Below are 72,089 nucleotides of genomic sequence, written 5' to 3'. Positions count from 1 at the left end.
GAATTGCATTAATATCACTGTATTTTAATGTGATTCAACGTGCTAATGTAATATACTCATTGCGGAAACTTGTTGTTTCCTGAAATTTGAGTAACGGAAAGGATATATGGTTGATTCAAGTTACTGTAAATATGCCGTCCCACAATTTCCATATATATATATATATATATATATATATATATATATATATTATAATTAATTTCATACATTACATTATATATATATTATAATTAATTTCATACATTACATTATATATATATATATATATATATATATATATATATGTATATACTTTAAAGTTACTGAAATTTTTCAGAATGTACTAATACTAATATTGGAGATTCCAAACTTTAAAGATGTTTTAATTCTGTTTTACATAGCACGATAACGTAAACTTGTAAATATATTTCTAATCTTAAAAATATTGAAGAGACAGGAAAATAAGAAAGAACTTTCGGAACGCAATTACCACTTAAATCCTATTTTAGCTTATTGCAGCTTAATCAAGAAAGAATATATGGACTCAATCTGTAAGCTCAACAGATTGAAGCATTTACCTCAGTATTACTCCGTCCCTTACCCTAATTTATTCATGAAATTAGTTCCGCTCTCCAGTTTAAATCATCACGAAACATAGTTCTAGTATTAAATGATCCATTTATTTTGTATTCCCACAAGATTAGGTATGGAATTACTAGTAGTTGATATATTTATATTAATTTTGTTTAGTTTGTCATACTGTCATACTGTCTCCACTAAAAGATTTACCTGCATTATTACTACATAGTATCCTTGCTGGTGAAATGAAATAGTTTCGGTTTGAAAATTATATATATATATATATATATATATATATATATATATATATATATATATATATATATATATTTACACGTATATTATTTTATATATATCATTCAATTCCCCTGAAAAAATTACCAGGACATAACCATAGCTATAATTTTTATTAATTGTTTAACGTAAAATTGTGTCTATTTGATGTTCGATAACTATATCAGTACTACCTAGGAATAACGAAAATTAATAGATAAGTATAAAATCTACCATTTCTGGAAGCTAAAATATCAGAGATATCAGTGTCAAGTTTTTGTTTCCATTGAATGAAAAAGCATATATTTATAAAAATTTCAAAAAGCTATAGCATAATATTTTTTTATATAATTGCAACCTTAATAGCGGATAAAAATTGCCAAAAAGTTACATAATTTAAAAAAGCAGAAGTTGTTGTTCTTTTTCTTTTAGTGTGCTATTGTTTATATATCTTTGGTAGACTAGCAGCTATAACTCGTACAGAGGCAGACATGGTGTTAAAAACGTGCTACTGTCTAAGTAAGGTTTGTGAATTGTCTTAATTGCAATTCTAACTGAAAATTAAGATCAACATAATAGCAAAAGGTCAACATAAGATACATGGCAATATTTATCTCACGTTTGAAGTACTTTAACTATAAGATTTGATTTCTTTTATAATTTAATATAAGCCTAATTAAAAATTTCTATTTACAGTAAAATATCAAGCATATAAACTTTTTATGTTCTGATCGAGTCGTGAAAAATAAGAAAACAGACTATTCCGTAATTTCCATAATAACATCTAAATGTAAGAAATGGTAATTTCCGCCCAGTGTATTAATGTAATAATATTAAAATGAATATATTTTCCCAAAGTTCAAAAAGATTAAGTCAGGTGACTGTGTAAAGGAAAATTATTAGAGATACAATGCTGATAAACTATAAGTAATAAAATAAATCTGCCACATCTCATTTGCGATGTGTAGGACACTGTTCTTTTTTTACACATCATCTTGGTAAAAATCAAATAGGTTATATATAAAAGCTATTTATTGCTTATCATTTTTACATAAGGTTACACGGCAACAATCCTTGAAGCTCATAATCAAGGGGTATCAAAGGCTTACATGTAGTAAATATTGTAGTTTCTCCATTGTATTAGGTCTCACAATTCATGTCAAAGTTGTCAGGGCGCGGTTTCTTTGTACGCGTAAGTATCAAAACTGCATAGAAAATTAGTTAATTTAGCATGCAAAGACATGCCCCTTATGACAGTTGAGGGATTCGTTAGTGTAGCAGCACTTTACCTACATTAGTCAAGGGTTAATTATAATTTTTATATATATTATGGTTTACAATATTTTAAATGTATTTTTTGTTTGAAAATCCTTAAAAACTTTGTTGATTAAGTATAATAAGAACAAATCAAAAATACGTCGTGTAAGTAAAAATGCATCAATTATGTAAGTGCTTAAAATTTAAGGAGATATGTAGCATAGGAGGATACCTGAAAAAGGAAAAAGTAATCCGAAATATCCTGTATATATCACTATATTTAGGATATTTCCTGTTTTATTATATTGTTCGTAATTGTTTACTCTAATTAAATATGTACTACTGAGAATCTTGATATGTGTATGAGTAAATCAAGGTTAATGTTACTCATCCGTATTGCTTATCCGTTTTTCTACCTTAACCCTTTAATGAAAACACGAATAAATGCTGATTACTTTTTTTCAGTCGTCAATAATATTAAAAAAAAAATACTATAGCAATTGTATAGAAACATGCTATGGTTAAATAAAAAATTGTATACGTTAGTTAAAAAATATAAATATTTATATTACTCACATAATCCTTAAACAGTTTTATTCCATTCCAGATCTTATACGGTTTCACTTAGATTTATATATTTTTAACATTTTTTGTTTTTCTACAAACAGTTTTTTACATTTTATTAACACTTTAAATTGTCTGTAAGCAGAAAAGTATGTATGGAATTTGTGTACATTATTTTTATAACTAAAAAAAATTTATCTACTTATACAAATCATAGACTTGTTAAAAATTTGATTTGGAATCCAAAAGGTACAGTTTTATACTTTGTATGGATGTAGATAATGATAACATTAAAAATTAAATCTAACATCAATAGTACTGACACATTTAGTACGTACACTATGACATATGCAGTCCATATGTAAAAATGATAAATGTTACAGTAAAATACATATGTATACAAATACATATCCATGTTCGTAATATAATACTATTTCTTCGGTTCAGTCTATCAGTGAGACTACTCTATACCTCTGCAGTGAGAAATGGATGCGATGTCTCTTCAATTCTGTCATTGTATTGAGTTCTTTATGTATTGCGTTGCAATTCCACTTGCAACGAACATGACTCACTGCACTCGCTGATTTCTCAAAATTGTAGTCACGGGGCGAATGATTTGTTGAATCTATCTTGTAAAGCCAAGCCTCTCGGTATTTGTTCTTTCAGCTATTGTAAATATGTTGTTCTACATTGTCTAAAGAAACCAAATTCAATAACTTGTACACATTGCCAATTTAGTTTATTATGTAAAATCAAGATTAGTTGGTTTGACTTTTTGCTAAAATGATGGAATAAGAAGAGTTGTTACTTTTATTATTTTTTCAATCTATAAAAAAAACAAACTAAAAATGGTTATAAATTAATGAAAATTATGGTCGCGCTTTGATAATATAATTTTTATACAACCATTATTACATTTAAATTACTCTTAGAATTTTATAAAACACAACTTTAAAGACAAATATGGGATTTTTTGATGCCCTAATTGGGTTATTAAATGTTTCCGAAATAAAAATAGCCTATATTCATCCCAAAATAAGAATGTCAATTTGATATTTCAGAAGAATCGGTTCCATAAGTATTGTGTGAAAACAAACAAAAAAAACAAAGGCACATTTGTATTTATAATTTTATTATGATTATAATATAAGTGTTATTTGGGGAATATACATGTACTCTCACCAATACTACAAACCAAATAAATTTTAAATTTCAACATATTGCCATTTGTATGTGATAAAATTCAGAATATACGACACTTAATTATCCATTAGTTAAAACAATTAGGCAGGTCTTTTAACTTGAGTTGTAGTGATTCGTATTAAAATAATAGGATTAAAATAAATAAATTCCATACGCATTCTTCTAAGAAATTGGCATGAGACGGAAGGTTGGGATATAATATCCAGTTTATTGATGTTGAATATAATTATGGTCCTTACTCCCAAGCAAACTCAATAAGCAATATCTTCAATATTTCAACATTCCTCGACATTATATTGATATAATTAGGGAGTAGTATTAACTCTTCCTAAAACTTCTAAGTTTTACTGAGAATGTTTGCAAAATTTAAAATTTTAAAAGTATAACAGATGTATTGTACATAACCACTAGGTCGTATATTCTTTGGTAGAGTATACGTAAGTAGTACAGTAAATGTATAAGCCAGATTTCGTTTTCAAATAATAATCGGTACACAACGTACTACAGTAAAATAAAACATTGAATTTATTATCGAATTTAATCATAATATTTCTGTTTTTAGTCTCCCAAAATATGTTTTTCATGGTTTGTTTAGCTTTCATTGAAATATCACTTTGATTTTAGGGAATTTTGGTCTTATTATTAAGTATATTTTTATTTTATGAGCATTAATAAAAACTATCACTCGAGGGGATGTTTTCATTTCAGACTATAGGTTTTTCTGCCTGTTTTTCCGCATAATACGAGTATATCGAAAACACTGTCCTATAAACTTGACAATTTGAATAACGCTTCATGTATGTATAGTAATCACCGAGTTAGATAGTAGTGGTAAAAAAGTGAGATTAGGATGCGCGGGAATCAAAATTTGTACTTAGGACTAATGTCTAACCTCTATAGGAACAAGAAATTACAAAATAAATAAAACTGTAATCAAAAAGAAAACTATCATATGTGTTTATAAATATGATATAGTAACTTGTGTAGCGTACGTGCTACAACTATAGGGAAAATATAGGGTGGAATATCAATGTTAAAAGTCAGTGACTTGACTTGATCTCAACATAATATTGCGTTGTAGGGCCCTCCTTAGCTTATCGGAACACTGAAATGAAACCTTAACGATTAAACAAAACTTTAACGTTTGATGTCTAATTATAATCCAAGTAAAATACGATAATCTTTTCAAATGTCCAAGAGGGAAAAAATCTCAACAAGGAAAACAGCATCGTTTACCAATAGCGGATTCATTAGCCTGGTTCATTAAAAGTTGGTCATTTTAATTGATGGTATAATTCATCCAATCACGACACTGTACCGCTCTCCTGCACTCTCTTTCATAATTGTTTATACTAGGTTGTACCAGTTTTGGTTTATCAGTGATATAATTAAAGTTGGTTTTCTATATTGAGACTGACATATCAAATCGCTTTATTTTGTTAAAACTGCTTGAAGCGGAAAAAGTATTAGTAAAAGTATTTTACAATGCACTTTAGTCCACACGTTAAAATTAAATGTAAAAATACTTTACTATTTTTATAATAAACCATTATTTAAACTATTTTAAATATTATTGCCAAAATAAGTAAATAGTTCTATGTAAAGACAAACTATCCATATCATTGATATAGCTTCTTTATAACAGGCTATATGTTATCTGCTTTCTAAGGTTTATCTTATCAGCGTTGGATAGTCGGAGGTTTTTTAACAGTAGTAGAGTTTTTCCAAGTATTTTTGTTGTTGTTATATTATATTGCATAATCGGTTTTATAGCAATGCTCTGCCATACGTAATCTTTCAGTCTCCAGGCGTTTTATTTGTCTGATGTGTTTACTCACTCGTGTATATATTATTAAATTGCTTCACCATTGTATAATAAACTACAACTGCGTTGAATTCTGTACACTTCTGACTAACGGATTGAAATGGTGGAATTCAGTTGACTGAGAAGGATCTACAATATTTGAACAGTCTTGGATATATTATTGACATTTTCTTCTAATATATACTAAATATTTTATCTATCATTTCTTCAATTTAAGGAGGGTTGGCTAGTTTTGGAAGCTCTTTATTTTGAAATTGATAAAAATAGGGGACATTCTTGCATGTAACTTTCGAAATTTGTTTTGTTAAATAAGACTTTAATATGTGTAGTATTTTAAATTTTCTTCTGTTGCCTCTTGTATAATGTCCTTATGTCTTGAGGAGCTAAGATGGCTTGCGTGTACGACACCTTTAATCTGGAACCCTGTTACAAATAGAGAATTTCTTCCAGCCTGTAATAAATAACGTGTTTATTAAAAAAAATCCCAATATCTGTATTTTCTGTAAACTAATGCTCCAGAATGATATCAAAATTGCCTCTAACAGGGACGTCAACCCGGAAGTAAAACATAAAGCACGATATTCATCCGAGCGTCACAGAGGTTATTTGTTATAATTTGAAATACATCAGGTTCCAGTGTATTTTCTAAGCTTTTCCATAAGCTACTATTACTGAATAATTTAAACACTTGTGACTGTAACCACGAAGTGATTACTGTATCGTTAAAAAATGCCAATACAGGTCAAGTATTGATTTTAAAAATGATTTCATAAAATAGATGAAAAATATTGAATATTAAATCTTTCGGCCTAATAAGCAGTTGAAGATTGAAGGCGTTTGCTCGCAAATGATTCACTTCTATAAAATATACCATCTCTTATATTTCTGAAAGGAAGCCTCGGCATAATTGTGTTGGATACTTGACTTTTATTTCGTAAGGCAAAAATTTAAAATGGTTTCGCTGTGATTATATTATTAAATAATTCTTAATTACTTCAGCATAATGTGAAATTTTCCGTTGATGATCATGTATTTGTGAATGTTTGTATATAAAGAAGTGAGATTTTATTAGATTTAAAAGGGCACAGAGGACTCCTAGTCCATAGATATTATTACTGAGAAGCCATGCATGAGAAGAAGTGAGTACAAGCACGTTGTTTGTAAACGTCATAATGAGATCTCAAGTAATACGTAATTACAATTAAAATTTCACCACATTACTTAGTTTTAATGAGAACAATTTTGTCCTTATTAAGCTATATGTATAAAGCCATATAATATACAATTCTAATACATATTTGATTGATACTGTCAATGACGTATACGAACTAATTTTAATTTTAATTTGCTATGGTTGTATAACAAGTAGAAACTGAAAGCCTTAAGGGTAATCATAGTGTAATAACCACAGACTGATCACGTTACATCTGCCCTAAAGTAATATATAACTGATAAAATGATCAAGTTTGTATGTTACAATAGGCAACTGAATAGAATATTTGGTGTTATATACTCTTATTCCTATGAAGGTTTTCTTACGTATTTAAACTTTTAAATAAGTAATAATTATATTATTTTAGTTTGGATATTTAAATATAGGCTAATAGATTTCGAATTCAGTAGCAAAAGGATATAACATTTGAAGAAAGTGAAAAAAGTTATTATAATTATTCTGTTTATAGGTTTTGAAATGTGTGTCTATATCCATTACTTATTCTTTAAGATAAACATAATTTATATCTTATAGCTTGCAAAAAACCCCAAAATTATTTGAAGTTCCCACTGAAATTTAGTCACAGTACTCTCTTTTTCTATCTAACGTAATTGTTTTCAAAGTTCGCTTGACATACACTACGTGGACCTTCCAAACTAGTCATTCGATATCATTAATCAGTCGAAACTTTATCGAACATTGGATATCCTCCAAATGCACCAATGATCCTGCGCTTGTATTGTAGCTGCCCCAGATATCTTCCAATATTACTAGAACTTGCCCTCCAAAGTGCCCTTTGTTGGTGTAACAGCAATTTCACACATTAGATATGGTTGTAAAACTTGTAACTAAGAATGGTCAGATGTACAAAACCGATCGCTCCGAGAGTTCAAGCTGTAAGCTTTTAGATAAAGATCCTATCGCGTCTGGAGCAGTGTGAAATTTAAAATTAGGGAACTTGTCAATCACATATTGTACGGGTTATAAATACTAAAAATAAATTCAATGATTTTATTAAACGATTTTTAAAGTTGTTACTCAGGAATAATGCCAATGAGATAATTACAAAACCCATGGAATTATTATTGAATATTCCATAAAAATTAATTGATTATGAATAAACTGATTGTGTCCATCCGTTACTACTAGTTACAGCATCAAATTTCCATTACTTCAAAGTCATTGTAACTACTTAGTAGATTTAAAAGTAGGCTAAATATTATGAGTGTCCACAATTTTTTTTCAAGTAGCATAACATTTTTAGTGCACTATTGGTGAAAACCTTTATACGTTTTAACGTTTACTAGTTACACAATCTACGGTAGTTGGCATGTACAAAATTTTCTAAAAAATGTAAAAAAATTATTAATTACATTCATAATATTTTGTTTAAAATCAACTAGAATATTATATCTCTTTTTAATGGTGATATTAAATTTATCTTTTGCTAGTTATTATTCATCACAACTGGTTAAACTTTCTTTACGTACCAATTCTACGATTTATTTCTTTATAGAAACAAAACTTCTTCAAAATGTATGAAACAAGTATTATACTCAATAAAAAAATCAAATTTAGAATATCATGGTTCTTGCTTGTTTAGTAACATTTTGTGTGCTAAAGGCCTCGTATTAGGTTCCGAAGTTGCCAGTTACGATATTACTGAAGTTAATAATGTACCGGAAGGGAGCTTTTACTGTTATCGACTGATAAAACTTTCAATATCCTCAGGCTTTATTGTTTGGTATTACAATGTTTACATGCGAGGTTTCTTATCTCTAGAACCATTATCTGTCTAGAACGTTTTTTTCGTAAGTATGCTAACTTGTTGGTTCAGATTTTCCGTTCTGTATATGGACAATTATTAAATACTTTGTAGTTTGTTTATTGACGATGGGAAGGTGGTGAAGGAAACTTAATTTTTCCGGACATTTGACATCATTCAGTGATGTGATGTGTACTCTTTAACTCACTTAAAAACATTTAAAAATAGAAAATGTATGTAATTATTCTGTTTCCTTCATAAAATAAATATTGTTTAAACCTTTGCTAACAGGTCAATAGGATTGAATTATTTAGCAGTAACATATATTATGAACAGAGAAATAAGTTGTCTTAGACGTTATAAGTATCTCAATTTTATATTATATAAGTGGGAGCCTATAGAACGAAACTAACACCTTTTTATACAGGTTGCAAGGCTTATAGCTAACTAAAGAAAAATATTTGTTTTACTTCGAAACATAGTACGGAATAAAATGTAAGTTAAAGAGTTGTAGAAAATTACGTTAATAAATAATTATTATATATGAATAATTGATACATGTAATCCTTGATTATAATATAAACAATTTGCAATGTCCTTCGACAAGAGAGGCTATGTGCGGCATTAATCATGATGGAGAAAGTGAATGTTCTCTAATATTAGTTAGGTATTGGTAAACAATTAAAATTTGTTCAACCCACGCCAAGATTATTATAAATATTATAAACCTTTATTATTTATAATGCTACATGGTAATATTGCAAAAATCTGGTTCCTCAGCATTTCCCACATATTGAACACCCATTGAAAAGGAGTACATATATATTTATGTGAAAAGCAGTTGTTGCAATGCTGAGATTTTTCAGATAGATTGGCAAAAATTAAATTAAACAGGTTTTTAAGTTATGTTTTTAAATAGTATATTCAGAAATACTCTTTATTACAATTAGATGTTCACGTGAAACATGTTGATACAAATGAATGATAATTATAATTAATTCACCCTATATATTTACATTAAGTAATTTCTATTTACAAGGATATGTTCAAAATTTTTAGTAGAACAGGATTAAAACAAGAACGACGAAAAAAATAATTTAATTTTTGTCATGAGTGCTTTCCATTAAAATTGTTCAGCCAAAAACCTTTCTTTACCGTGCCAATAAAAATCTTAGTCCCTGTAATACACATCTACTTTCATAACATATTGATAAACCATTTAAGGCAAGTTCTGAAGTTGTTAACTAGCATATCATTTTGAATATATATAGCAGACTATGTGTCTTCAATAACATCCAAAAACAAGTATTATCCTTATCGGTAGTTTAGATAGCATTTAAATCCAAACGGAGTCTAAAGGCATCTTTTTGAAGTCTTCGTTAGAGTCAAAATATTAAGGTTTTATGAACTATATTTTATTCATACTTTTTATACTAGGGGACAATGGTTGAGTCATCCATTTTGTACTATGGTTAAAATACAGGATCATTTCTGAATGATTGTATATTTGTTTGTCTTGCTCGTTTAATAAAAATTTGTGTGAAAAAGGCCTTGTATTGGGTTAAAAAGTTGCCAGCTACGATATTACTGAAGTTAATAATGTGCCGGAAAGGAGCTTACTGTTATCAGTCGATAAAACTTTCAATATCCTCAGGCTTTATTGTTTGGAAGTGTATTGTTTTTATGCGAGTTTTATTATCCCTCCGATGATAGATAAACACCATTATCTAAAGAAGAAGTTAATCTGTTGTGATTGGACTACTTGTTAGTACAGCGTTGTTTTCAAGATTGTTCATCCCTATTTTGGAAAGTTTTAAAATACAGTATAATACTTTCGAATTTTGCTTTTGAAGATGATATGATTATAAAGGAAACATGTTTTACCGACATTTGTTATCGTTTAGTGGTACCATGGTCCTTTGATCAAAATCATCAGATTTTCTGAGATTAAATATATTAGTTTTTTAAGTTTCTTTATAGAATATATCTACAGAAATAAAGGTATCTATGAGGATAAAGGATGACCAGACAAATCACAAATATCATGGCTTTGGAAGGTTATATTCATTAAAAATAAGTTTTTAATATTTTAATATTCTGTTTGTGTGCTGTGTGTCTCGATATCTGTGTAACTTAATGTTATCTTCGGCCGGGTCTGATAGCGTATATGTTATCTGAGCGCTCCGAGGATGTAGACCAGTGCTTCACAATATATCGTGCACTGTAGTTCGGATCGATTGAGTGGTTGTCAAGCATAGATCAATCATCCACTAGTTCGATGAATCATTGTGAATCATGTGGGTCGGAGTGTTTTGTCGGGCGTGTTAGGAGTTCACGTTTTGACAGAAACGAAATTATTTTATTTTAAAAAGCTACCTTTTATAATAGTAAATATTTAGCTACCTCTGCCTCTACTTTCTATTTATGATTCTTTAGCACCATCAGTCCATTAAAAGATCCAATTTTTGTTTACTACCATTTTACAATTGGTCAACATATTAGCTACAAGAAAAACAGAATACAACTGTTTTTATAGTTAGTTCCGTAGAATTCACCATATTGTCTTATATAACTTAGTGTCTTTAAATTTATTCTTTTTATATACTTATATTATTCAAACAGTTATGATATTTAAAACATATATAATGTACAAATACAGACACTTTGGTAAAAACAATTAATACCAACGGTTCTTGCTGTGCAGATACGAGAAAAACAATATATTACATTAATTAAAACACTAGATAAAAATACAATGTATCTCCTAAATCTATTGCTACATTGTGCATTTTTATAACTCATATGAGGTTAAATATGACTACATTCTTAAACTAAGGTAATCTAAGTACGAAAATGTTACCATAAAATTAGTAACACATTTTTAATACAGTTTTTCTAAATATTTGGAAATTATAACCCAATCTTGAGTACTTAATGTGTATTTTTATATTCATCTGTACTCCTCGCTTTATAATTATCTTTTTAAATTAATTCAATACTTTAAAAGTGCATCATCATTATTGTTACACATAGTTACGGTAAGAATAATACTTATATTTAACATGAGAGCTAAGAGTACTCTTATTATGGAATTTAAAATAAAATAATTGAGGTTAAAATGTAATTACAATCTGTTTGTTTCAACATACACACTGCTGTATATGACAAAACCTATTACATTTAGGTTTCTTACCTAACTACTAAATGTTTAAAAATAAAATCATTTGTAAAGAAATGACTCCAATGTTCTGAAAATATTCCGGACACGAAGGGTTGGTGGTTCCTATCTGTATGGAAATGTGTTGAAATGTTTCATTGAAAGTCATTAGACGTATTCACCAGTACCCAATATAAGCTGGCCAATCTCTGTTGATTGCTCTGTACTCAGACAGAAAATTCAAACTCAAACACAATTACTTCAAAATCGTGCTCAACTACTATTGTACATTTATTACTTTAATGTTAAATTTCATAATGTTATCAATGTCACATGTAATGTATTAGCCGAATGTTAAATGTAACGCCGAAAAGCAAAGTTTTGTCTAAAGATAAATCGTACGTGATTTGGACACGTCAAGCTCAACTTCGCTGAAGAATAACTTTATATCGAATTATTTAATAGAATGTAAAATAGATAAGCTGGTTTCTTACGTACAAAAACGTAAGCGTACGATGATTACCTGTCATATTTTCATGGAAATTTCATCGTGTTAAATTTCAATTTTCTTTTTGTCTTAATGTTTTGTTTACGTGTTATAAATGTCTTAATAAACATAATGAAGACGTTAATACTAAACACGTGTTACATTGTTATAAATGAGCATATATCCATAAAACATATATTTATAGAAAGTATTGGACAAAAATGTTAGAGAATATATCCCGAAGTTATTTTTACGTGGCTTGAGGTTTAGCATTTCCATATTTATATATTTGAAACAAGGTTCGAGTAAAGCATGAGTAAAATGTTGGCCAAGGTTAATATAAAACTACTATAATAATACTATCCTTGTTTTAAGATACTAAAATGACACAGAAAACCTAAAACTTAAAATTAAATGTTTGTAAATAAACTCTTTTTATAAGTACGAAGATGGTTGCTACATTATATGATGCGGACGACTCTGTAATAAAATGTACGTAATAATTACATTTTCAAAAGAAAAGTGATGTCCCAGATGTGAGAAAATATTAAAGCAGGAGTTGTGTACATTATTATTGCCTGCAAAGGTTATTTATTATATAATTGTATATATATATACACAATTATATATACGCAATATATATATATATATATATATATATATATATATATATATATATATTGCGTCAGTTATCCATTGGGGAGTGTCCCGATTCACCGAGAAAACGTTATGAGCTATGGTGTAGTTCGTGAATCACGTCAAAAGTTTAAAGATGGCCGAATGTCAATTTAAAGTATCAATTCGAGAAATGTGAAAGCTGAAGCCTTTCGGCGATTTTTTTAGTTATCAGTCAAGGTGTTTGGCTTTCTACACCACTCCCGTACAACACTATAAGTCTTAACGTTTCTCTCCTAAAACAGGGCACGTTATACAAATTTACAATTTTTTAATATTTTTTTTGTTTAAATCATTATGGTTACGAAATAAAGTCGCATTATAAAAACAAAGGAGACCATTGTATTGCAGTATGTAGGATAATTCACGTTATAGTTCTTCTGCCAACTCTATGTAAGCAGTTAAATTTGACAATGTATCTCTTTGTTTTATACGTCAGAACTATGCTGTAGATATGGAACCTACAGCATTCCATTACGAGTATAATTCTGTGAAGCCTATTACGTGTATGAATGGTGATATAGTTTCTGAAGTAGTTTCTATTGAAAATTAATGTCTCCCATAGGTAAATGGAATAACCTAGGTTAAAATATCACGAGTTATTTGTATTGCCAAATATTTTACAGGAATTTTTTGTTGTCTCGTTTTTGTAATTTTACCTATAAATTAACTTTTTAAACATTAAATTATTAAAAGAAAAAAGGTACGTGTAATAATTTGTACATTTAGCGCAGCGAATCAATAGTTTTTTGCATTAATCTTTTTTATTGGCTGAGCTTTAGCGAAGTTTACTATTCGTGGGACTGACAAAGATTTATGTTTTTTGTCTGTATATAGGCCTACGTCTGCTATTCCGCACTATTTCTGTAAAACTAAATACCCTATATACTCGAATTTACCATAAAGCTTCATTTATAAATGAGGAAATAACAGATTATGGTGCATTCTAGTCCAAGTGATTTGAATGAAAGTTAGCAAAATATTTACAATGGTATTTTTGGGTAACCATGATAGTAATAAGAATATACCTAAATTACTAAACAGATTGTATACCATAATGTGGTACTTTTTACATTATTTGATACATTACAATTGACTGGAGTCAGTGTTAGAAAGAGCTGTTAACATTTGACCTCAGCGTACACTTACACTATAGTAACCTCTCCATTTTGCCGAAACTATTCTTAAAACTGCAATGAGAACTAAATATGATTGTATGATGTGAAGATTTCTTGAGAGAGATTGTACTATACTTGGAATTTGGGTTAATATTCATTTATACAAAGACAAGAATGAGTTTGATGGTGGTGCATGTCCAAACATAGAATTTGGCTGAGCGTTATTGAAGTCTATCACTAAGAAGGCCAACAAAATGTTTTTTCTGTGCTGTGGGAATGTAAACGCTAATTTTATGTCTGATTCTATGTATGTATGTCTGTAATAAAAAAGCCATACAGATCTGAAACTTTCCGTGGTACCTTAGTTACGCCACATTGTGTGGAGTACCTATATTTACGTTTTTCTCAATGCAGAATTACTAGAATAAAATTAAATCAACCAACCCATTATGGTAAGTTAACAAAATTTTTTATTTCTTTACACATTTATTAAAAATTATATTTTCGGATTTTATAAACATATTTTTATATTTAATAAATAATTAAGATATAAGATAATGGGTAAAATACTTTTGTTTTTGAAAATTTTTGCTAAAATTGTTTTACATTGTAAGCGTTTGTAAATGGATACATATTTTCACATTTTCTTCTTAGTATAAAAGCGTGCTAACATTTATACGGTTTCTTTTGTGAATTTAGAAGGTATCATACATAAATTGGTTTCCCTGATTTATCTTTAAAAAAATAATAGACGTTGTAATATATATACATTTTCCATAGTTATCATCCAATAACTATTTTAAAGAGTTTTTATTGTAAAAGCATAAAGGTTAAGAGATATGTGATTGTAAAACTTATTTTCTTCTAAGCTAGTAACAAAAGGACGAGTGAAACGTCAGCTTTTATAAGGTAGTTTTCTTGTTAGTCACTATTCAAACTGTAAACAGAGATCTAATGGTGGACCCAAGGGTGGTAAACATTGCAGTTGAGTATCTTTCCAAGCTCTTAAACCAATTATTTTCTTCCTCCCTGTCTGTTCTTAAAGTAACATTGGTTTTTAGACAGCGTCATTAACACAGCCTATGAAGTGATTAAAACTAGACTATCTCTCAATTCTGGACGTGGATTTAAAGTATATTAATTAAATAAACAAAGCACACCTTTCAGAGTTTCAAACTGTTAAAAAAACTAGCTTTCGAAGCTAGACAACTAATAAGTACTTACTTACTAACTAAATATAAATTAACTACGTAAACATGTATATTATGCATACATTACTATTTTTAAAGATGGGCGTGGAAAATTTATCAAATACATAAAGTTAACATTTTTACATATATTGTAACGTGCCTGATCTAACAAATGTGTCTTAGCAGCGCCGCGACGTGCTGTTTTAAATTACCTTTATTTTACCAGTAATTCTAAATGTGCTAATGGCATAGTTTTCATTGCACCTAGAAGGTGAAGGTATATTTGTAGTCTAATGTATGTGAACGTTCTTCTAATAACTCAAATTCTTTTTAGAAAAAGTACACTATCTGGTTTCACTAAATATTTTACTAAAATTTATATGGACATTCACTGAGTCCTTGCTTAACATATAGGCAAATTTCAACCTCTAAAACCCTCTAGGACGCGTCATAATGGTAAAGTTGCATTACGGCAAACAAATATCATTCATTGAAAGAGCGTCTAAAAAGTAATCAATGTTCTGTGTAAACATTGTTTTATGACAGTATAGCATTATGTTTATTAAATGAAAAGAAAGGTTATATTTGATTAGATTCATAGCTGAATTTAAAGGTAGGTAAGTATAAATCTATAGATACATGTTGTCGTAACAACATTTCTTATTTACACCTGTACTGCAATCTATTTTGAGCACAGAGTAAGAAAATATTCAAATAATAAAATAAAACATTTAGGTAAAAATATTCTTTTAACCGAACATATAAGTAAATATTAAGCATGAAAATGGGAATAAATGTGTACGTTTTGGAATATTTTCCTTATTGTGCCTCAAATTTTGTGTCGGATATATAATTATCTCGTACCAGAAGAGCTCATACTTATACAAAGATTACGATATTGTGAGTGAAGCAACGGGTAACTTTTACTTTCTAACAAAGTTTTAATCATCCCAGCCATAATTAAACTACAAATGAAATAATACAGAATGGTAATAAAATACATCATGTAATCATTTTATGGTTATAATTCCTCTAATTTCCTCTGTTACATGATGGATTATGTTATAATAAATATATAATACTATTAAAATTCGTATTTACCATTACTAAATCCCGCTCTGAAAATTTAGCTAAGCATTAGTTTTTATCAATATGTCACGATATCTCAAAAGGACAGAATTATGGACTGGAAATGTTGCATGAAGCTTCCTTTTTCTACAGACAATATTGAGTTCGATGATGATGAATATCACTAAGCGATGGAAACGAAAATATAGAATAGTAAACAAATTTCTAAACAAGATTAGTTCTATCTTACTAGATTATAACATGTGACATATTAAAACATGTAGATAGTTAATTCAGGAACTGAACAAATATGGTAGAAATTCAATTTATAAATCTTAGTAAAAAATTTATTTTAGTACATTCTTATGTTGTAGTACCCTTTCATTAATTAAAGTATGCTAAGAGACAACTCAATGAACACAAACGTGGATAATTTATAAATGTTACTAAACAAATAATTATATATACTTTTTGTAAATAATATTATATATGGTAATTTTATATTAGAAAAATGCAACGTTTGTCACAGTGAAGAGTACAACCACAGACCCTGCCATGAAGAAAGAGGCTCATCAAATACACTACCGGTACGAAGTGGTAGCGGCCGAGCGAAAACATACCCATCATTTCTCGCGTTTTGTTGACATTTCCCTTACTCAGGACTTGCGCTGGAGTGGTCTTTCACAGATCTGCCTACCATAATGTTTGTTACCTGTCCAAGCCAACATTGCGATTTTTCCATCTGATATAATACATATTATTCAACCAGTAATACCTAAATTTTTATATGTAATAATTAATATTAAAATAGGCTCCTATAAATATATTATTTCAAAGATTTTTTGAATTTTTTTGTAAACAAAACTCTTAATGATAAATCTATAAAATAACTTTTTGCAAAGAAATACTACAACGTTATTTCACATTTGTTATTATTATTATTAATATTTCCCTCAAAGTTTCTACCATATTCCTAAAATTCAAATATTTTATGCTTTTACGCTATTTTTTTATTGTAACCACAATTAGTACATCATTTAGTACAGTACACAATGCAAATTTTTAGAAATAAAATAGGCTGATGATATCGTCGGAATGAATTTGTTTATTGAACATTTTTTGTAAAACCTTGCTTCTATAAAAAAAAAGTATTTTTCAAATACAATAACTCCTCTTCGTATTTACGTGTATTACAGGTTTCTACTTCACGGAATAGAAGACATAGAGATATAAAGGGACCGTTCTAAATAAAAAATATTCATGCAAGAAAAATATGGAGTGTTGCAGCAGTAACAATGTATCATATATTGATGTAATAAATCAATTCAAAACTTCGTGTATTTCAATAATTATATATAATGTACCTCTGTGTTTTTTTACATACCAATTATTCCCATTTTTAATCCTATAAATTGACTTTCACTCAGCGTCTAAGAGGAATACAATATTGTTGTTTTCCTATTTTAAAATACTTTAAATTATTCCATGAGTTTTGTAAGAATACGGTATGACACTAAATCAAGTGATGCGATAGTTCTTAATTAATTCACTTTTATTGTTATTGTTTGTTTATATACTTTCAGATTCCCTATCGATAAGATTATAACCAGCATTATATGGCGTATGAGATATTTATCTACGGTCTGTAGGCCTATGCTATACTTAAGAAATTATCACTTTTGATAAACTAATACTAAAAGTGACATGATATACATTACCATTTCGATTATGTATTGTCACCAATTAAAGTATCTTAAAACCTTTTTTTATTACTGTAAAGTAGATAGAGTCTTTGCTTAAAATATACGCTAATTTAAGACTCAACAATCCCTCTGATCCACATCCTACTAGTAAAATTGCATTACAGGAAATAAATATTATTAATTTAAAGAGCCTGTAAACGTAATCAAATGTTCTGTGTAAACATTGGATTATGATAGTTATAACCTTACATTTCTTACATTTGAACTATATTTAAAATTTAATTAGATTTAATAGTGAATGCATGGAATTATGACGTAAAACATTTTGTTATTTCAACCTTTGCTGTAACATCTTTTTAGCACAGAGTAATAAAATGCCAGCTAATAAAATTGGACGTTTTAGTAAAAATATACTTTAAGCCGTAAATTTAAGTAAATATTAAGTAGGCTGTCTTTGGTCATTACTGTTATGTGGATATAAAAGTCATATCTACTATATAAATTACTATAAATTAAAGGGCTGCTATAAAACCCATATTAGTGATTCTCACAGAGGTATATAATATAATATATTTAACTTATCGAGAAAGAAGCAAAGTCAACTATAGAGCAAAAGCACTAAGACCGGAATAAATTGAAATGGCTATAGATATATATTTATTTGGAAAATATTTCTTATCGTGGATCAACATTGGCGTCGGAAATTTAAATCACTCCAACCAAAAGTGCTGATATTTGTGCAAATCTTACGAAACTGTGAAGCAACGTGTAGCTGCTACTTAATCTAATAATAATTACCGTCCTGGCCGTAACAATATGTTTTGTTCATTTTTTAATGTAAATTATGTCACATTATATTATTGTTGCATTGCATTGGTAGATACCGTTGGAATAAACAAACTTTGTAGAGAAGTGTAATTATGCTATGTAAAATTATATAAAAACAAAGGTTTATTATCGTCTATTTATTCCTTTATAAAGTTTTTAGGCGAAAGATTGGTAACGTATACAAACAATTAACAAGTATTATAAGAGAAATTTAGAATATTCTTTGCTCAGCACTGGAAAAATTAAAATTCTAAATTTTATTCTTTAGAAGCCTAATCTTTCTTTCAATTTGCAATCATAATTTCCCAATTAAAAGCCTAGTATGTTTCATATAACCACTTTAATAATTTATATATTATAATGATTTATACATTAAATATTATTATGAACATATCATCCAGTACAGAGGTAAAATACGTCAGAATTATAGAAATGACATTAAAAATTTCTATTCTATGATTTCAGTCCCCTTTCTCCCACTGTCATAAAGAATATTGTTTAATATACACTTTTTTATAATATCTCGTTTTATTCAGGTTTATTGCACTACGTATTTTAATTATGCAAGTTAATAAATTTTGGTTTAGACTCTTTCTTGCAAGAAAGTTCATACATCCCTTAATATTTAACATTTTGCTTCAATAATAAAACAAAAATAAATAAGAAAACGCTCAGGTTGAAATAAAACGATAAGGTGTGGTGTTTTTGTAAATACTGATCGACAATCCTTAGGAACACACCGCCTTTGATTGATCTTTACCACGTCCCTTTTTTGTTTTCACTGACAAACAGTTTACTTCTGAAGTTTGAACGTATAAAAATAAGCAAGAAACTATAAATATTATATTTTTATATAATTAGTAAGAGTTAATGTTTTATAATTAGTTTTTAAAATAATTATTTAATTAAAATTGGCATTTCTATTTCTATGTCTTAAAGGTTATCTAGTCTCAGTTAAAGATTTGTCCTTAATCAAGCATATTTCGTTTCAGTCTTAAAATGGTTTAACGGTTAAACCTATATCACACAAAGTTTTGCGTAACATGAGATTGCTGAGGCAACCTCTTTTAAAAATTTGAAGCCAATAGCTACTTTATTATGTAACATATTAACATATACAATTGAGAATATAATGGTAATCTGAAAGTTCCAACACGTATATTTCTGCAAAGTTCTTAATTCCATTGCGGTTACCATTAATATCAATGTAAAGATTTTCACTAACGCTCAGCCCAGTCTCGTGGTTTGCCATGAACCGATATCAAATTTGATGCTGCTTCTATATAATTGAAGCTTCATGCTAATTCTTAAACTTATGTCGCTTAGTTTTTGAAATATTTCACTTATGTCAGTTCTGAAATGTTTGGCGGACAGACATGAAATGTTCTAAACCTATAAGTGATACACTTAGTTAACGCTTAGCCCATTACTTAGTTTGCTTTGTACAACTAAATGACTAGAAATATTTGCTCTAAAAATATAAAGAATGTCCATTTTATAGGTAATCTTTGATAAATGTAGTTTTGTTGAGGATATATTTAAAGCAAGGTACAGAAATGTAATTTTATTTTTTGCTGACCAAGTATCGAAGTAATTTTTCTTTTATATTTTTTTGTTTTGTCATAACGAATGGCAAAGTACAATCGTACAGAAATAATTTAAACTGTTTAAAGTACAATAACAAATGTTTAAATCTGGTTATCATGAGAACACCAAATATTTTGGGAAATTGATATATTCGTAAATTTTTGGCATCTAACATACTTTTTTACTTAAGCCTCTAAATAGTTATGGTATTAATTCTATAAAATTTAAATTCAAAAGACTACCGAATTCAAACCAAAATATAAGATTTATATTTGATACAAACAAAAAAATTAAAATAAGTCCAGAATCGTGTGTAGAACCGTTTAAGCCTTCAATACATTCAGAGAGAGATAACAGGGTTAACAGACATAAGGTTACAATAAAACATTTATTAGGATTATTTAAATCTTATTATCAGCTTAGAAAAATTTATTTCTAAGGATACTGGTGAATATAGGAACTGGTCATATAAGGCATTCATCAACCTGTTAAACTGCAGCGTTTTAAATTCATTTCACTGATGAGTCCGTACAAACAACTGCTGAGTCGTCCTGCAGCTGCTGATTACTCTGTCACGCTTGAAATCACAGAGAATATAAAAAGAATCTCCCTTGTTTTTACTTATTTTATAACATATGACTTTCTTTTATTATTGGCCTAAAGGTATGGTTAGTGCCATATCATCCAAAACACATTTAATTTAATAATGAAAGACAATTTGTTGAGGATTTATAAACAGCTGGATTCAAGATGACGGAAAACGTTAAAAATATTTCAGGCCAGTTAATTTCACGATGTCAACGTGTATCCTGGAGAAAATGAAACAGAAAATATAATTGTTCTCATTGCGGTTACGATCTCAATTAGGTTTAGATCAGCCAGTGCTGAGTAATACGTAGTGTAGAGTTTTGTGATGTGAACTGTAAAGAGACTTTTGGGTTTTGAAGGGACGTAAGATACCGCACAGGACTAATCCGTGGAGCAAACATAGTCATAAACTACACCAATTATCCTGCCAGCTTCCTAATACAAGTTCCGCTTTGTCATTTTCCTGTCTTCTGTTCACTGTCATTTTTCCGCATCTGTCCGTTATGCCTTATCCGCAAAAAGACATTTTCGGTCCAAACTGTTGATCCGGTTCCCTGATAACTGTGGTGTTCAGCCACAAAATAATCGCCACGATATAGAGAACAGTTGGATTCACGAAACGTCAGAATAGTCATTCGGTTACAGCAGAGATCGAATTAAGAATTAATGCGATTGATTAAGCAGTAGCCAACACGTTATAATCCCATACTTTCAATTCATCTATATAAGAAGTTATGTTTTAGTGAAAATTTGTCGTAATATTTGAAATATTTTTTGCTGTGTGAACATGTTTTCAAAGATGTCAGGCAATATAATTATGTCTGAAAATGTAAAATACTTATTATTGTTATTTATTATTTGACCTTGTTAGAGACTTTAATCACTGAAATAATTTTATTAAAAATAATTTACATTCCATCTTGCTTGTTTATAAATAGTAATAATAGTTTGATGTAAAAAGTTTTAATCGAAACGAATACCTTAATTTATATCAGGATAAATCTAGTTTTACGTTACCTGAACTACACATAAATAGGAAGTGACTCCCTCATAGTATACGCATATACAATATATCTACGAGTCTCTGTTTTCATATCCTGAGCTTTTCTGTTTCGTTCACTTCTACAAACGTAGAAATGTCTATTATTTTCTAATCCACAGAATTTAACAACTCACTCAGTTGAGTGTAAACCTTCACGTTACTTCTTCATTTATAAATTATTTTTTTGATTTATCAATGTTTATTGAATTAAACCACGTATTGTTAACCCATAAAGTGCAACAGACTCAAGTAGAATATGACGAACATCTAGATAGTGTTGATTAGAGACATTGTCATTCAAGGTGTTATTAAGCGATACTAAACTAACTATACTGTTCACTTCTACAAACGTAGAAATCTCTATTATTTTCTAATCCACAGAATCTAACAACTCACTCAGTTGGGTGTAAGCTTTCACATAACTTCATCATTTATAAATTATTGTTTTGATTTATCAATGTTTATTGAATTAAACCACGTAATGTTAACCCTTACAGTGCAACAGACTCAAATATAAAGTCACGAACATCTAGATAGTGTTGATTAGAGATATTGTCATTCAAGGTGTTAATTAGCGATACTAAACTAACTATAATGTTCACTTCTACAAACGTAGAAATTTCTGTTATTTTCTAATCCACAGCACTTAACAACTTACTCAGTTGAGTGTAAGCCTTCACATTTCTTCTTTATTTATAAATTATTCCTTTGATTTATCAATGTTTATTGAATTAAACCACGTATTGTTAACCCTTACAGTGCCACAGACGCAAGTAGAAAGTCACGAACATCTAGATAGGGTTGATTAGAGATATTGTCATTCAAGGTGTTATTAGGCGATACTAAACTAACTATGGTATGTGTAAATAAAAACTACTATTTGTGATTTCTGGTAAATAGTTAATTTATTATATTGCATTTTATTTTATTTATTACGTTTCTATTTCTTAAGTATATTCACCTTGCGTATTTCTAATCTAAGTGTAACTGTGCATTGTCTCAGTAACGTGTAAAAACGAGAAAGCACTCTAAAGTGACTTGGTAGTCTCCATAGAGTACTCAGTCTCTGCTTGTTAACAAATAGGTATAAACCAGAGTATTCCTTAATGTGTTGAAATTAAATTTTCGTGTTTCTACATTCTATGTTTATAATAAACATTCTAAATATTCATTAGTTGCACAAACTGTTGGTAATTGTTTCATTTAATTTCATTATACTTAATAAATAAACAATGGCATTACAAAGTTATTTCCCCATCATTTACAAAATTGTCATTAAATTCCATTTTTCATACGTTTTAAATACATAATTCAGTTTACTTATTTAGTAAAAACAAATTAATAATATAATAATATTTCAAATTTATAAATATTTTGTGGTTCATGGCGAGGCTCTATGAATACAATCTTTTTAAGTGTAGTAGTTTAAAGGTTACCTGATACTGTTACATTCACGACATTATGAGATTTACTACATTTAAATTTTGAAACTTAGTGAAAGAAATGGAGTTTTACATTTTAAGAAACTACAAAGTGAAATAACAAGATGGTACTTCATAATATTACTTCATACTAAAAGTGTTTAAGAATACTTAAGTCTCTATTTCTCAAATTATTCTAATACTAATCGAATCTCATGTTCTTATAGTGATTTTTTCAATAGCATCACCAAATGTATATCTGTCTATGAAAGACTCTAAAAACTCTGTCAGCAGGAAAAGCCAAAAGTCATGATCATTTTACAAAGAAAATTAACCCTCAGTCCTCAGGGTGTATTGTATGCTATGCACTCATATCTATACGGATTTTGCTTGCCCTGCTTGTACTTGTGATGGCGATACATTTTGTGTTATGTATAAATGATTATGAAGTTAGGCCTGCGTATGATACAAGTTAAAGAATAAAGTGCACAAAAACCATGATTTGGATGTTATCCACCGCTTAACGCAATATTCATCAACAGGCTATATATATCTTTTCAATATTTATTTACATATTTTGACAGGGAGACATTTAAATAAAGTCCAGGAAAGTTATTTAACACATTAATTCCTTTCTTATTTATGGACAGGGTTTAAGTCCTAAACGTTTCATTTAACACCCTTCTTATGTCATAAATATTGGAATTTTGAAATGGAAGTAGCCACCATTCAGTTAAATATTATTAACGTTTTATGGTTAAGAGCATTTGGATTTTAACAGAAATGAACACATATAAAAATACGCAGGTTTAATAAGGCTACTTATGTGAAAAAAAACTAGTATTGGTTAAATAAAAGATTTTAAATCGGAACAAAAAGTTAAATAGCTATAAACTGTGTGATATAAATGCCTTACACTAGTGATAAAACAGTGAGTATTTAACATTTTCTACCATTTCCAGTTTTAACTATATCTTTACAAAAATTTTAAATGTTGTGTTATGATTAGTTATTATGTTTTACAGTAATTACAAGAAGTTTTGAAATGAGAAGTTCTATAACTTATAAACTTACTTTGTGGTTTAAAGTTCTAAATATAAAGACAATTTAAAATGGCACTTTGTAGAAATATATGATTGTGGTGACACAATATAATTTTGACAAATAACAGTCGAATACATATTATAAAAAATCTACAATTTTATTCATATCATGTGTCTCCTTCAATGCAATTATTTAGGGAATTTTGGAAATTGTAGAGGCCGGAGAATATAAAAATTTCCAGGAAAAGATACGTTGGGATAAGAGGATTTATACACAGCCAGTATAAAAATATGGCGAGGATACACATATGCTGTATAACTCAAAGGGTATAAGACTCAAAACATGGTTGTAAACATGTATGTAACAGAACCATAAGGACACACACTATGGATTCTGTGCACACAGCCCTTTAAGATTTTAAAACACGAGAAATTCAAAGAAATGGAGCACTAAGGTCCTTTTAAAGTAAAGATACATTTATTTAGCCTATCGAAACTTTAAAATATTTTATGAAGTGTTTGTAGTAGTATATCTTATGATATATATATAGAGACGGCTGCATCAAAGTGTTTATGCCTCTTGTTAGCAAAATACATATTTAACGTCGCATTTTTAACGTTCTCTATAAGAATATTACACAGATTAAGGCAGTATAATTTCTCTTGTGTATTTCATTTTGTAAATTTATATATAATATATATATATATATGTATATCTTATATAATATTTTTATAATATTATAATATATTTATTTATATGTCAAATATAAAACAAAATCACAGTAAAGTTGTAATAAATTTACTTGCCTTTTCGTTATCATATTTTTACTTTCAGACGGTATAATAATCACTAACATCATTCATCAAAATTATTATGACAAATACTTTCTCTATAACAGTTCGTTACAGTGAAGAGAGTAAGAAATATGACGCTATCAAACATGTGGTGGGCTTCCACGCATCTTGTGTTCAAACACTTTCCGGGTATTCTGTGTGCTTTTAAAAGTTTCTAACACTGACTTAGCTATGTCTTAGCTCAATAGTTTTAAAAAATTCTACAAAAATATAAAATTTAAATGGATTTATACAAGTTACATCAAAATTTTCATAAACTTTCGTAATTGAAATTATTTAGTAATTAGTGACTAATACGTAGTATTCTGTAACTGTGATATTGCCTATTTCTATATCCTTATTACTTGTAATACAAAAACTAATTAAAAATAAATAAATGTTCAGAATATAAAGACTTTTAAACCAATTTTACTTATTGACCATATTTTAATGAAATTATCACTGACATTTTCTTGGTGGCTAACATAAATATTTGAAATAACTGAAAGAAAGATATACGTTACTATTATATATATATTATATTATATATATATATAGTAATATAGTAATAGTAATATATATATATATATATTATTATTATTATTATTATATTATATATTATATATATATTATATTAATATAATATATAATATATATATTATATAATTATATATATTATAAATTATAATTATAATTATTATATATAAATATTATATATATTATATAATATAATATATAATATAATATATTATATAATATATATATTATATATATATTATTAATTATATATATTATTCCTAAAGATGATAAAAGGTTTTATTTCGTTGATCAAATAGTTTGTACGTATTTTGTTATAAAATTCACGATTCATAGTAATTTACGATTAACTTATATACCTAGGTCTACTACAGTTTTGGTTAAAAAAAGATGATTGTAAAGTGTTTGGTTATATGGTACCTTAATACCGGGTGTCCGGAAAAAGAACTCCCTAGTTTGTTTGGAATTTACCCATGATAGTATTAGTTTTAAAATGGATGAGTAATAATCCTCTTGGTGCTGTAGAGTACATTTGTAAGTTTTAGTTTCGATAGTTGGCAATAAGTTTTGGTACACCTGTTTGACCTTGAGCGTAGTTTTACCACGCGCCGCATATAGCGCTCAGCGCTGTCAGTACTGTCAGTGCAATGGCTACTCAGCAGAAAGCACAATGTGTTATTTGGTTAGTGGAAACTAATTCCGTTACTACTGTGCAGCGTTATTTTAGGCGTGAATATATGGTGGTAAATGTACCTGATCCTAAGTCAATCCGTAAAATGGTTACAACAATTCAAAGAGACTGGTAGTGTTTTAAAAGGAAAATCGTAGGCCAACTGTGTCAGCGAAGAACGTTGAGAGAATTAGAGCTTCTTGTTGTCGCAGCCCGAAAAAAGTGCGACGTAGTCTACAACTGGGATTACCAAGATCTACTGTTTATGATGTGGTACGTAAAAGCTTAAATTGCATGCGTACAAAATCCAACTAGTACACGAGATAAAACCAAATGATAGGTTTAAGTTTAGATTTTGCTGTGGACATTCTAAACAGAATTAATGATAACGAAGACTTTTAAAGAATGTAATTTTTACTGAATGAATCGACTGTCCACGTTAATGGGGTTGTTAAACCGCCACAACATCAGAATTTGGGGGGTCTCAGAAACCACAAGAGATCGTTCAATACCAACCGAGACTCGCCTAAGGTTAATGTGGTGCGGCCTAATGAACGACCGAATTGTTGGACCTTTTAATTTTTGCAGAGAAGACAATAACAAGTGATATCTACTGCGACATGCTGGAAACTGTACGTTGTTTCCACAGGTCGATGACATCGAGGCGGAAAAGGGACCGGGTCATATTCCAACAAGACGGTGCGCCGCCCCCACTAAAAACAATTTGTGCGCTCAGCCTTAGATGCCCGTTTTCCAGGAAGATGGATGGGTACAGGTGGCCCAATCGCATGGCCTCCAAGAATCCCCGACATAACACCATTTAGATTTTTTCTGTGGGTTTATGTCAAGAACTTTTTGTATTCAGATAAAGGTACGTAACATTGACCATTCTTCACCAGAGAATCATAGCAGCATTAGCATCGGTCACACCTAATAGTTAACTAATACCTGGAGAGAGTCGAAAATATCGCTTGGGATATCTGTAGGGCTACAAATTATTCACATATCGAGGTGTCCTAGTGTTCAAAAAAAATGTATTTTATTGCCTTTCATTTAATGTAGCAGTCATTGTAATTTGTATATTGTACAATAAATAAAAAAGAATCCAAAAACTAGGGAGTTGTTTTTTGGACACCCGTACTTTTACCGGGCAGATCTACCTATAATAGATTAAATTCTTTAAAATATATATATTTTATTATGCAATAAACCAAATTACATGCAATTTGGCATGTATCAAAGTATACAAGAATGTCTAGAATATTTGTTCAAAATTAAATATGCTCTTGATTTCATAACAAATAGTTTTTTAGTTTTAATTCTTAGAATTTCATTTATTTTGTGATCTTAAACTATTCGGTTTACAGCTCTTACGTTATTAATTGAAAAGTAAAGAGTTACAAATTATCTACTACTAGTTATTAAAACAACAAGGTGTCTTGTATTCAAAAATATTCTTAATCACATCAAATTCGAAATTGAAGATCTTTAGAATACAGCGAGGTATTTTTGTGTTTTATTCGATAAAAGTAAACTAAGTTATTCTAGAATTATAAAAACGCAAGACGGTCGGCCGTTTTTTATCAAACAAGATCAGATAGATAGCTTGCCACGTGTTTCTGAAATTAATAAACCATTCTAGGAAATGAAAGTATATAAATCACTTATCTTACTGCAGGTGTACCCACTACAAGATATTGTATAGGATAACTGTCGTTGTTTTATAATTCAGGTATAATGCAGGTTATAAGTCATATTTAGGCCATTATAATGACTTTATTTCAGACCTACCTATATTATTGATTGAAAAATTTTTTATTTTAAAACCAATACAGGTTATACATGTAAAATTAATTTTGTCATAATTAACTCGATTTCACTTATTTCTATCGAATATATAAAGTAAATATATCAAAAGTAATATGAAATGCTGAAGTTTATTTTGTCTCGAAATATTAATCTAGCCTGCTAGAATGATAACATCAAATTCATATTTTATTAGCGGTTTCTTGCCTTACATCCATTTTCTGTCAGCACTGATAGCTATTTGCTAACTCTCCAAGCCTAAACAACGTAATCTCGTAAAAATTTAATAATGGTTATAAATTATTTATAAAATAGAATAATTACTATTATTTTGATTCCTTGTTCAACTGAGGTACATGAATGACGTTCCAGATTCCAGGAAACAGTGATAGTTCGTAAATAGTAACAGATTTCGGTCAAAGATAGAGATCAACACTATTCCATCTACAAGAAGGAAAACAAAGTGACTGTGAATAATATAATAACTATTAAAAATTTTGAATGGCGCACCCTGTACGTTTTGAAGGCGCCTATGTTTTGATGGAATATATTCAATAAATAATACTATATAAACACTTTTTGAATAAGGCAAGAGTAACGATTAATATGCTTTGCTGAGGCTATGTAAAATAATAATTTAGGTCTGTAGTTACGTGGTTAACTATTTTAAACGTAAAAACATCGTAATCATTATTGGAGTAAGTTTACTTAAAAATGTATATATTCTGCTGTTTTTCTCCATCCTGTTATGGTAAGCCATAAATACATAAAAACAGTAATTTAAAAGTCAATTCATGCCAAGCGTTTTTTCAGTATATGAGCTTTCCAGAAAAAAATCATGTTCTCTCACACTATTAACATCACAGGGACAAATATACCTGAAAAAAAATATATAGCATAAATAAAAAAAAACTTAATTAATAAAACAAATAATTACTCTAGAGTCATTTTTGCACCTTTATTCCTAATGCAAGTACGGTGCGAAATTTTTTGGTTTAAAGGAGGCCGTTTTTAGAAATTAGAGACACCTGTATATAGGTGAAGAAGGTAGTTTATTGTCTCATTAAGTACACAATCCACCGTGCTTAGAGATAATGTATAATGCATTTTAGTGGCACTCAATTAAGAAAAAACGCAAATAAGAAAAACAATAAATTAAAGTTCTTATCACTCCTTTTATATTTATATTTTAATTACGTGGTATGTATCCATAGTCACAATTTAATTAAGGGGACTTTAAGTTGCTGTTATAGTAATGCATTACCTAATAATCAGTAATACAAATCTTATAACACTTAAATAAAATTTGTGTTGGAGAAGTACTCAACTTGAAACGTAGGGAATCTGGGCTTGACGTTAAAGGGAACATTAATTACATTTTTCTGGATTTAACAGAAGTTGGATAATTGCTAAAAGTTAGGATGAGTTTAAATTCACAATCTACTTCAAGAAAACTTAAAAACTCTTTAACGTAATGTAGCTGGTAGCAGAAAATCACATGACTGAAATTATATTTTATGTATCTAAATTATTTCTTATCATGTAAGTATAATTATGTATAAACAGTTTCTGTATGAAAATTATGGGTAAAATTGGCGTATTTCCAATACAGCTTTTGATTTATTGAAATTAAATTCAATGTTTGAACTATATAGCGTATATTTTATATTTATAAGTGCGTTAAATATAATATATTTAATTTGAAAATTATATTAGCTTATTATATTAGGGTTTCCCCACCAGAGTTATTCTTTGCTTTTTAAACAATTCAGCTGTCCTGTTTGAGATGGTTTGATATAAGGTATTATAAACTTACAATGAATATAAACAGAATCCTTATTTAAACTTTAAAACGGCTAAAAATTAGGTAGAATTAAACAAATTTAATTAAATAAGTTAAATTACAGAAGTTAATAAAAGTATAAAAATTGACGTAAAGTGTTATTGTATAAAACTAGTCACGCTCGTACGAGTTTATAATTACTATCGATTGAGTCATTACATTTTAAAATACTTAATACCAATATAATTATTATAAAAAATAATAAACAACTTTTTCTCGCGTTTTTAATTATTTGTGTATTTATTGATATAATTATTTTTTAAAGCGTGTATAGATAGACAGATTTGTATAGAGAGGCAAAAACCTTTTCAATTACCATTCTCTGTTGTGTCACATGGTATTTGGTATGTTTTTTATCATCCTGTTTTTGTTCGTAGTTTATAATAACTCTGAAGTCCTAAAGAAGCCAAGAACTTTAAATTTACAATTAATAATAGAATATCATACATTTTTAGTTAATGAATTTTAATTATGTTAAATGAATACATTACTTGTTTTGGTTTCAAATTAAAAAGTATGTTATACTTCACTATACCTACCTCATAATATTATACAGTAATTAAAATGTTTTGTTTATTACCATTTTAGCTGTTAGCTGGAAAATTAATCAGGGGAGTCATCTTAAAAAACTAGATTTACCCTTAGTTTAAGTGTTTAAATAAATTATTATAACGTTTGTATACATTCTCACTGTTCGTAACTGTCCTCCGTTATGTTACGATTCTTGAAGAGAGCCAGAGAATTTCAAATCAGGTCAATCAAATATATAGCGAAATACAATTGTAAAGTCTGTATATTTAGCTGTGAAATAGGATTAGGTGCAAACCGTAAATCTTCTACGTTTATATTCATTGTGCATGCGGATGTTGGATTTATCTCAACACATTTAAAACACACATGAGTACATAAAACAAATATGGGCTGCTTGCATACGATTACGCATAGTAACAAGCAAGTTGTCTAAGGATATTATAAAACGCGTTGTTATTTTATAAAATCTGTTTTCTATGGAGATTCAGTATAGGAAGCGGCCAAACAACACAATTGAATTGGGAAACCACACGATCGATTTTAAATACCTAAATTATCAAAAACAAAAATGTTCTAATCACCACTTATTTTCAATTTAATATTGCTAGCTCTTTATTGGAAATCAATATTGTTCAAAATTAATTCGAACGAAGTAAGTGATTAAATAAGTCTATAACAAACTTTATTTAATAGCTTTCACTTCCAGACTTTTAACAAAGAAAATTTCTTGTTCATTATATTAATATCCACTTTTCGAGGCAGAAAGCTTTCAATGTAATGCGATTAGTTGCGACACCATTTTATCGAGCCTTACGTTACTTCTCATTTAACCCATCATTTTTAAAACCTTGAAGTTGAATGTCAACAATATATACAGAAACATCTATACACTTCTAGAGAAATATAAATGAGCTATATAATTGAAAAAACTTTTAACTGCTTCATATTATATAATAGCGTCGTAAAACATTACTCAATAGGTATTACTGTTGAAAAGATAGCACCTAAGATTTAGTTCTATTGTTTCCTGGTAAAGATGTCACATACCCCTAACATTTCTGATAACATGAAAGAGTTTATTACCAACATCACTAAATCTGTTATATAATTGATTAAATCGTGATTTATCTTATTACATATCTATAGTTTTATCACTACATCAGGTCTAACCTGGAACTTTGTCCTCAACGAATAGGTGTCGTAAAGAATTTTTTATAAATACTCAGGTTAAGAATAATATTTTATAGACATCAATTCTGCTAATCCAAAAATTTTAAAGAAGCAGTTACAACAGTAAGTGTAACTCCAACATGACCTCCTTAGAAATATTTAGTTTAATAAGTGGCAATCTTCTTCAATCGAATCATTGGTATTTATGATTATCTAAAATATTGAAACAAATAAAATTACGTTATAGGTATTACAAATTACACTATATGTCTGTTGATATTAAATCTTAAATGTGTATAACTTAATGTTGAATAAAAGAAGTGTATTTATTGAATGTAACAAAGCGTATTGTTCGGATTAGCATTTCACGTAGTAACACCGGGAAGCACACATCACGCATGTTGATCACCATTGCACTAGCGGTAATTTATAAAATTCCACAAAAACAGCTGATAGTCGTTTGATTTTACATTTTTGCGATTAGAGTTATGTTTATGGGCAGCTTTAACTCTATTAGAAGTTACGTAATGACAAAAACATTCACGAAAAGATAAAAAACGTATAAAATTAACAAGGTATGAAAGGTAATGAAAACAATATTTAACTTCACCTTCGCTTACTCTGTTTTTGTTCGCATATATGCTCAGGCAACAGCTGCTTGTCATTAAACAAAGAGACGGCTGCATCAAAGTGTTTATGCCTCTTGTTTAGCAAAATACATATTTAACGTCGCATTTTTAACGTTCTCTATAAGAATATTACACAGATTTAAGGCAGTATAATTTCTCTTGTGTATTTCATTTTGTAAATTTATATATAATATATATATGTATATCTTATATAATATTATTTATAATATTATATAATATATTTATTTATATGTCAAATATAAACAAAATCACAGTAAAAGTTGTAATAAATTTACTTGCCTTTTCGTTATCATATTTTTACTTTCAGACGGTATAAAATCACTAACATCATTCATCAAAATTATTATGACAAATACTTTCTCTATAACAGTTCGTTACAGTGAAGAGCAAGGAATATGACGCTATCAAACATGTGGTGGGCTTACACGCATCTTGTGTTCAAAACACTTTCCGGGTATTCTGTGTGCTTTTAAAAGTTTTCTAACACTGACTTAGCTATGTCTTAGCTCAATAGTTTTTAAAAAAATTCTACAAAATATAAAATTTAAATGGATTTATACAAGTTACATCAAAATTTTCATAAACTTTCGTAATTGAAATTATTTAGTAATTAGTGACTAATACGTAGTATTCTGTAACTGTGATATTGCCTATTTCTATATCCTTATTACTTGTAATACAAAAAACTAATTAAAAATAAATAAATGTTCAGAATATAAAGACTTTTAAATCCAATTTTTACTTATTGACCATATTTTAATGAAAATTATCACTGACATTTTTCTTGGTGGCTAACATTAAATATTTGAAATAACTGAAAGAAAGATATACGTTACTATTATATATATATTACTATTACTATATTACTATATATAATCGTATGCAAGCAGCCATATTTGTTTTATGTACTATGTGTGTTTTAAATGTGTTGAGATAAATCCAACATCCGCATGCACAATGAATATAAACGTAGAAGATTTACGGTTTGCACCTAATCCTATTTCACAGCTAAATATACAGACTTTACAATTGTATTTCGCTATATATTGATTGACCTGATTTGAAATTCTCTGGCTCTCTTCAAGAATCGTAACATAACGGAGGACAGTTACGAACAGTGAGAATGTATACAACGTTTATAATAATTTATTTAAACACTTAAACTAAGGGTAAATCTAGTTTTTAAGATGACTCCCCTGATTAATTTTCCAGCTAACAGCTAAAATGGTAATAAACAAACATTTAATTACTGTATAATATTATGAGGTAGGTATAGTGAAGTATAACATACTTTTAATTTGAAACCAAAACAAGTAATGTATCATTTAACATAATTAAATTCATACTAAAAATGTATGATATTCTATTATTAATTGTAAATTTAAAGTTCTTGCTTCTTTAGGACTTCAGAGTTATTATAAACTACGAACAAAAACAGGGATAAAAACATACCAATACCATGTGACACAACAGAGAATGGTATTGAAAAGGTTTTTGCCTCTCTATAACAAATCTGTCTATCTACAACGCTTTAAAAAATAATTTATATCAATAAATACACAAATAATTAAAAACGCGAGAAAAAGTTGTTTATTATTTTTTATAATAATTATATTGGTATTAAGTATTTTAAAATGTAATGACTCAATCGATAGTAATTATAAACTCGTACGAGCGTGACTAGTTTTATACAATAACACTTTACGTCAATTTTATACTTTTATTAACTTCTGTAATTTAACTTATTTAATTAAATTTGTTTAATTCTACCTAATTTTATAGCCGTTTTAAAGTTTAAATTAAGGATTCTGTTATATTCATTGTAGGTTTATAATACCTTATATCAAACCATCTCAAACAGGACAGCTGAATTGTTTAAAAAGCAAAGAATAACTCTGGTGGGGAAACCCTAATATAATAAGCTAATATAATTTCAAATTAAATATATTATATTTAACGCACTTATAAATATAAAATATACGCTATATAGTTCAAACATTGAATTTAATTTCAATAATCAAAAGCTGTATTGGAAATACGCAATTTACCCATAATTTTCATACAGAAACTGTTTATACATAATTATACTTACTGATAAGAAATAATTTAGATACATAAATATAATTTCAGTCATGTGATTTCTGCTACCAGCTACATTACGTTAAAGAGTTTTTAAGTTTTCTTGAAGTAGATTGTGAATTTAAACTCATCCTAACTTTAGCAATTATCCAACTTCTGTTAAATCCAGAAAATGTAATTATGTTACCTTTAACGTCAAGCCCAGATTCCCTACGTTTCAAGTTGAGTATTTCTCCAACACAAATTTTATTTAAGTGTTATAAGATTTGTATTACTGATTATAGGTATGCATACTATAACAGCAACTTAAAGTCCCCTTAATTAAATTGTGACTATGGATACATACCACGTAATTAAAATATAAATATAAAAGGAGTGATAAGAACTTTAATTTATTGTTTTTCTTATTTGCGTTTTTCTTAATTGAGTGCACTAAAATGCATTATACATGATCTCTAAGCACGGTGGATTGTGTACTTAATGAGACAATAAGACTACCTCTTCACCTATATACAGGTGTCTCTAATTTCTAAACGGCCTCCTTTAAACCAAAAATTTCGCACCGTACTTGCATTTAGGAATAAGGTGCAAAAAATGACTCTAGAGTAATTATTTGTTTTATTAATTAAGTTTTTTTTTATTTATGCTATATATTTTTTCAGGTATATTTGTCTGTGATGTTAATAGTGTGAGAGAACATGATTTTTTCTGGAAAGCTCATATACTGAAAAACGCTTGGCATGAATTGACTTTTTAATTACTTTTTATGTATTTATGGCTTACCATAACAGGATGGAGAAAACAGCAGAATATATACATTTTTAAGTAAACTTACTCCAATAATGATTACGATGTTTTTACGTTTAAAATAGTTAACCACGTAACTATAGACCTAAATTATTTTACATAGCCTCAGCAAAGCATATTAATCGTACTCTTGCCTTATCAAAAAGTGTTTATATAGTATTATTATTGAATATATTCCATCAAAACATAGGCGCCTTCAAAACGTACAGGGTGCGCCATTCAAAATTTAATAGTTATTATATTATTCACAGTCACTTTGTTTTCCTTCTTGTAGATGGAATAGTGTTGATCTCTATCTTTGACCGAAATCTGTTACTATTTACGAACTATCACTGTTCCTGGAATCTGGAACGTCATTCATGTACCTCAGTTGAACAAGGAATCAAAATAATAGTAATTTATCTATTTTATAAATAATTTATAACCATTATTAAATTTTTACGAGATTACGTTGTTAGGCTTGGAGAGTTAGCAAATAGCTATCAGTGCCTGACAGAAAATGGATGTAAGGCAAGAAACCGCTAATAAAATATGATATTTGATGTTATCATTCTAGCAGGCTAGATTAATATTTCGAGACAAAATAAACTTCAGCAGTTCATATACTTTTGATATATTTACTTATATATTCGATAGAAATAAGTGAAATCGAGTTAATTATGACAAAATAATTTTACATGTATAACCTGTATTGGTTTAAAATAAAAAATTTTTCAATCAATAATATAGGTAGGTCTGAAATAAAGTCATTATAATGGCCTAAATATGACTTATAACCTGCATTATACCTGAATTATAAAACAACGACAGTTATCCTATACAATATCTTGTAGTGGGTACACCTGCAGTAAGATAAGTGATTTATATACTTTCATTTCCTAGAAATGGTTTATTATTTCAGAACACGTGGCAAGCTATCTATCTGATCTTGTTTGATAAAAACGGCCGACCGTCTTGCGTTTTTATAATTCTAGAATAACTTAGTTTACTTTTATCGAATAACACAAAAATACCTCGCTGTATTCTAAAGATCTTCAATTTCGAATTTGATGTGATTAAGAATATTTTTGAATACAAGACACCTTGTTGTTTAATAACTAGTAGTAGATATTTGTAACTCTTTACTTTTCAATTAATAACGTAAGAGCTGTAACCGAATAGTTTAAGATCACAAAATAAATGAAATTCTAAGAATTAAAACTAAAAAACTATTTGTTATGAAATCAAGAGCATATTTAATTTTGAACAAATATTCTAGACATTCTTGTATACTTTGATACATGCCAAATTGCATGTAATTTGGTTTATTGCATAATAAATATATATTATTTTAAAGAATTTAATCTATTATAGGTAGATCTGCCCGGTAAAAGTACGGGTGTCCAAAAAACAACTCCCTAGTTTTGGATTCTTTTTATTTATTGTACAATATACAAATTACAATGACTGCTACATTAAATGAAAGGCAATGAAATACATTTTTTTAACACTAGGACACCTCGATATGTGAATAATTTGTAGCCCTACAGATATCCAAGCGATATTCGAACTCTCTCCAGGTATTAGTTAACATATTAGGTGTGACCGATGCTAATGCTGCTATGATTCTCTGGTGAAGATGGTCAATGTTACGTACCTTCTCTGAATACAAAAAGTTCTTGACATAACCCCACAGGAAAAAATCTAATGGTGTTATGTCGGGGATTCTTGGAGGCCATGCGATTGGGCCACCTGTACCCATCCATCTTCCTGGAAAACGGGCATCTAAGGCTGAGCGCACAAATTGTTTTTAGTGGGGCGGCGCACCGTCTTGTTGGAATATGACCGGTCCCTTTTCCGCCTCGATGTCATCGACCTGTGGAAACACGTACAGTTCCAGCATGTCGCAGTAGATATCACTTGTTATTGTCTTCTCTGCAAAAATAAAAGGTCCAACAATTCGGTCGTTCATTAGGCCGCACCACACATTAACCTTAGGCGAGTCTCGTTGGTATTGAACGATCTCTTGTGGTTTCTGAGACCCCCAAATTCTGATGTTGTGGCGGTTTACAACCCCATTAACGTGGACAGTCGATTCATCAGTAAAAATTACATTCTTTAAAAGTCTTCGTTATCATTAATTCTGTTTAGAATGTCCACAGCAAAATCTAAACTTAAACCTTTATCATTTGGTTTTATCTCGTGTACTAGTTGGATTTTGTACGCATGCAATTTAAGCCTTTTACGTACCACATCATAAACAGTAGATCTTGGTAATCCCAGTTGTAGACTACGTCGCACTTTTTCGGGCTGCGACAACAAGAAGCTCTAATTCTCTCAACGTTCTTCGCTGACACAGTTGGCCTACGATTTTCCTTTTAAAACACTACCAGTCTCTTTGAATTGTTGTAACCATTTACGGATTGACTTAGGATCAGGTACATTACCACCATATTCACGCCTAAAATAACGCTGCACAGTAGTAACGGAATTAGTTTCCACTAACCAAATAACACATTGTGCTTTCTGCTGAGTAGCCATTGCACTGACAGTACTGACAGCGCTGAGCGCTATATGCGGCGCGTGGTAAAACTACGCTCAAGGTCAAACAGGTGTACCAAACTTATTGCCAACGTTCGAAACTAAAACTTACAAATGTACTCTACAGCACCAAAGGATTATTACTCATCCATTTAAACTAATACTATCATGAGTAAATTCCAAAACTAGGGAGTTCTTTTCCGGACACCCGGTATTAAGGTACCATATAACCAAACACTTTACAATCATCTTTTTTAACCAAACTGTAGTAGACCTAGTATATAAGTTAATCGTAAATTACTATGAATCGTGAATTTTATTAACAAAATACGTACAAACTATTTGATCAACGAAATAAAACCTTTTATCATCTTTAGGAATAATATCATAAATTAAATGAACACATGTAAACAAGTAATAAGCAATTAGTTAGTTAAAATTGAAAATTTTCTCTATAATCTACATGCAGATCTTTTTCTTGATAATTTGATTTATGAATTTATTTTTAATTCCCGTAATCCAATTATGCAGTAAGGGACTACGCCATGAATTCCTAAAATTGTTGTTTATTGCAAACAGAAACTCTTTACTCCATCGAGTCCCATATATTGACCCATTCCAGACATGGACCAGATAACAATATTCAGCATATCACATCACATTTCATCCCCATTCGCTAGAATTAGAGATGTAACGGTGACCTCAGTCATAGTTTCAAAATAGGCGTACAAATAGTGGAAGAATCCGAAATTCATACACATTGTGAGTGTTGACAGATAGACATTAATTGAATGTGTGAGTTCATACAAATAATGAGAATATATTTCGTAGCACTCAAAACTTTCTGTAAGAAAAAATAGGTAAATTATAAGTTGCGTTTCATGAACAAAGTAAAAATCCTAAAAGTCCTAAGTAAGATGAAATACAATAAGTAACTTAGTGATCAAAGATATTTTGAATCTCATTTCACTCAAAATAATAATAATAAATCACATACGTCATTACGTTATATAACCTCACACATATTAAATTTCTATCAAGAACGTAACTCTTGGAGATGGGTTGTTTCATATAAGTATTGTGTTTATTTGCATAAAATATTTAATAATAATTAGTAAAATACCTACTAGTTATCATAAGACAACTACATAGCATCATTGACTGCATAACGAAATTCATGTTTCCAATGCATATCAGAGACAGTATTTAGTATATTCACGTATAAATATGTTGTTACTTATTACTTTTATTGCGGAATACTCAATGGTTAAAATAAGGTTGTGAAGAAATGAAACTGAAACTATGCATGTACGTAAATAAAAACTGAATATATTTATATCCTACGGCATTTGTACTCACTATGTTATTCTGCGAATATTTCAAAGAACGTGGTTACTTTGTTTTATTAAAATTTCATTAGAAGTACTATTTATGTTGTACTATACTGTAAATAATAGTCAGTAATAATAATATTAATATGTTTTTATATTCACTAAAGCACGTACATGTCACATAAGGTCCTCACCAACACAATGAGAATATAACATTATTTTATGACATGAAAGAGCTTCATAAAGTTTGGACTTTATGTACACCTCATCCTGTTGTTGAAGCATACCCAAAGCCTTCTGGCTCTATCCAAACTTTGTTACTGAATATTTATTTATTACTTGTGGAGTATTATATGGTATCGTTTATAAATTTATAGAGAATGATAGTTTTAATTTTAAGATGACTATAAAGAACAAAAGAAAACTGAAGAACTTTTTCTAATGCAATCAGTGAGTTATGATATTCTATATTTATGTTATATGAAAATCTAATTAGAATAGCAATGAAAACATTTTAAATAACTTTCAGTTAGTTTTAAGGCAGTATATTTCCTTTGCAATATTCAGGATTTTATCAAAAACATATTAAAGAATTTGTATTTGTATTTATTTATTAATCTAGTTTATCAAATAGAATTTTATAAAAAAACGTGGGTTTTTATAAAAATTATAAATAATTAAGCTCTTAGACTATATGATATGGTTTAACGATTAGAAAATTAGGCTATATATCTGGAACTCGGAAATAACTTTGATAGCTTGATATTTTAGAAAGATAAAGGTCATCATTAGAACACTATTGAGCATTCTTTTATCACAAGAACTTTTTCAATATATAAAACACTATAATAGAGTTGTTCCTATAGATTATAATCTTTTCAGAGTTTTAACACTAATGTTTTTACTATGTCTCTAAAGTGTATTAATATTTAGGGTGTAATAAATGTGCTGCCTTTATATATTCAGATTCAAAAGTTTAAAAGTGTTTTTATCGCTTCATAATATATTGTACCTACAGGAAAATATCATATAAGTACATGCCTTAGTATTTTTATTAAAGTATTTGGTTGGTACTTTGAATCTTTTAATCCTTTATGAAATGAAAAGTTTTATTTTCCCAGTACAGATCCATAATATGGTCTCCTAAAATATGATACGAGCAAATTCAAGATATTAATATTTAAATACGTTGCAAATACTTTGATTAATGGTTGATTTCTCTTTTCAGGATTGGGCCATTCAAAATAGTACTAAATATGAAAACTGTGCTAGGCATCAAGTCAAACTTTATTAAATCCCAAAATATATCATGTTAATTTATTTTATAGATAAAAATAAATAAATAAATATATATATATATATATCGTTTTAAAACGCTGTAGTTATATTTGCAGTATCTTACACGTGTAATTTAAAAAAGTAATAGTTGCAGAATCATCCATTAACTGCTACGTATTTTTGTTTTAAAATGGAGTATCACTTATTAGTTTGTTTTCATTTGGGTGTTTTTAATATTGGTAATATACCAAAAACAATAGTAAAAATTATTTAATTTAATCTAAAAATAAACAATTAATATATTTTATTGTATTATATTATCAACTTCCAAATGAGAGATAATTTATGTACTGTGCGCATATCAACTAATAAAACACTTTTTGAAAAAATACAAAGCACTTTATACAAGGCTTAAAGAGACAGAACCATACCTAACATAACGTAAAAAACAAGAAAGTTATACTGATTGAAATAACAAAAGTGCGTTTAGAGCTTTACTATTTATGACTCCTAATGTTCAATCAAAACTGACAAAGTAAGTATTACGATAAAATATGTGACCAAGAGTCTTTTATTATGGCACAGTTTGATGTCCCAGGGGTGTCATCTTTAAAGACAGAAGATTTACTTCCTCAACTTATGCAATATATTCAGATTATACCTGAATCAGGTCATTGGTGGAGCGTTAGCAAAGGCTATTAATGAAAACTCTGTTAAAGTTTCATATCTAAATGTGTAAATATAAAGGTAATTTGACGTAAATGCACAAGAAGCTCAATCACATGAGCTTTGACCTAAAAATATTGCTTGAATCCTCAGCGAAGCCTTTTACATGACATAGGTTGTTTCTTACTTATACTATGTTTAGTTCCTAATCGTTAGCAAGGCATATCTCTCTTTAGGGTGCCAACAATGTTTTTCTTTTGTATTCAAATGACTGTAAATAACTTCTATGCTATATGATTGTACGTCTATCTGAATTAAATACAGGAAATATCCAGAATAAAATTAATGATAGAAAAACTATGCTTGCAACATAAGCAAAGCCCGTTACTAAATAAATGGCGCAGACATTTCTTTCAATGCCTGGAGGAATGTGCAAGGGATTTGTGAATACTTATATTTATTTATAAATATGTGAATTATTCATAGACGTTAAAAAGAGAAATCATAGGAAAGCATCATCACACCCAGTAGCGTGATATACATTTTAGTTCTTAACGAAAATTTCGCCATTAACAGAGGTGCCTGTAATCACAAACGTACTATAAATCAATATTAACAGAAGAAAAACTAGCTCAACGATAAACAATACAAATAAAAAAACCAATATTAGCAGTAGAAAAAATTCTATATTGTATTGAGTAAGCAGTCAATAATAAGACAATACATATACAAACCATGCACTCACCAGAAAAGTTACCACTACATACTCGTAGGAGTTCTTTCTAATAATTGTAGGGTGTTTAATAATATTCAGAGGCCAACTAACTCAAAACTGCATGCAAGCCTATTATATTATTCAGAAAATATATTAAATTCATTTTGTTTTTAATAGATTATATTAGTTACATTTATCATCTTATCTATGGTGGTTTTTACTTTCCTAAATCCTTATGGGTTATTATTTATATAACTGTTTCTATTAACATCATTAACAATATGTTTATAGGCAAGTCATCCGATTATTTTTTAATAAATAGAAAGTAAGCTGATCACAATAAAGGTCCCTCATTAGGAGTTATATATTTTTCATGTTAGTGGAACAAAACGTTTTTCATCTAAAAGCAAAAGTTCGGGTAGGATTCCCTGTGCTATTTATAACTACGTATATACAGGTGTGATACAAATTTTAGTTTCTTAAAATAGTACAGGTGTAAGAAAAATGTCTTCAGTTAACTAGTTCTACTGTAGCTGGTTAATAACATTTTCGAGTTCTGTTCGAGGTTGGAAACCTAAAAATTGAGTAAAAAACTAGGTACTTACTGGCGAGAAAAGCGCAGGTAGCGGCGAGGTTGTGAAGTAGCTTGTACCGTGTATTGGGGTTTGTCCTTGACCGTGTTAGTTGGTTACACGAAAATTTGTTTATAGTTTCTAATACAATGTTTATTGATGCATTTGTTTAACCGAATCGAGTTATAAAAGCAATCTATCCATCCAATTCAGTTATTTTAGGTATGGAGTAAATAATCCGGAGTATTAATCGATTCACGTTTTTACTACCCCGATTTAAGTAAACAATTCTCTGTACTTAAATATTTTGTGAAAAATAATTTAATTTGTAATTATAAATTATGTACAATTTCTATAGTTTCATCACTAACTCAGATTAGACATTACCAACTAGGCGACGTATAGTTATTTAGTAAAAGCTACTATGTATTTTAAATTGTTTCCATTCATTAACATTTATTATTTGGAATCTAACATTAAACATTTTATAATGATGTAATACTTGTATTTTTTATACATATTTGTTTATAATTGTAGGTTACAACTTGGGTTTATTTCATTGCAAACCCATACAGAGTTTCAATTTGTTTTACAATTATAATGTTAGTTTTATTTTGCATATCATGGTAATGATAATATAAACATGTAGATATATTAATGTTAATAAGGATCGCTAAGTAAATACGGTTAGTATTTTTAAGAAAATAACTGTTTAATAGGTTATATTATATTAGCCATCAATAAAAAAACCGAAAGGTGTTCACTACTAGTATATAGAGAATTCAAAACATTAAGAATATTTTTAGTCTTGAAACATTTTTAAATATGGGATTGAAACAGTAGTTCTAATCATTTGTATATAGACGTCCTTATGTATATTTTATTGTAAATAAAAACATCTTCACTGAACTAGTAAAGGAGAAATGCGGACGATTGTATCGAATCGATTCTGTCTTAATAGTAATAACGTTTGCGTCCGATATCACAGAACCATTATCTGCATCCTTTTTAATCTCTTTTTACATTTGTCCCGTTACACGTTTTATTACCACGTATTTTCCATTGTTGTTAGGGGTTCCCGTTGCAGTCATATATGACTGCTTTCGACATCTACTTAAAAGAAGTTGACAGAACGTAATTTAATCACTTGATTACATTAATTGATATATCTAGCGTTAAATATCAAATTTATTGTCCTTTTTTATCTAAATAGGTAAAAGTAAAAACCCTTATTCACTAACTCAACCACAGATCACTAATTCTCTATACTTCCGATATACCCGAATGTTTGGAAGATGTATATCGTGTATGCCTCGTGATTTAAGAGAAAAACCAAGGTATTTTTTATAAAGATAAGACATGTATTGAAGTTTTAATAGGGATGTAACCACCCGAATATCTATATCTCGTTTATAAATATCTCGATGTCCTATAAAATTTGACACTCATGTCTTATACTCAACAGACAAATAAAAGATTTTTAATGAAGAAGAACTACCTAAAAGGGTTTAAATAGCGTTGACACCCCCTAGAAAAACTATACATTTGATTTTTTAAATCCACCTGTCCTGGACAGGTGAAATGTGACACACGTGTATATTATGCCCTCTACAGACTACCATTACCTGAAATAACTTGAGCTGGAAGTAAATTATAATGCCCAAAATTAATTAATTGTGGCAGAATAAGACTTTTCATTACTATATATGTATATTTTTTCATGATCGGGATACAGTCCAAACTATACTTCTGCACAAAAAATACTATAGAGTGGAAGTATATTCCAAAGACCGAAAGTAGACACTTTAGGTAGATTTTTAAGATGAATATATGTATATATGTTCTTGATAATGGCAAAAAGGCAATTGCGTCTAGGGCTCTATAAGACTGGGAGATGATTACAAGGGCTGGAATCAGACACGTTTTGAATAGAGTGGGTTTCTCAGACCTAGTATGTATATTTCTTTTCTGATAGTAAAATACGCTACTACAGTTTTTTATAATATAACTGATACTCACCAGACAGGTTTGACTTGATACACATAAAATTAAAGCCTGCAGCAACTGTTTTTAACTATTGAACCTCTTAGGAATGAACTCTGAAATATAACGTTCATGAATATATCTAATTCTGTTTCAAACAATTTTTTAGAGCCCCATTTTATTACATGATAAGTGCTTCCACTAATATGACTACGATCGACCCATTATCAATAAACCTGGCCTATAATATTTAAACTTTTACTCAAATTTTGAAGCTATTTATCTAAATATTATGGAATTTTGCAATAATTTCCATATTTTATTAGCACTGATGAAAAATGTCCCCTCCACTACTTCCGGGCCATATAAAAAGGCTCTTTGAGATTAAATTTTAATTATTCTGACATTTATTTGAAGATTGAAATATCTTCCAGTGGCAGTAAATCATAGCCAGGAGTGTTTATTAGAAAACTGTAAAGGATATAATTATTAAGTAATTGTCATTAAATAATACATCCCGTACAAAGCCGCGGATAACTGATATTTTTTAAGTAAACTACTTGATAAAACCACCTGAAAAATGTTGAAAAATGAAGATGAACTTTATCGGTGAGAAATATATATGGTTAAGTTTCTACAAGCATTAAAGCCATCCAGAGTTGTCTCCATCTATTAATTATATTAATGGAGTATGCCTTGCTATCAGTTGAATAAAATTGATCAATAATTCGAAAATAATTTGTATTTCGTACTTGATTACATTAATATATATCTCCAATTTAGTTGCAGAGGCAGTCAAATAGGTTTAATTATTTGAAGTGTATAGAGATAGATAAATCTGGACATTTTCAACCCACAAATATTTTATAGAAATACATGAGTTTTTAACTAATTGCGCTCAGTTAATGATTTTTTTTATCCCATCCATATTTTGCCTATAACTATTGATGAAAAAATTTTACTGAGCTAACTGTATTTGTCATGCATCCCATATATGTGTTTTGTGGCATATATATTTCTTAATTATATTATTTGTATATGGCAGATAAAGTTCAGTTTTTCGGTGGCACGTTTTCTTTGTGTAATTATTTGGCAAAAGTCTCATTAGCGTTAATAATATGTAGTTAAAATACCGGCTGATTAAGATTAACAAAGGCCTTATGACACAGATGTCCCTTATTATATAAATATAATATATATGGTCTATGTAGGAAATATTTGCCCACCATAGGAATCACAACTGAAAATCCTAGTTGAAGATAATGAGTTGGCCAAGACTTCCAAACACATTATTCTTGATTTTTATTGCTTGAGTTTACGACCAGAAGAAGCCTATTAGGAGCCTCACAGACAGTTGATGACCTTGACGTCAGCATTGGGAAACTTTAGAAACTTCGTTGAAGCTACAGAGGTAGGCTGGCCCTACTAAAAGAATCTGTGTGCGCAATAAGCTTAGGTTGAGGCGGTGAGAACTAGGGGCATTCATGGCTCTTTTCGTATAATTTACCTACAATCCATAAATTGCAAACCACGTATGGTAAGTTTAAAATATTGTTTTTATACTACATTTTAAAGAAATAATTTAATCATCACTATATAGCAATGTTACATAATGCATCATTCAGCTCTTGCGTAAACAAGCGACAACATCAATTAGTATATTTTTCACATCATTGTGTATTTACATAATGTTGAAATAAAGGAAAACCTCTGACTTTGTTTGTATCTTATAAAACATTTCCAAAAACAACAGTAAATCTTCGTTTCGTGAATTGAATTGGAGCTTGGATTTATTTACCACCCAGCATATTAAAAAAATAAGTATATTAAAATATTTACTTGCTTATATTATACACAATTTATTACATAAACGAATTTTATCCGTACAAACTGCACAATTTTTATTATTAATTATATGTAACTGTTTTATTCTCACTGAATTTTATAATTACTAAAGTGGTATTCTGTATGTGGCATGTAACCGCCACGGTGATCGGGTCGGTCAGTGTGCAGGAGCTAAACGGGCGACCTTTGACCGAATATCGGAACGGGCACAATCAGGCCGATTATCGGTGAACGGGTTTGGTCGAGAACGCACTTGTGGGAGAGGAGCGAGCGGACGTGTACGCCGACCGACGTTGCAGACTGGACGGGTATCCGTGAGTTGGTCGTAGTTTTAAATTAAGTCTCAAGTGTAATACATATTTTTATTGCGATTTAGGTGCCAATAAATTATGTCGGGCTAGGCAGGTTAGACGGGGGATCGTGGGGGTTGTGGGGATCGGGAAATACGGGCAGCATGGTTCGGGTATCGAGGGTCACTCCGTGCTTTAATTTTTAGGGGGATTTAATTATGGGGGAATATTGATATCAAATTCTAAATCAAAGCTGGCTAGAGGAGTGTCCCAGCATAATGACCGATCCGGGCCTTTGGGGGGAATGTAATTTTGGTTTGGTGTTAGAATCACCACGTGGTTGACCACTTCCGGAAAATAGTGTTAAGTATTATGGTAATTATCTGAATACGTCTCATGTATATAATAGAAATTAAAAATTATTTAGTAATTTTACAAAAGAGTTATTTCCTTAGTCAGCAGTTTGTAGTTAGAAGTCATATTATACAGTTTAGTATTATTTATCGAATTAATATCGTAAAAAAAATTATGGTTGCCTGTAAAGTCGGTTTTACGGGCGAAGATTTTACGTGACAACGTCTTTTTCTCGGTAGAATATTTATTGCTATGAATATTATTAAATTGCACAATAGGAAAAAGGAATTGAATGAAAATAAGAATTGCACAAATTTTAACTATAGAAATATATTTTGTTTACTAAAACATTGTACATAATTTGAAATTAATTAAAATTTGTTATTGTAAATGGTAAAGTTGAATAAAACATTTAATAAAATTGGAATTTGAAATTCTTGCTAAACACAGTTAAATTCTAACTCCGCGCGTGGTGATTGGTCGGTTTAGTTCGTTTGTTTGGTCGCACTGTTATGACAGGTTAGAGGTTATAATTTGTTATTTTAAATGTTTGACTAGCAATACGCGCTGTTTGTTCTCAATCGACTGAATTACGATTGATTGCAGAGTGATTTAAACTAATAATTTACTTAACACTATCAACATTTGTCAATAGTATGACATAACCTATAAACTCATTTTCTCAACTTTTGTGTCGATCTAACAATTAATCAATCAATCATAGTTTACGATAATGAAATATCAGTGTACAATTATTTACCTTTATTGTTTGTAGTTGTTGTAAATGACGAATCTAAGCACTCCACATTTTCACGAATAAACATAGTAATCTGCTTTATCCCGTGCGGCGGACCCACAGTTATCTGCTTTATCCCGTGCGGATCCCGTGCGGCGGACCCACTGGACGGGCATCGTAACGTTACCGGGCGTTACACTTTTTCATGAGTGACTCCGAGCCGCAACCTAATTTAAGACGTTGTCACGTCAAAAAGTAAAACATTTTATTGTTTAAAAACTTTTGAGTTTCTTTAATAAAAACCATGGAAGTCCTTTTGTGATTCTGTTCATTTTGCGAAACTCCAGAACATCCACAAAATAAAATATATGGTTTCATACATGTAGTTGAAATACTATACCAATATTTAAAAATTATAAATAATAATTTATAGTAGAGCGAAAAATTAAAAATAATATAGCAAAGATAAAAATACTGGCCTCAATATACTTGTAGTAAAGAAAAGCACTGTTGTAAGTTAATCTAAAAAGTATAGAAGGCCGTAACTTGGCAAGATAAGTTATTGAAACTGTAACGTTATTTTGGATAGCGGCTTCTTTGATTCAAAATCAAAACTTCCTTAAAAATATAGTAAAGATTCTTAAAGTAATGTGTTTGCTTTAATTTATGAACACAAAATTATCTTACAAAATTACATAAATTCTGTATGGGCTAATCTCGTAGTTTTATTCATATAATCAATGAATTTCTTATTTACTCACAATGATTAACTGAATCTAAATTCTACAACAAATTCTAATTATCCTTTCCAGTTTTAATTAAATCTTTATTGAATACTAAATTAGATAAGGTATCATAAAAGTGCAAAATACGATTGGTATATTGTACGTACTCCGTTCTTTACCAATTGAAAATATTAAATATTAATACCAAAATTATCGGCGAGTAACTTAAACATGAGAAGTTGCTTAATAGATTGGATATAAATCTGAATAACAGGATACGCTAAGTAAGAAGAGGCGGATAGGGATGTTAATTTTCTGTTTCCGTTCAGAATGAGATTTATAATTTATTTTGCTTTTAAATTTCATATTTATTATTTAAATTTCTCATTATTTATGACAATTTTTAGTTTGTTTTAAGAAGATAAAAATCGGGTAACGATCAAGTTTAGCACTACTAAATTTTTGTAATTGTATAGACTCCATGTGAGTATATTGAAAGGAATGGGTCAAAAGTATTTAGTGGAATTACTATTTTGTAAATCTAGAACATATAATTTAGTGTAAATAAAGTCCAGGACGTCGTACTTACTGTATTAGTTAGGGATTGCACAGGTTCAAATTATGTTTGTTCCACTTTGATCAGCACAGTTAATATTGCACTGCAATTACTCTCCACTGCAGGATAAGGTCAAAAAGGAGTTTACAACCTCTTGTTTTATGAAAAAAACCAGCAGAGTATTGATAAATAAACTTCTAATATTAACATATGCCATAGTCGTGTCTTAATCATTGTTGATATTCCAACCGATGGAAAACTCAATTTAAAATAGGCCATTTTTAGTGACAATATGTGAACATGAAGGTGTAGATAATCGATATAAAGTCTGTTTTAAACCTTGGTAATTCTGAAACTGGTTAAAGCTAAAGTGCATCGGTGCGTGTGTGTAACGTAAGCGAACAGTTTTATTTAGTGTACAGAAAATTTCCCAACTAATTTGTGAGAAAATCTGTAGCTGTAATCATTACATGTTATAGTATTAAAACTAGTATTTTTGTTATAATACATAGCTATTGTACTATAACGATTTGTACTATAGCTATCGTATAGTAAGCGAAATGATTGAGCTGTAAAAAAAAACAAAGCGCTTCGAATGAAAAATGTGAAATGATTGCGAGAAATAACAAATATGTTTTTAGCAGATGTCACCTCATCCCAGGAGCCCCTTTTATGACCTTGGTTATTCCTATAACCGGGTCGGTTATTATACGTTTTATAGGTTATTATAAAATATGTTATAAAATAAAAATATTTTATTATCAGTTTTATATCATCCAAATATGACAATAAAAACATTTTATAGAAATAACACTTTCTGAATGTGGAACTAATGGACAAGTTTTATCCCGTTTTATGGAATAATCTAGGCGTGCTATTTCTAGGACATGTTTCGAAGTAGTAAATAGTGAAATATTAGACTATTTATTGACTAATCTACGTTTTTATTTCTATTTGTATCACTTAATTTGAATATAATGGTGGTCAGATCATGTAAGTTCTTAGGCACAAAATATACGTGAAACAAACTGATTATATATTATACTATAATGTATATTATACTATGTATATAATTAATTTACTGTGAAAGAAATATGTAATTAAATTAAAATGTTATATTTAAATTAGCATAACCACTATTTTATACAGTAACTTTTATAGTTTAAATTTAATTATTCTTTGCTTACAACCAATGGAAGGTTTATATTGTGTATTAATAGCCAATCCAGTACAAAACCCATTAACTATCAGAAAAACATCAGACCTTGTAATGTAACAAATGATAAATCTTTATTTAATTCCCATATGAAAATGGTTTCTATAAAAACTCAGACTCACCCATTATAAATTTGTTAATAATTTTATACAACTTTTACAATGATTTCATAAAACATTATAAGCATCATGTAATTTAATTCGTGTACATAATGTTATATAAACTGAAGTATAAATGCCCGGTGATGTAACGAGACAAGTTTATTCAATTCTAAGCTGCCAAAGGATATAACTTATCTCATATACTATCAAAAATTAGTAAACAAGATTTAATATGAATTGGCTTATCAAAAACTATTATTATCACCAACAGTTTTCCTACGCAAAGTTGAATGTGTTTTCATTTAATAGTTTTTAACATTATTTTTACTACTATCATTGATAATGATTTTATACCTCAAAGTATCTTGAATAAAAATCTTTAAACGAGAAATTCCAGTTCCTTTTCTTTATGAATAGATATAGATCTGCAAATATATTGGACGGTTCTTTTCCCAAGTGGTTTTTCCTTTATCTCAAACACATCGAAGTATTCTTCTGTATACACTCGTAACTGATCTATGCTCTTAGGATACTTAGAAGTTTTAATTTACGAATCTAGTATCTACGACAACAGAGACATACTTGGTATTCTGTTTGTGTACTAGAATTTGAACGTCTTTTTTGGAAAACTCTTCTGACTGTTTTTTTAGAATATATAATACAAAAACATGTATGCTTTATACCAACTTTGATTTGTCTTATGAAAATCATTTAGTATGATATCATAATAATAAATTTTCTTTACCATGTTTTTATATTTTAATGTTTTTTTGTCTTTATTATTTATTTTTATCAATTAAATAAGTGCTTAAATACAGTAATTTTCTTAGTAATTCTCTTAAATCACACTGAACAATGTGTTCCAATTTCTTATTTACTCACAATGATTTAACTGAATCTAAATTCTACAACAAATTCTAATTATCCTTTCCAGTTTTTAATAAAATCTTTATTGCATACTAAATTAGATTAAGGTATCATAAAAGTGCAAAATACGATTGTTATATTGTACGTACTCTACTCCGTTCTTTACCAATTGAAAATATTAAATATTAATACCAAAATTATCGGCGAGTAACTTAAACATGAGAAGTTGCTTAATAGATTGGATATAAATCTGAATAACAGGATACGCTAAGTAAGAAGAGGCGGATAGGGATGTTAATTTTCTGTTTCCGTTCAGAATAAGATTTATAATTTATTTTGCTTTTAAATTTCATATTTATTATTTAAAATTTCTCATTAATTTATGACAATTTTTAGTTTGTTTTAAGAAGATAAAAAATCGGGTAACGATCAAGTTTAGCAATACTAAATTTTTGTAATTGTATAGACTCCCTGTGAGTATATTGAAAGGAATGGGTCAAAAGTATTTAGTGGAATTACTATTTTGTAAATCTAGAACATATAATTTAGTGTAAATAAAGGACATCGTACTTACTGTATTAGTTAGGGATTGCACAGGTTCAAATTATGTTTGTTCCACTTTGATCAGCACAGTTAATATTGCACTGCAATTACTCTCCACTGCAGGATAAGGTCAAAAAGGAGTTTACAACCTCTTGTTTATGAAAGAAACCAGCAGAGTATTGATAAATAAACTTCTAATATTAACATATGCATAGTCGTGTCTTAATCATTGTTGATATTCCAACCGATGAAAACTCAATTTAAAATAGGCCATTTTGAGTGACAATATGTGAACATGAAGGTGTGGATAATCGATATAAAGTCTGTTTTAAACCTTGGTAATTCTGAAACTGATTAAAGCTAAAGTGCATCGGCGCGTGTGTGTAACGTAAGCGAACAGTTTTATTTAGTGTATAGAAAATTGCCCAACTAATTTGTGAGAAAATCTTTAGCTGTAATCATTACATGTTATATTATTAAAACTAGTATTTTTGTTATAATACATAGCTATTGTACTTTATACCACTTAAAAAATTTTAAAATACTTAAAATTAATTATCCATTTTAAAATACCCGGAAGGCCGCATGGTTTTTGAGGCCATTTGTCGATATTTAGACCCATTCATTTCACTGAAAGTAGAAAAAAAGTATGATAACGTATTTTATTTTTATCCATTGAAGATAAATCAACCAATCAATGAACCTGTACATTCAATACTATCAGAAAAATCTACTTTTTAAGTAAGTATTGCAATTGTTTTCATAATATGAGGAGGACGCCCAAAAGAAAACAGAATTAATTCTTAAAGGAAAGCATTGGCCGAGTAGTACATCAAATTACTGTTCTATATTGCAAGAAAACAATAACAAATAACCAAACAATTCACATTGTTTTAGATACCAAATAAATTTGGTATATAAAATGAGAGGTTTGGAGTTTTCATGTAACCAAAAATGCTGAATGACCTATCTCGAGGTATATGTTAATAGAATAATAGCATCTTTTGAATGAGGTTGAAGTATTGATGTCTGAGATGGTTAACTGTTTTGATAGTAAGCGAAATGATTGAGCTGTAAAAAAAACAAAGCGCTTCGAATGGAAAATGTGAAATGATTGCGAGAAATAACAAATATGTTTTTAGCAGATGTCACCTCGTCCCAGGAGCCCTTTTAATGTCCTTGGTTATTCCTATCCCCGGGTCGGTTATTATACGTTTTATAGGTTATTATAAAATATGTTATAAAATAAAAATATTTTATTATCAGTTTTATATCATCCAAATATGACAATAAAAACATTTTATAGAAATAACACTTCTGAATGTGGAACTAATGGACAAGTTCTATCCCGTTTTATGGAATAATCTAGGCTTGCTATTTCTACGACACGTTTCGAAGTGGTAATTAGTGAAATATTAGACTAGTTATTGACTAATCCACGTATATTATTTCTATTTATATCACTTAATTTGAATATAATGGTGGTCAGATAATGTAAGTTCTTAGGCACAAAATATACGTGAAACAAACTGATTATATATTAACTATAATGTATATTATACTATGTATATAATTAATGTACTGTGAAAGAATATGTAATTAAATTAAAATGTTATATTTAAATTAGCATAAGCACTATTTTATACAGTAATTTTTATAGTTTAAATTTAATTATTCTTTGCTTACAACCAATGGAAGGTTTATATTGTGTATTAATAGCCAATCCAGTACAAAACTCATTAACTATCAGAAAAACATGAGACCTTGTAACGAAACAAATGATAAATCTTTATTTAATTCCCATATGGAAAATGGTTTCTATAAAAACTCAGACTCACCATTATAAATTTGTTAATAATTTATACAACTTTTACAATGATTTCATAAAACATTATAAGCATCATTTAATTTAATTAGTGTACATAATGTTATATAAACTGAAGTATAAATGCCCGGTGATGTAACGAGACAGGTTTATTCAATTCTAAGCTGCCAAAGCATATAACTTATCTCATATACTATCAAAAATTAGTAAACAAGATTTAATATGAATGTGGCTTATCCAAAAATATTATTATCACCAACAGTTTTCCTACGCAAAGATGAATGTGTTTTCATTTAATAGTTTTTAACATTATTTTTACTACTAACATTGATAATGATTTTATACCTCAAAGTATCTTGAATCAAAATCTTTAAACGAGAAATCCAATTCCTTTTCTTTATGAATAGATATAGATCTGCAAATATATTGGACGGTTCTTTTCCCAAGTGGTTTTTCCTTTATCTCAAACACATCGAAGTATTCTTCTGTATACACTCGTAACTGATCTATGCTCTTAGGATACTTAGAAGTTTTAATTTACGAATCTAGTATCTACGACAACAGAGACATACTTGGTATTCTGTTTGTGTACTAGAATTTGAACGTCTTTTTTTGGAAAACTTCTGACTGTTTTTTAGAATATATAATACAAAAACATGTATGCTTTATACCAACTTTGACTTGTCTTATGAAAATCATTTAGTTTGATATCATAATAATAAATTTTCTTTACTATCATTATATTATTTTAATGTTTTTTTGTCTTCATTATTTATTTTTATCAGTTAAATAAGTGCTTAAATACAGTAATTTTCCTAGTAATTCTCTTAAATCACACTGAACAATGTGTTCCAATTTCTGTATTCAGAGACTGCAGTAAACTTATGTCAGTCATCCTGGTATATTGTTCATACCCGAAATGTAGATCGTACGTTTGTACACCTGGTGAGTTATTGGTCTATGGTACAACTTAGTATATCGTGGTATGAATAGCTTACGATGATGGTCAATGGTTCTAAATAATTTGTTAAGCGTCGATGTTCTATTCATTAAAATTCGAATTCAGTATATAATTATTGGAGAAAACGTTCTGTAGCCCTTGCCTCTGGCAGTATCCGTAAAGTTTCAATGGAGCATAAATGTGTGCTAAACTATTTGTTGTTCCGAGTTCAATATTTCTGTTTATAACTCCAACAGTTGCATTGTTTCATTAAATTCTCTCAGACTGCTAAACAAATTATTTTTAATTCAAAATTTCTCCAATATATATATCGAGTAAATCCTGTTTGAATTCAAAAATAGTTTATTGTACAAAAGCAGAACTAAACTAATTTTAGTTCGGCAGATAAAAAACTAGGTTCGCGCGTGATTCAATGTATATTTGTTTAGTCATGGAATTTATACAGAAACATATTCTATAAAATTATTTTCTATCTTCTTCATAAATTATGTTAACAGTTATGTTTCACTATCATATCAGTATTTAACAAGATAATGTCAGGTTTTTGGTGTTGTTTGGGATAATAAGATAAGGGTCTGTAGCGAAAACAGTTTTCTAGCAGTAAAATCCTGGATATCTTTGCAGATTTTGAGTAAGAAAATAACTTTAAATTCGGGAATAGTTACTTAGCATCTTCTGAATATGTCTTATGTCTTATATTAAAACTTGGATATAGTAGATATCCATAGGTTTTAATTTAAGTTTACAAATAATGTTGCAATAAACTAAATGAGTTTTTCTTAAAACACGGACAAAACATTATATTTCAAAATTAATAATGTTATAATTTAATTTATCATACAAGGAAAAATAAATGTGAATATATAAAAACCTCAGGAATAACAAACTTTTTTGCAAAGAACATATTAAATAGGAATCTAAAATATCGTTATAACCTAAAACAGTTTTTGTATTTATAATTTATTGTACGGTAGAAACTGTCTTCACAGAAGCTTTATATAACGCAACTTTTTCTGAAATCAACATGTAATTATTGGTAAACCATTGCTTAAATTATATTCTAAAATCATCCAAATTTAACAACATGATAATAAGACGTAAAAACTATTATTATAATAGGCTACTTTTGGAAAGACCTAAGTGTTTCTGTATATATACCTAGCAATAAAACAAATATAAAACATACATAGTTAAGTGCAATACATAATTTTATTCTAGTCTAAACATAAGTGTAAACATAAATATGTGTTTGACTAAAATATAGTTATCCTTATAAAGAGTAATTCATTCCTATAGTTAGACAATCTTAGACCTCAATAATGTAATTAAAATTAAAGCCCGTTTTTTGTCTCATTTGTTGCTGATGAGCCTAAAAGTGTCCAATATGGAATAACGGTTTGAGAACACAAAGTAAGAAATTCGACAAACAGAAATATATGTAAACATTTGAAAGAAGAACAATCAAACATGTAACCAACTTTTTAATTTTATACTAATTATTTTTATAACTAAGAAACCCTCATGATACATGGGACATTACATTATACTGGGTGGATTACAAGAAACCCAATTACAATATTAGATAATAATGTCTATATCAGAATAGGATAAAAAATAAAAAGAATAGTTTATAAGTTGTAAAGGCTTTAATAATTTAAAAATTATTAATAAGTCTGATAATTTGCTTCATATTTATTATTGGCGGTGTATGATTTTAAAGGACACCAGGTTTTCGCACATTTCCAAACAAAATGTTACAAATATATAAGACCTCGAAAAATGATATAATAATATCCTTAATATGACATTATTCTTTAAGGTTTTCTTAAACCTAAAGGGGAGGATAGATTCTATTCTTGACACGTCGTTTTCTATTTGTATAACATAAAAGATTAAACATTTCCAAAGATATGTATTTATTTATAAAGAATAAGTTCTTTGTTTGTCTATCAAACTATCAAAAGGACAGTACAGAAAAGAACAAAAAATATTTGTAATATCATATGAAATATAATTGTGATTACACACCACGACTAAGAAAAAATTTTTGTTTGATTTCAAAATCTGAAATAAAAAGTCAAAAAGTGTACATCAAATTATATAAATTGAAGTCATTTTCTCCTTGGCGATTTCATGGCTTATTTATTCCAAAAAGCAAGTAACATCTCATATACTAACGAGACTTAGCAAACAGGATTTACGATAAAGTTGGATTATACAAACGGATTAGTAACACTTTAGCTACACCTAATGTTTTCTTATTAACAAGGGAATCATGTAAAGAGTTCATTTCGAGCTTGTTCGTCAGAAGTCATATTCTATGAAGAAATTCTTTAAAATTCGTCAGGGAAGAAGCTTAAAAAAAGCTTAGCATCGTGTCAATTATCAAAAAATAACTAAAATACAAAATATAGAGTAATCTAGACGAAGAGGTTTTCTCATTGTCTCATCAGGTGCTCAATCTCTTTAGACGAACATGACTCCAGATTCTACGGATCAAGTCTGAGGCAGCGTTAGACTCTAGACGCTGCACTTAGAGGAAGGAAACTGAAGCGTAACTCACCATTCAGTTTGATTAAACCTTTCCTACCATGCTACATTATGTGTACTACGAGTATTATACTCCATTAATGAAAGAGTAGTGCCGCAATGGAGAACGATCTCTTTGCATATGGGTATTAATTTTATTATTAATATTATTGGTTTTTTAGAAACAAGCCTTTGGTTCTAACACTAAGTTACGTAAATTAATAACAAAAACTATAAGGTATCAGCTATATATTTGAAATATTTTTAACACACGTTACAGGCAACAATGTATCAGTTACTAGTTGGTCATCGGTTCAGTACATTAAACAACGTGGGGTTACACGCAGGAGGGGACGTATGTCCAATTTAAAATGCTATTACATTTCCATTCCTTTCTAATTGGATTTTGGGGTCAACAGTGGAATTGAAAATAGTATAGTGGCCAGGTTAGATTTTTAAGTGGTACCAAAAAAGTAATAAAATACACCGTATTTAGTCATCTTTGTTTTCTTACACTTTACTGATTAAGCAGATCAAAAAAGTGACCTAATGAAAGTAATCGAAAAATTATAACATGAGTATAATCATCGCAAAATAAACAATGTCCTTAATTATTTAGAACATTTCGCTATGAAAGAGGACATTCAAATAACACATATTGGAGTTTCTTAATTTGTAATCACCAAAATGCATGTATGAACTAGTTCATATACATTTAAATCAATTGGTTAACTTGATTTAAGCGGTGAAAGGATGAAATTTATGCACAGTTTTATATCACTATCATATTACGGAAGAATACATTAAAGGTTTTTATATATTTTATGATGTGCTCAAAATTGTTTTGCTATTACGTAGTTCTAACAAAATAATTTCTTTACTAAAATAAATAATTGAGATTATTTTGAACTGTACAAATAAGTATTTTGATCCCAGTAACAAGAAACGGAAGGAGAAAGGGAACAACAGGGACTCCAAACTTCCGTTTCCTGTCTAGATTTTCTCTCTTTTCGAATATTATCTGCGTCTGTAAATACGATTAATGTATAACAGTGAATTCTTAAATATCAAATAGGAACAAAGTGATTATTAAATCACTCCATCAATATTTTTAATTTATCCATACAAGGAATCTGAAAAAAGTATTCTACTACTTTATTATGTAATTGAATTGTAGTAAAATATATATTTAAATATTTATAATTAGTCAATGAAAATATTAATATTCTTTTTAATGACACCTTGTGAAAACTGAAATAGATAAATTATTATTTGAAATTATAGCTTTTAATTTTTTTTTAAAGTTTAAAAACATTTAATTGTCAAGATTTGACAAAGGTCAGTTTTAGTTAAAAAATGCCTCCATTTTAATTAATACAAAGTAGGAACTAGGTACAAACCTAAATAGGTTTGGTTGGTCATCACACACGTGTTAAGGTGTGGTACGTGAGATCTTAAGAGGATAATGAGATATATTATGTTACATAAAAAGGCACATACAGCCATACGGATAATGCTTATGCATAAATATGTTTTTAATGACTCATATCTCCCAAATCTAAAGAATTACTTTGTGAAAAAAAAACATTGAAAAGGATTGTTTCAAGATGGTTTTGTAACTAAACTCCTTCTAGAACTTAGGTTTTAAAGCGACTTCTAAGGTTCAAGTTTAAAGAAAAAGCTTCCAGAGGTTGTGAGGTTTTAGAAACGGAGAACTCTGGAAAATACGGAAGTTTCAAATAACATATGTTTACAGTTGGTACATAACAAAAATTTTAAATCTCCTACAAATTAAAATGGACATTTATATTATATTTTGGCTGTTAATGCAACGAATTTAAGTAAAAATGAAACATTGTACTAACAACAAGTTAGCATCTAAAACTAATTCAGAAACTTTTAAATAGTGTTAATTATTTTAATGTTAACAAAATTAAATTTTATTAATCGAAACGTAAAAATTTAAAAAAAAACAATATACGCCAAATTTATTTTTTTAGCTACAGCTTGTGATTTTCTTGTGGCTATGCTTATGCGTGTCGTTCACGTGAAAAGCAATAGAGTTACGTTGGAATCAGCCAAGCAAGTTTTAAATAAAATATTTAAGTTTATTCCCTCTATTTTAATCCACAAAAAATATAATATATGTAGTTAAAATTTGCCTTTAACTCTTTAAACTGCTAGCAGGAATAATAACTTATATGTACAAAAACTTAAGAGAACCTTATAAAATAAATGTCAAAGATCATTACAAAACGCATGTTTAAGATATTTCTTTTTGCACAGAACCTTTGCACAAACGTGTAAGTGGTCTGATTTTTATGACCTATGGTATAATGAATTGGACTTTAATTTTATTCAGAATTGCCCAACAGCCCATTAATAGGGAAAGTTTAGCAGGGAGTTTACCAAAAGTGTTTGAACAGCAAAAAGCGAGAGGTGACCTGAGTGATCTGAAAGCTTGACGGAGTACTTGGCGAGACATATCAGCAACCAGAGATCGCTGGAGAGCGTGACTCGCCTCTTGATTGTCAGACTTCCCTTCAATTTAACTTACGGTATAGAACGTAAACATTTTCTTCATTATTCTCGTTTAATACGAATTTTATACATTAACAAAAACAGTATACAACATAAACTGAGTGAAGTGTAGTAATCACATTTTTCTACTTAATGTTTAAAATGTGTACATTACGTAATTTAAATAAAAATAAAATAATAAGGACTAGCACTGCAAACTGTGTTTTATTTCTTAAAATTCAGGATTTAGAATACAAATAAATTTTAATTAGTTTTGGCAATACATTAAACATTATAACTACTTCCTTGTGTTATTTGAGTATATATGTATAAAAATAATAATATTTTAATGGTATATACTCCATTTCATAGTTTAATACATTTTTTCTACTATTAAATTATACTAACAACTTTAAGAACTAGGGCTAATATAGTTTTAAATAAAAAAAGTAAATTAGTATTAATTTCCAGGTAATGTAATAGCACATTATTGAATATTTCAGGGAAAACTATAATATAATAAATAAAATTATATATATATATATATAATATTATATATATAATAAAGTATATGTATTGTAATTTTTATTAATTAAAATATGAACAATTTAGTAATTATTGAAAGTAGAGGATATTTGCCGTAAAATATATTAAACCGTCAACGCTTATACACTTATCTACGACAGTTTATTCTTTATTCTCAATCTCAGTTTATTTTGAATCACAAACAATGTTAATCAGAGCACGTTATAAGGAAACCATTAACTTTATATTAGAAAGTGTTAACCAAGAACGTTTGGTTTTACTTTTGAGATTACTAACCAAACTCAGGTTTAGATAATTAGAAGCTCATTCTAAACTTGTTTTATGAACTTGGGATCAAAAATTAGTTTTGTGGTGAGATGAAATTAGCTAAATAATTATATAATAATAATAATAATAATAATTAGGTAAGGACTTGAGATTGAAGTTAATACTGCATATAATAAAGTATGCATACATTTTTTATTCTGGATGTATCATTCATTGTTTTAAGACTAAACAATTGAATTTGATGACGTATATTCCATAACAACAGGGCTCATCCAATAAATTATTCCTTTTATGGTAATCCACTGGCGGTAAAATGCAATATGAAATGTGTAACACTATATTAATAACATTTTTTATAGCCATGTTGAATAGACATTACCATATTGACTGCTTTAGTAACTCACAAAACAAGGAGCATGAGTTACTTGCTAACTTTGATAAGTGATTCAATTACAGTTCGGGAGTTTCTAGCACCATTGTGGCATTCCAAACTTCCCCTCATCTACCTATCATATACAAACTATTAATGGCCGTGTAAAACTTGATGAAAATGATCTAAGTATGTTTTAATATTAAGTTACAAAGTGTGTTTTGAAACTGTGACGTATTTTTAAAATTAATTTCTAGAAAATATATATGTATATATATATATATATATATATATATATATATATATATATATATATAATGTATATAATGGAAAAAATATATAAAACAAGTGGGGGCTAATAAATATTAGTACAGATATATGAGGATGATGACTGCTTCACTCATTTCATTCATGGAATTCTTTATAAGAGATGACGTTCAATGCATAATACTTATGAATTCAATTAAGCACCACCATTCTAATATAACTTTCTCTGAATTACATATAGTATACCGAAAACCATCTGCTAATTATGTCAGATCTTTTAAACAAAGCGTAAGTTTGAATCAAAATTCAAGTTTAAACATAAAAGTTAGTTTGAAGCTAAAACACTTTTATGAATGAAAAATGACAAAACTAAAACGGAATATCACTTTGATTCCAACTAAAACCCTCTGCATTCTAAGTCAGAATAATTTTTGGGTTCAAGACATAAGATTCCAGGGAAAAATAGAAAAGTCTAAGTCGTGCATACAGTACGGACTCATGAGGAAACTTGTCTCTAGCACTGGTAACAAATCTAACTAACACCACTTTTGTCTTGTTTTTCGAGGAAAAATATATATTTCTTCGCTTAAGTTCAGCTGAAAAAATGTGTTCTTCATAATTCATGCCAATTCCGGAGCCAACATAAATACATACCCTAATATTTCAAACATAAACAACTGTCCAAATACTGATGTTGTAAACGAAGCCTCGATGAAAATTAATTTAGTAAGAGTTAGAGGAATGTCCCATCTTACAATGACATATATGGTTGATCGATACCAGACATTTTGATTAAAGCGGAGGTGTTTTAGGTCAGAATATGTCTTCAACATAATTGGAGGACTGTAATGTAGGATTCTGATATCCTTTTATATACCAGCTCAAATGCACACCAACTGTTAAACATTAATTCTTTCTCCATTCCACTTTTTCTCTTTTTTTCCAGATTGATCATTCGATTTACAATAGTCTTCTTCTACTCTAATTCCGCAAAAAAGTCCTGTAAAAATTTTAAAGATATCACCATGAAGAGATTTTTTGGGGAAATTACAATAATACACCTACTAAGGTGTATACAACCCCAGAGTATACCTTGTTTCAGGAGCTACACTCTTGTACAATACAGTATTAATTTCGAGGGGGATCGTGGTTCTAGCCAATTAGTGAACCCGTATTATAGAACTTGCAAGTAACAAAAAATTCTTCTTAGTAGATCTCATTCTATCTAGCAGAACTTAAAAAATGTTTATCCGTTTGTAAATCCTTGCTACATTTTGCCACTAAGCAATCATTATCAAAAGTCAGAGTCTGTTTCCCAAGTAGTAATAAACTACTGACACTAAACTTTAATAGCTAGAGACAAAAATAATTTTAAATTAGTGCTACCATAGTTACACAATCCCCCCTTTAATTTCCTTGACTATTTTTTAACCTTAAATCTCTATATATGAGTATAACTCTCACCTACTCATTCACTCATCATTAAAGGTACAACTTATCGATACCTCTGAACGTATACATTTACTTCACGTATACCTCATGACGTAAATAGTAACAATAAAGTAATTTCGAAAAGCTCAAACATCCAACGGAGTTAAAATGGGGTTGAATTATTAAACACACACGTCTTTAAGCTATTATAAGACAAAGGAAAGACACTTATTCAGGATCAATCAGCCGTGGGTGTTTAAATGAGTTCGAAAACTCCTGAAAGAACTATAATGTTGTTCTTAAAAATTGTCCTAGAAAGGTGATATTTAAAACACATTTTTTCATTACCTAGACAGAAAGGAAGGAGATTTAAAAAAAACATATTTTTATGGATATTCATAAGGATATCAACTTTCATAGATAAGGTTTGAAGTCTCTTGAAAAACTATTTATTTTGATTTTAAAAAGCTATCTGTCCTATAAACGTGCAATTTTAAACACACCTACATTATGTTGTCGAAAAACTACTGGTGGAACCGAAAAATCTTACAACGGAAATCGGTTATAAAGGCCGAAATATTCCCTTTATGCGCAGTTGATATTTAAACTAGCTTAATTTAATAGTTTTACTTAGTGAAACAAAAAAAGCAATCTCTACTACAGCATCGGAAGTTACAATGACCAAAATTAGACGCCGTTATGTTCTAAAAAGTCTTTTCGGAACAGTGTATCTACGTATGTATTGTTTAGTTGGGGCATAAAGTTTCAACAAATCTACCTAATACTTCTGGCTCAGTTAGAAAAAGATATATCGATTTTTCAGAATCAAAGTGAAAAGTCTGTAAACGCAGTAAAGAATAGAGTCTAAAATTTAAAAATTAATTAGGACAATCATTATTGCAGGATGTACATCAGTCATCATTGTTTAATCTTAACGTACATCAGCTTTACAGAAGGGCAGTTTAAGCACGGAAGCCCTTGGGGGGGTGGGGGGGGGGGGGGGTGGGGGGGGGGGGGGGTGGGGGGGGGGGGGGGTGGGGGGGGGGGGGGGTGGGGGGGGGGGGGGGTGGGGGGGGGGGAATTCACCCCAATTACGAACACTGTACCGCTCTCGCTGCCACTCCTCTTGTTACATAATAATTTAATTCGTTGTATATAAGGTTGTAACCAGTTATTGGTATTTATCAGTGATACATCATAATTAAAGTTGGTTTTTCTATATTGAGACTGAGCCAATATCAAATCGCTTATTATTTTAGTTATAAACTGCTTGAAGCGGAAAAAAGTATTAGTAAATCAGTCATTTTTATAATGCAATTATAAGTCCCAACAACGTTAAAATTAAATATAAAAATACTTTTCTAATTTTTATAGGTAAACCATTATTTAAACTATTTTAAATATTATTGCTCAAAATAAAGTTAAATTAGTTCTATGTTTGTCTGACCATCAAGAGTTTTTTTTATCACACCACGCTGAAAGAATTAAGAAAATAAATTCATGAATATATTAGGCCTCGCTGTTGGAGATGCTTATCCTTTAGAAATTTTTTCATTTGAAAAACTGCCGGTAAAAATTATACGCCTGTACAGGTAAATTGAATACGCCAGAAACATTTTAGTTTTTGGCTAATGGAAACAAACTAATCCATATCAGTTGTATAATTGCTTCTTTATAACAGGCTATATGTTATCTGCTTTCTGTAGAGGTTTATCCTTAATCAGCCGTTGATAGATAGTCCGGAGGTTTTTTGAAAACAGTAGTAGAGTTTTTTCCAAGTATTTTTGTTGTTGTTATTATTATACTTGCATAATCGGTTTTGTATAGCAATGCCCTCTACCATTACGTAATACTTTCAGTCTCCAGGCGTTTTATTTGTCTGACTGTGTTTACTCACTAGTGTATACTATATTATTAACATTGCACACCTTCACCATTGTGTATAATAAGCTGCAACTGACGTTGAATTTTGCAGAGTTTCCGAACTAACAGGAATTGAAAATGGTGGAATTCAGTTTGACTGTGAGAAGGATCTTTTACACAATATATGAGCAGGTCTTGGGATATATTATTGACATTTTCTTGTAATATACTAAATATTTATCTATCATTTCTTAAATTTAAGGAGGTTTGGGCTAGTTTTGAAAGCTCATTCATTTTGAAATTGATAAAAATAGGGGACATTCTTGCATGTAATTTTCGAAATTTGTTTTGTTAAATAAGACGTTAATCTGTGTAGTATTTTAAATTTTCTTCTGTTGTCTCTTATATAATGATGTCCTTATGTCTTGAGGAGCTAAGATGGCTTGCGTGTACGACACCTTTAATCTGGAATCCTGTTACAAATAGAGAATTTCTTCCAGCTGTAATAAATAACGTGTTTATTTAAAAAAATCCCAATATCTGTATTTTCTATTAACTAATGCTCCAGAATGATATCAAAATTGCCTCTAACAGGGACGTCAAACCCGGAAGTAAAACATAAAGCACGATATTCACCGAGCGTCAAAGAGGTTATTTTATATAATTTGAAATACATTCAGGTTCCAGTGTATTTTCTAAGCTTTTCCATAAGCTACTATTACTGAATAATTTAAACACTTGTGACTGTAACCACCAAGTGATTACTGTATCGTTAAAAATGCCAATACAGGTCAAGTATTGATGATAAAAATTATTTTAAAAAAAGATGAAAAATATTGAATATTAAATCTTTCGGCCTAATAAGCAGTTGAGATTGAAGGCGTTTGCTCGCAAATAATTTCACTTCTATAAAAATATTACCATCTCTTATATTTCTGAAAGGAAGCCTCGGCATAATTGTTGTTGGATACTTGACTTTTATTTCGGTAAGGCAAAAATTTAAAAATGGTTTCGGCTGTGATTATATTATTAAATAATTCTTAATTACTTCAGCATAATGTGAAAATTTTCCATTGATGATCATGTATTTGTGAATGTTTGTATATAAAGAAGTGAGCTGTTATTAGATTTACAAGGGCACAGAGGACTCCTGGTCCATAGATATTATTACTGAGAAGCCATGGATGAGGAAGAAGTGAGTACAAGCACGTTGTTTGTAAACGTCATAATGAGATCTCAAGTAATACGTAATTACAATAAAAATTTCACCACATTACTTAGTTTTAATGAGAACAAATTTTTGTCCTTATTAAGCTATATGTACAAAGCCATATAATATACAATTCTAATACATATTTGATTGATACTGTCAATGACGTATACGAACTAATTTTCATTTTAATTTGCTATGGTTGTATAACAAGTAGAAACTGAAAGCCTTAAGGGTAATCATAGTTTAATAACCACAGACTGATCACGTTACATCTGCCCTAAAGTAATATATAACTGATAAAATGATCAAGTTTGTATGTTACAATAGGCAACTGAATAGAAATATTTTGTGTGTTATATACTCTTATTTCTATGAAGGTTTTCTTACGTATTTAAACTTTTAAATAAGTAATAATTATATTATTTTAGTTTTGGATATTTAAATATAGGCTAATAAATTTCGAATTCAGTAGCAAAAGGATATAACATTTGAAGAAAGTGAAAAAAATTTATTATAATTATTCTATTTATAGGTTTTGAAATGTGTGTCTATATCCATCACTTATTCTTTAAGATAAACATAATTTATAGCTTATAATCTTGCAAAAAAACCCAAAATTATTTAATGTTCCCACTGAAATTTTAGTCACAGTACACTATCTATTCTATCTAACGTAATTGTTTTCAAATTTCGCTTGACATACACTACGTGGACCTTCCAAACTAGTCATTCGATATCATTGATCAGTCGAAACTTTATCGAACATTGGACCAATCCACCAATTGCACCAATGATCCTGCGCTTTGTATTGTAGCTGCCCCCGATATCTTCCAATATTACTAGAACTTGCCCTCTAAAGTGCCCTTTGTTGGTGTAACAGCAATTTCACACATTAGATATGGTTGTATAAACTTGTAAATAAGAATGGTCAGATGTACAAAACCAATCGCTCCGAGAGTTCAAGCTGTAAGCTTTTAGATAAAGATCCTATCGCGTCTGGAGCAGTGTGAAATTTAAAATTTGTAGAACTTGGTCAATCACATATTGTACGGGTTATAAATACTAAAAAATAAATTCAATGATTTTATTAAAACGATTTTTAAAGTTGTTACTCAGGAATAATGCCAATGAGATAATTACAAAACCCATGGAATTATTATTGAATATTTCCATAAAAAATTAATTGATTATAAATAAACTGATTGTGTCCATCCGTTACTACTAGTTACAGCATCAAATTTCCATTACTTCAAAGTCATTGTAACTACTTGGTAGATTTAAAAGTAGGCTAAATATTATGAGTGTCCACAATTTTTTTCAAGTAGCATAACATTTTAGTGCACTATTGGTGAAAACCTTTATACGTTTTAAACGTTTACTAGTTACACAATCTACGGTAGTTGGCATGTACAAAATTTTCTAAAAAATGTAAAAAAAAATTATTAATTACATTCATAATATTTTTGTTTAAAATTAACTAGAATATTTATATCTCTTTTTAATGGTGATATTAAATTACCTTTTGCTAGTTATTCATCACAACTGTGTTAAACTTTTCTTTACGTACCAATTCTAACGATTTATTTCTTTATAGAAAACAAAACTTCTTCAAAATGTATGAAACAAGTATTATACTCAATAAAAAAAAAAATAAAATTTTAGAATATCATGGTTCTTGCTTGTTTAGTAACATTTTGTGTGCTAAAGGCCTCTTATTAGGTTCCGAAGTTGCCAGTTACGATATTACTTAAGTTAATAATGTACCGGAAGGGAGCTTTTACTGTTATCCACTGATAAAACTCTTTCAATATATTCAGGCTTTATTGTTTGGTATTACAATGTTTACATGCAAGGTTACTTATCTCTAGAACCATTATCTGTCTAGAACGTTTTTTTTCGTAAGTATGCTAACTTGTTGGTTCAGAGTTTTCCGTTCTGTATATGGACAATTATTAAATACTTTGTAGTTTGTTTATTGACGATGGGAAGGTGGTGAAGGAAACTTAATTTTTTCCGGACATTTGACATCGTTCAGTGATGTGATGTGTACTCTTTAACTCACTTAAAAACATTTAAAAATAGAAAATGTATGTAATTATTCTGTTTCCTTCATAAAATAAAATATTGTTTAAAACCTTTGCTAACAGGTCAATAGGATTGAATTATTTAGCAGTAACATATATTATGAACAGAGAAATAAGTTGTCTTAGACGTTATAAGTATCTCAATTTTATATTAATATAAGTGGGAGCCTATAGAACGAAACTAACACCTTTTTATACAGGTTGCATGGCTTATAGTTAACTAAAAAAAATATTTGTTTTACTTCGAAACATAGTACGGAAAAAAAAGGAAATTAAAGAGTTGTAGAAAATTACGTTAATCAATAATTATTATATATGAATAATTGATACATGTAATCCTTGATTATAATATAAACAATTTGCAATGTCCTTCGACAAGAGAGGCTGTGTGCGGCATTAATCATGATGGAGAAAGTGAATGTTCTTTAATATTAGTTAGGTATTGGTAAACAATTAAAATTTGTTCAACCCACGCCAACATTATTATAAATATTATAAAACCTTTATTATTTAATAATGCTACATGGTAATATTGCAAAAATCTGGTTCCTCAGCATTTCCCTCATATTGAACACCCATTGAAAAAGGATGTACATATATTTTTTCTGTGAAACGCAGTTGTTGCAATGGTGATATTTTTCAGATAGATTGGTAAAAATTAAATTAAACAGGTTTTTAAGTTATGTTTTTAAATAGTAATATTCAGAAATACTTTTTATTACAATTAGATGTTCGCGTGAAACATATTGATACAAATGAATGAATAATTATAATTAATTCAATCTATATATTTACATTAAGTAATTTATATTTACAAGGATATGTTCAAACAGGATTAAAACAAGAAAGATAAAAAAATTATTTAATTTTTGTCATGAGTGCTTTCCATTAAAATTTTTTCATCCCAGAAAACCTTTCTTTACCGTACCAATAAAAAATAATAGTCCCTGTATTACACATCTACTTTCATAAAATATTGATAAACCATTTAAGGCAAGTTCTGAAGTTGATAACTAGCATATAATTTTGAATATATATAGCAGACTATGTGTCTTCAATAACATCCAAAAACGAGTATTATCCTTATCGGTAGTTTTAGATAGCATTTAAATCCAAACGGAGTCTAAAGGTATCTTTTTGAAGTCTTCGTTAGAGTCAAAATATTAAGGTTTTATGAACTATATTTTATTCATACTTTTTTATACTAGGGGACAATGGTTGAGTCATCCATTTTGTACTATGGTTAAAATACAGGATCATTTCTGAATGATTGTATATTTGTTTGTCTTGCTCATTTAATAAAGATTTGTGTGAAAAAGGCCTTGTATTGGGTTAAAAAGTTGCCAGCTACGATATTACTGAAGTTAATAATGTGCCGGAAAGGAGCTTACTGTTACCAGTCGATAAAACTTTCAATATCCTCAGGCTTTATTGTTTGGAAGTGTATTGTTTTTATGCGAGTTTTATTATCCCTCCGATGATAGATAAACACCATTATCTAAAGAAGAAGTTAATCTGTTTGTGATTGGACTACTTGTTAGTGCAGCGTTGTTTTCAAGATTGTTCATCCCTATTTTGGAAAGTTTTAAAATACAGTATAATACTTTGAATTTTGCTTTTGAAACATGATATGATTATAAAGGAAACATGTTTTACCGACATTTGTTATCGTTTAGTGGTACCATGGTCCTTTGATCAAAATCATCAGATTTTCTGAGATTAAATATATTAGTTTTTTGAGTTTCTTTATAAAATATATCTACAGAAATAAAGGTATCTATGAGGATAAAGGATGACTAGACAAATCACAAATAACATGGCTTTAGAATGTTATATTCATTAAAAATAAGTTTTTAATATTTTAATATTCTGTTTGTGTGCTGTGTGTCTCGATATCTGTGTAACTTAATGTTATCTTCTGCCGGGTCTGATAGCTTATATGTTATCTGAGCGCTCCGAGGATGTAGACCAGTGCTTCACAATATATCGTGCACTGTAGTTCGGATCGATTGAATGGTTGTCAAGCATAGAGCAATCATCCACTAGTTCGATGAATCATTGTGAATCATGTGGGTCGGAGTGTTTTGTCGGGCGTGTTAGGATTTCACGTTTTGACGGAAACAAATTATTTTATTTTAAAAAGCTACCTTTTATAATAGTAAATATTTAGCTACCTCTGCCTCTACTTTCTATTTATGATTCTTTAGCACCATCAGTCCATTAAAAGATCCAATTTTTGTTTACTACCATTTTACAATTGGTCAACATATTAGCTACAAGAAAAACAGAATAGAACTGTTTTTTATATAGTTAGTTCCGTAGAATTCACCATATTGTCTTATATAACTTAGTGTCTTTAAATTTATTCTTTTTATATACTTATATTATTCAAACAGTTTATGATATTTAAAACATATATAATGTACAAATACAGACACTTTGGTAAAAATAATTAATACCAACGGTTCTTGCTGTGCAGATACGAGAAAAACAATATATTAACATTAATTAAAACACTAGATAAAAATACAATGTATGTCCTAAATCTATTGCTACATTTTGCATTTTTTATAACTCATATGAGGTTAAATATGACTACATTCTTAAACTAAGGTAATCTAAGTACGAAAATGTTACCATAAAATTAGTAACACATTTTTAATACAGTTTTTCTAAATATTTGGAAATTATAACACAATCTTGAGTACTTAATGTGTATTTTTATATTCATCTGTACTCCTCGCTTTATAATTATTTTTTTGTAAATTAATTCAATACTTTAAAAGTGCATCTTCATTATTGTTTACACATAGTTACGGTAAGAATAATACTTATATTTAACATGAGAGCTAAGAGTACTCTTATTATGGAATTTAAAATAAAATAATTGAGGGTAAAATGTAATTACAATCTGTTTGTTTCAAAATACACACTGCTGTATATGACAAAACCTATTACATTTAGGTTTCTTAAATAACTACTAAATGTTTAAAAATAACTCATTTGTAAAGAAATGACTCCAATGTTCTGAAAATATTCCGGACACGAAGGGTTGGTGGTTCCTATCTGTATGGAAATGTGTTGAAATGTTTCATTAAAAGTCATTAGACGTATTCACCAGTACCCAATATAAGCTGGCCAATCTCTGTTGATTGCTCTGTACTCAGACAGAAAATTCAAACTCAAACACAATTACTTCAAAATCGTGCTCAACTACTATTGTACATTTATTACTTTAATGTTAAATTTCATAATGTTATCAATGTCACATGTAATGTATTAGCCGAATGTTAAATGTAACGCCGAAAAGCAAAGTTTTGTCTAAAGATAAATCGTACGTGATTTGGACACGTCAAGCTCAACTTCGCTGAAGAATAACTTTATATCGAATTATTTAATAGAATGTAAAAATAGATAAGCTGGTTTCTTACGTACAAAAACGTAAGCGTACAATGATTACCTGTCATATTTTCATGGAAATTTCATCATGTTAAATTTCAATTTTCTTTTTGTCTTAATGTTTTGTTTACGTGTTATAAATGTCTTAATAAATATAATGAAGGACGTTAATACTAAACACGTGTTACATTGTTATAAATGAGCATATATCCATGAAACATATATTTATAGAAAGTATTGGAACAAAAATGTTAGAGAATATATCCCGAAAGTTATTTTTACGTGGCTTGAGGTTTAGCATTTCCATATTTATATATTTGAAACAAGATTCGAGTAAAGCATGAGTAAAATGTTGGCCAAGGTTAATATAAAACTACTATAATAATACTATCCTTGTTTTAAGATATTAAAATGACACAGAAAACCTAAAACTTAAAATTAAATGTTTGTAAATAAACTCTTTTTATAAGTACGAAGATGATTTCTACATTATATGATGCGGACGACTCTGTAATAAAATGTACGTAATAATTACACTTTCAACAGAAAGGTGATGTCCCAGATGTGAGAAAATATTAAAGCAGGAGTTGTGTACATTATTATTGCCTGCAAAGGTTATTTTATTATATAATTGTATATATATATATATATATATATATATATATATATATATATATATATATACACAATTATATATATACGCAATATATATATATATATATTGCGTCTGTTATCCATTGGGGAGTGTCCCGTTTTATACCGAGAGAAACGTTATGAGCGATGGTGTAGTTCGTGAATCACGTAAAAAGCTTAAAGATGGCTGGAAGTAAATTTCAAGGATCAATTCGAGAAATGTGAAAGCTGAAGCCTTTCAGCGATTTTTGTAGTATAGGTCAATATCTTTGGCTTTTTACACCACTCAAGTATAGCACTATAACTCTTAATGTTCTCTCCTAAAACACGGAACATTTTACAATAATTGTAATTAAATTTTTGTTTATTTTTTTTGTTTAAATAATTATGG

This window comes from Homalodisca vitripennis, chromosome 1 (assembly GCF_021130785.1).
Source record: "Homalodisca vitripennis isolate AUS2020 chromosome 1, UT_GWSS_2.1, whole genome shotgun sequence".
Taxonomy (NCBI): domain Eukaryota; kingdom Metazoa; phylum Arthropoda; class Insecta; order Hemiptera; family Cicadellidae; genus Homalodisca; species Homalodisca vitripennis.
This window is presented reverse-complemented; position numbering follows the sequence as displayed.